Raw genomic sequence first — 71,439 nt, 5'->3', positions numbered from 1 at the left:
GCTTGAAAATCCCCTGTAGGAACATTCAAATGTCAAACGGAGAGCTCTGAAAAGGAACAATTCCTCCATTTTGGCACCAAAGCTCGAAAGCCTGCCACTTATACCCATATGACCCTCTCATGGATGGTGCCCTTGTAGAATGTATTATCGCAATAACTTTCAGTAAATCCCTTGCCATCAGATTGGACCTTTCAGGGGCCAAGCCCACAGACTCAAAATCTCCGGCCATGGGTGCCAGACCTAAAAGGCTATGATCTCCACGAACCAAGGTAATTTGGGCCAACGGGGAGCCACAGGGATCAACGACAAGCCCTCCCGACGCACCCTCTCAAGCGTGGGCTGAATCAGGTTCACAGGGGGAAACGCGTAAAGGAAGATCCGAGGCCATTGGTGTGCAAGAGCATCCGTTATCTATGTCGGCCCTGCCGAACATTTCCCATATCTGGGAGACCCCCGATAACGTAGGGAACGTGCCAAGGATTTAATGGGGAGAGACCGCAACCCTCCTTGTCTGTTGCGTACAACATATAACCTGCTGTGCAACATGTAGCCAGCTGTTCTAACAAGGACTGCTGTTGTATAACATGTAAACACTTGGATATTCACACATCAGGAATATATACATTGCCATAGTGAGAGAGAAATAGAAGCCCAAGGCACTTAAAGGGCAACTCCGCCACTTTTCAACCTCAAATTCATTATCTCCAGCTCCAAACCAGTGTCTACATACATTATGKGAAAACAGCGCATTTCTATATAACGTTAAAAAGTTCTACCCGATGGCATCATCAGATCAGATAAGATCAGGAGGAGCAGGGGCAGGAGTATGATGGAGCAAGGGAGGAGGAGGAGGAGAAGGGCAAGACCCTAGGGGCAGAGGTGATGCCGGTGGAGTCCCCACCTCAGGCGATGAGAGATAGAGAGGTTGATGATGGGAGATTTGTTTCACAGTTATACTATTAAATTGTTCTTTATTATTTATTAGGATTGCCATGACAACAGCTAGTCTACCTTGGGTCCATACAAACACAAAGATAAAATACAATTATAGACATCAAGCTACTGCTACTCTACTGATTTCAGTGTTGAACCTATTTTGTCCTGTCCACATCTTTGACAGAGATAGCTTTATGCTGTTTGGAACGGTGTTCGAGGCCACGATGACCGATAGAAAGATCGGCAACAAACCCATCAGCTTTGAGTTGTCTGTTGGTAAGTACTGAATCCCATCCATTGAAATTAATAATTTACCATGCATATTGTACACTTCAGTGCAACAGTCAACTGGTCCTTATGTGTTCTTTGTCATCTTCATTCTATTCTACTCTATTCTATTCAATTATATGCCATTATATTCTCTTGTCCTATCCTATCCTATTCTATTTTATTCTACTCTACTCTATCCTTGTCGGTCTGTGTGTATGTGAGAACCTGCTGGAGGGTTCTCCCGAGGTCCGCAGTAGGAGGAAGGTGGAGAGGCCCGTACCAGAGAGGGGGTCAAAGGGTCAAGATCAGGAGAGTACCCCCCTGCTGGACCCCGAGGACCCAAAACCTGGCTCCTGGCAGTCTACATGCCAATCCACCACACCCCCAAAGGAACCCGTCATCAACGACGGAAACTAGTATTAGTGTTGATTCTAGTATTAGTGTTGATTCTACTATTAGTGTTGATTTGATTCTGATGTAGACGTAGGGGCTGATCTCCTGGACACAGATATTAAGCCTAGTCCTGGACTGAAAAGCTATCTCAAAATCTCAATAGTGTACATGCTTATTTAGTCTAAAGCATCAAAATMATTTTCCTGTCCTGCTAAGCATTTGAAATGTAACGAGTACTTTTGGGTGTCAGGGAAAATGTATGGAGTAAAAACTACATTATTTTCTTTAGGAATGTAGTGGAGAAAAAGCTAGCTTCCGTCCTCCTCTGGGTACATTGACTTCAATACAAAACCTAGGAGGCTCATGGTTCTCACCCACTTCCATAGACTTACACAGTAATTATGACAACTTCCGGAGGACGTCCTCCAACCTATCAGGGCTCTTGCAGCATGAACTGACATGTTGTCCACCCCATTGTTTTTTTTCAGAGAATGAATCTAGTACTGAAAGCATAAGCTACTGCTAGCTAGCACTGCAGTGTATAAAATGTGGTGAGTAGTTGACTCAAAGAGAGAGAAAGACAATAGTTTAACAGTTTTGAACAAATTCATTTCTTCCAAAATGAAGGAGATGCAAGACAGAAATAGAGAAAGGTATTGTCATTTTTGTTCACTCTCAGTTTCACTTAGTTAGCTAGCAAATGCAGCTAGCTAGTTTAGCCTACTTAAACACCCTGCTCAAACAGAGGGATGTTATTTTAGCTAGATGGCTATGACTTTCCAACACAACACTGGAACTCTTCGAAGTCAAGGTAAGCTTTTGGTATTGCTAATTTATTGCCACCAGAGCCCGCTGGAGTAACTGCTTACTGACTGTACACTAACGTTACTGCATGATGGGTTACCTAACGCGTTAGTTCTATAAGCTATGCTGACTATGACGTTACTTTAGCTAATATGGTGACAACGATGTAGGCTGTGTGTAGCGGTTTGGCTTGGAAAGGTTTTTCCGCCTGGTCACACAAAGCTGATGTGTTGTGCATTGAAGTCCACAAGTGAAGGGAAGAGAAGGAATACAACGTGGCTGCTATGAAATGGAAACTCTGTTTACGCATGACCAGGGGTGTACTCATTCTGCAGATTCAGTTGAAAAACGTTTCTTAAACGGAAGCAAACGGAACAAAATGTGGATAAAGTTACCTGAATTTGTCCAATAGAAACTCTTGTTTGCAACTGTTGGACTAATGATTACACCCTATATCAGCTAGATGCAGGCAAGAGTGTGCAAGGCGGTCACCTTGATTACAGATTTGTCGCTAGACCTGTGTGCACTTACGTTGTAAACTTTCATTCATAGGCTAGGTTGTAGCAACCTCATGATGCGTATAGGGACATTTTGAGTATCATGTTGTAGCCTAAACCTATCGCTGTTACATTGAACTGAGTGAATGGAATAGGAATGAGAGTCATCCAATATGTTCTAATAGAAATAAGGCCATGCTCATGAAAAAATGAAATTCTCCCTCATCATAAACGGCACTGACTGTTACTGGTTCCCAAGTATTCCCACGCATAATAAAGAGACACGTGATCATATACAAACTTAAGCAAGGTTTGAAATTATTATGTTTTAGTCAAATTATATCTGTTTGGTACTCTTGTGATCAATTTACGGTCTACAAATGATTTGTAATTATGTTCCTGCCCCGACCATCTGCTCAAGAAAACAATTGGCCTGTGGCTAAATCTAGCTGATGATCCCTGCGCTAGGGGGAGTAAAAAAAATGCAAGCTAGCTTGAGGGAGCAAGTACCAGTGGTACAACCAATATTGTAAATCATTGGGTACAACCAAAGATTATGGATATACTGACAAGATGCATGTCTCTCCACCCTAACATTGGGAGTTGTCCACAAAGTCCTTTCTTTGGGTTGGTGGATACATCTCATTATTGTAATCCTTTTTTAAATATTCAATGAGGGTTGTTGATGTCAACCTGTATTCAATGGAGAAAGAAGCTATGCTACTAGCTTTCATCCCATGACAATGCATAGCCATCTCAAGACAACGCCGATATAAAGAGTTTTTCTCAAAGTTGCGGGATGTCACGTATCCTACTCATACTGAACAAAACATGCAACAATTCAAATATTTTACTAAGTTACAGATCATATATGAAATCAGTCAATTKAATTAAATTAATTTGGCCCTAATCTATTGGTTTCACATTACTGGGAATACAGATATGCATCTGTTGGTCACAGATACCTTAAAAGTAGGGCGTGGATCAGAAAACTACTCAGTATCTGGTGTGACCACCATTTGCCTCATGCAGCGCAACACATCTCCTTTCCATAGAGTTGATCAGGCTGTTGATTGTGGCCTGTGGAATGTTGTCCCATTCCTCTTCAATGGCTGTGAAAAGTTGCTGGATATTGGTGTGAACTGGAACACGCTGCCGTATACATTGATCCAGAGCATCCCAAACATGCTCAATGGGTGACATGTCTGGTGAGTATGCAGGCCATGGAAGAACTGGGACATTTTCAGCGTCCGGGAATTGTGTACAGATCCTTGCGACATGGGGCCATGCATTATCATGCTGAAACATGAGGTGACAGCGGTGGATGAATGACTCAACAATGGGCCTCAGGATCTTGTCACGGTATCTCTGTGCATTCAAATTGCCATCGATAAAATGCAATTGTGTTCGTTGTCCGTAGTTTATGCCTGCCCATACCATAACCCCACCGCCACAATGGGGCACTCTGTTCACAAGATTGACATCAGCATACCGGCATACACATGGTCTGCGGTTGTGAGCCCGGTTGGACTACTGACAATATGCCACACCTGTCAGGTGGATGGATTATCTTGGCAAAGACAAACAGGGATGTAAACAAATTTGTGCACAACATTTGAAATAAATAAGCTTTTGTGCATATGAAAAATGTTTGGCCTCTTTTATTTCAGCTCGTGAAACATGGGACCAACACTCTACATGTTGCGTTTATATTTCTGTTCACTATATCAGAAGACTCGTACCAAGCATTACGAAACTTCTATTCAATCAAATTAACCTCGCGTAAAAATAAGTAATTCCTTTTTTTGTTGACCAATTTCACTCTCTCGTTGACCTCCATACACAAATCATTGCTTGGTGGGTGAAACAACGAAAAACGCCACCTGCTGGAGGAAGATAGATTTCCCACCGAGTTGGGCCTCTCTTCCTCTCTGGTACAACCCACTGAGCAACCACTGGCCGATTCTGTTGCCAAACGTTTCTTAAACGGAAGCAAACAGAGGTAAACGAWTTTTTCCAATAGAAAACTCTCTTTTTAGTTACAAAACGAAAATATTTTGACTAATGATTACACCTCAGGGAGCAAGCTCTTCAGTGCTAAGGAATGTGTAACGTTAGCGTCTTTCACATTTATCAAGAGCTGGATTTTGAAATAACCATGTCACGTTTGCTAACGTTACATTGAAGAATATTTTGAATGCCGGTGGGTATTTTTTAGGAYATCAGCACTGCCAACTTACCTTGCTAGCTAGCAGTAACATTGGTTAACGGTACCTTATCKTGATGCTAATTAACGTTAGCCAGCCACATCGCCAATAACGTCAATATAAACTAGCCAGCTAGTATTTACTATTAGTAATGGCAGCAAATGTACAGGTGTGACCATATCAGGTGCAATTGCAAAAACGTCGATGAAATAGCGAATATGAACAGAGAGGGAATATCTGATAGCTAGTTAAATTACTGTAGATCAGCATCACTAGCTTGCGAGCTAATTTGTTAGCTATCCCCAGACGGTCTGCCGGCTAGCTAGCTAACTGTTACAACGTATCAGCTGACGATGCCCACGGAAAATGGTTAACAATGCTGGTATTAACATACAGGAACTTTACTGACAATCTTTTAGAAATATACTGGTGCTTATGTACTAGTAGTTAGCTAAGTTAGCCTATTGCTCAGTTGAAAAATCATAATTTTCAAGAAGCAGTTTTCCGGGTTCTCCCCATTAAGCTAGTTCACGTTAGCTAGCTAGCTAAGTAGGCTACTGTAGGAAATTATACATTAATACATAAGTAGTTAAATTTGTTTCTGTGGTTTCTTTCTGGCAGGTGATGGTAACCCAAGACAACATGAGAGAATAAACGGCTGATCAAGCTAACGTTATTGTCTGCCCTTGAGAGATTTGCAGGAATCCTTTTAGTAGAAAAATCTGGTCCTGACGAACTTGAAATATGCAAGCCTAGCTACCTGGCAATACATCTTCCAGATGGGGTGTAGTGCTACTTCTGTGTACCACAGTAATGCAGTGCTACTTTGAACATTTGGATTGATAGTTCAGGCCTACTTGTGTTGATCAGATCATCATCCAATTTACACCATTTCCACCATTTTGGGGGTTCCGTCAAACATTACTGTATTTCACACATTTCTGACTGMGGGTTAGTAAAATCAGCTTCCTGTCGAGATGTTTTCAGCTCTGAAGAAGCTAGTTGGTTCTGAACCAGGCCAGCCGAGGGACAAAAACATCCCCGCTGGTATGCAGTCCATGAATCATAGTTTACAGAGACGCTTTGCCAAAGGAGTACAGTACAACAGTAAGTTGTGTTTTTTTATGCAGATAGCATTATATGATATAATATACAGTACCAGTCAAAAGTTTGGACACACCTACTCATTCAAKGGTTTTTCTTTAATTTTACTATTTTCTACATTGTAGAATAATAGTGAATWCATCAAAACTATTAAATAATAGTAACCAAAAAAAGTGTTTAACAAATCAAAATATATTTTAGATTCTAACCCTTTGCCTTGATGACAGCTTTGCACATTCTTGGCAATTTCTCAACCAGCTTCATGAGGAAGGCTTTTCCAACAGTCTTGAAGGAGTTCCCACATATGCTGAGCACTTGTTCACTGCTTTTCCTTCACTCTGGTCCAACTCATCCCAAACTATCTCAATTCGGTTGAGGTCAGGGGATTGTGGAGACCAGGTCATCTGATGCAGCACTTCATCACTCTCCTTGGTCAAATAGCCCTTGAGGTGTGTTTTGGGTCATTGTCCTGTTGATAAACAAATGATAGTCCCACTAAGCACAAACCAGATGGGCTGCTGCAGAATGCTGTGGTAGCCATGCTGGTTAAGTGTGCCTTGAATTCTAAATAAATCAGACATTGTCACCAGCAAAGCACCATCACACCTCCATGCTTCACGGTGGGAACCACACATGCGAAGATCATCCRTTTACCTACTCTGCGTCTCACAAAGACATGGCTTTTGGCACCAAAAATCTCGAATTTGGACTCATCAGACCAAAGGACAAATTTCCCAAGCAATGCTCTTCTTATTGGTGTCCTTTAGTAGTGGTTCCTTTGCAGCAATTCGACCATGAAGGCCTGAGTCTCCTCTGAACAGCTGATGTTGAGATATGTCTGTTACTTGAACTCTGTGAAGCATTTATTTGGGCTGCAACCAGCAGTTAACTTTAATGAACTTATCCTCTGCAGCAGCGGTAACTCTGGGTCTTCCTTTCCTGTGGCGGTCCTCATTAGAGCCAGTTTCATCATAGCGCTTGATGGTTTTTGATACTACWCTTGAAGAAACTTTCAAAGTTCTTGACATTTTCCAGATTGACTGACCTTCATGTCTTAAAGTAATGATGGACTGTCGTTTCTCTTTGCTTATTTGACCTGGTCTTGCCATGATATGGACTTGGTCTTTTACCAAATAGGGCTATCTGCTGTATATCACCCCTACCTTGTCACAACACAACTGATTGGTTCAAACGCATTAAGAAGGAAAGAAATTCCATAAATTAACTTTTGAGAAGGCACCCCTGTTAATTGAAATGCATTCAAGGTGACTACCTCAAGAAGCTGGTTGAGAGAATGCAAAGCGTGTGCAAAGYGGTCATCAAGGAAAAGGGTGGCTACTTTGAAGAATCTCATATAAAATACAATTTTAACACTATTTTGGTTGTTACATGATTCCATGTGTTATGTGTTATTTCATAGTTTTGATGTCTTCACTATTATTCTACAATGTAAAAAAATAAATAAATAAAAACCCTTGAATGATTCAAGGAAAAACCCTTGAATCAACTTTTGACTTGTACTGTAGGTTACTGTACATATATTAAGAGGTACGCTAGTCATTCTTTGTTTTATTATTTCTCACAAGTGAAAATAGTTATCCGTGGAGACAGAAATACTGGAAAGAGCACTCTATGGCATCGACTGCAAGGAAAGAAATTCACGGATGACTACGTCCCCACTCAAGAGATCCAGGCAACCAGCATTCATTGGAACTACAAAAGTAAGAGAACTGGGATTCTACACYTTACTTGCACACCTTGATCAACGTTTTTAGTCCTATTTTTTTTTTTTTTTTCACTCCGGGCTAAAACCTATCTCTAATCCTGCCAACAATATATACTTATGAAGTTTACTTTTCCTGCTTCTGCAACTGTAATTCACAGTTGAACATGGCACATATAAAGGTAAATAATATCCAGCCTACTATGTTTGAGAAATAGTATTGCGTAGTTAGCTAGATCAGTAGCTTTGCCTACAAGTGTTTTGTGGCATTAGTGGGGTAGTGAAAACAATCTCTAGTGTACATCCAGACCACAGTTGGCCTATTCCCTCAAACAATTTCCCTCCTCAGACTGTGTGATTAATAAAGAGGCCCATGGGTAATGATGCAATTCCACCTGTAGTACAGAAACAACTTTTTCCAGCTTGCCTTTCCCAGCTATCATATGTGCGCACAGAGCCTTGGGATACATAGTAGTTTGAGYTTTAGTATGTGAGGCTTTGTCAGTTGAGGCTTGTGATGACTGTTTCTCTGTATCTCTCAGCCACTGATGACGTGGTCAAGGTGGAGGTGTGGGACGTGGTGGATAAAGGTGAGTGTGATGACTTTGTTGGGTGAATGTATGTGACTCATGAGTCAATCAGTTGATAGCTACTGTTTATACTGCTGTATTAGTGTCCATGTATTATCCCATTGTCCATCCATACTTTTCCTATTTTTTGTTCAGAGATGTTTATACATAAATCTTGTTTCTGTGTAATTTTTTTCTCCTCAGAATATTAATGTTGTTTTTCTTGCTCCTCTTTTGCACTTGCCTCAGGCCAAAAATACCCTCTCCCTGAGGGTGTAGGTGAGAGTCACTGTGTGCACTAATGTAGGATATTAATTTGATCTCCCTGTTGCAGGAGAACTTTCCTGCAATGAAAAAACGTATAGTGTGTTTAAGGATTAAAAATGCTTCTGAAGATTGTCATTTCCACTTTGAAATTTCAAACTTGATTTTCCCCAGCGAAAAATCTATCATACCCTACAAAAATGTTCATCAATTATAATCCACATACAATTCACATTTGCTGTTGCTGCAGGATTATTTTTCTGCTGTAGCAAACTGGCTCAAATTAAGATCCTACATATGTAGTTCCTAGAAATTAGTTGCTTGTGTGCACTGGGTTTGTCCCTCTTGTGAAGGTTGGTCGTTACTTAGTTTGCAGTGTGGCTGAAATAAAAAGATTGCTCATTGCTTGCAAGAAAATGACTGTTTGACTACTTTGTATGCTATAACCTGGAGCTACAGTCAAAGGTTTGACTGTCTCTTTTTAAAAGAAGAGAATTGAGTATGTGTTTGCCAATAAGAACATAATAAGAGCTTTTCTGCTTCTGGCAATCCTGTATTTGTTGCACTTAGCAGACGGTAAAGCTAGAAATAAARGGATTCACATTTTTGTTTTAAAATAAGGCCATGTGTAATCATACTGTATGTATATGGCTCATAGAAATAGAATCACTAGAACTGGAATAGCCCCTCAGACCGTATTACAGACTCATTGATTTGAATGAGGATGCCTGTTCGAGGGATTTTATTTCTATGACATGGCTTTCTCGCTTTGTTATGCTTGACAGCAATAGTTCAATGTATAATGTCCAGTTTAATGTTCTGAATTGCAGCTTCTTGACATTCTGCTTTCTCACAGGCCGAGGTAAAAAACGAGGGGACACTTTGAAAGTGGAGAATGAACCCCAAGAGGTGACAATCACGTTTAAGATTCCTCTATTTGGCATATCTAATGAGTCCCACTGGGGAGCTTTTTTGTATAGTAGCTAGTAAGCGGTAAACAAAGGTCACATTCTCATAAGACTCATTCATTTTCAATTATTTAAATAATAACAATTGATTTGTTGTAGTCTGACGAGGTGGCCTTGGATGCAGARTTCCTCGACGTTTACAAGAACTGCAACGGTGTGATCATGATGTTTGACATCACCAAGCAATGGTCAGTCTGTGTTGTGCATTATAGAACAGTCCAGTACATTAGTTACAAGGTTTACATTACATTTTTTAAATGGCAGATATTCAAGTAGAATTTAGGAGACCATGGCCCCCTGGTGAAAAGTAGTGCACAACATAGGCAATAGGGGGACATTTGGGATGTAGCCATGGTTCAATTAATAAATCAATGAACTCTAATATAACATGCATGGGGGATTAGGTCTCAGTAAGMCGGTGTGTGGCCATGAACCACTTAGCCCACAGTGGCTGGCAGGCATCTGACTCAGCTTAGCTTCAAAGTCAGAACAACGTGAAACAGATTACCATTGTATTTACTTTGAACTTGGCCAAGTATGGGGAGACACATATTTGTAATTCCTCACATAAGGAGAAACAATATCTATAAGTTTGTTTTATTCTTTTTTTATGTCGTTGCAGGACATTCAACTACATCCTGAGAGAGCTACCCAAAGTACCCACTCATGTTCCAGTGTGTGTCCTAGGCAACCACAGGGACATGGGTGACCACCGTGTCATCCTACCTGATGACATCCGCCAGGTTATTGCTAATCTCAATAGGTAGTTAACTGAACTCCCTGTTTTAGTCTTATTCGGGTTGCAAAGATTTTTTCCCCCAAAAAAGTCCTGGTTTTCCTGAAATCAGGAGGGAATAAGAACAAACTCCTGAATCCCCCAACCAAGATTTCTGGAACACTTGGGGAATGTTGCCTACATTTTGCAACAATTACAAGTAGTCATAAGCTGTGTCTATATACTTGACTGATGGTTTCTTGCAGACCCATGGGTTCCTCCTATATTCACTACGCTGAAGCCTCTATGAAGAATGGATTTGGCTTGAAATATTTACACCGATTTTTCAACATCCCTTTCCTGCAACTGCAGGTTAGTTCTAGCTTTGACTACATTGTATTGTGAAATATATACCTATGGTCATAACCATCTTGTGAATTTCATGGAGGTCATGAAATCAGATCAGAAATACAGCAGGCACAGACTAAGTACTACCCACTCCCTGTGAAAGGGTTTCTGAGAGTGCTTGTGAAAGGAGTATTAGTGCTCTGGTTCATGGTCAGTCATTCCAAGCCCCCTTTSTTGATCTCTACAGAGGGAGACTCTGTTACGGCAGCTCGAGACCAACCAGTTAGACATGGACGCCACTCTGGAGGAGCTCTGCGTGCAGCAGGAGACTGAGGATCAAAACTATGAAATGTAATGTGATATTTTCTCTATCAGTTTGTTTGGCGTGTTCAGTGATATTTTCACTTTAGCAGTTTTTGGCATGTACACTGATTATCACACTGTATTTGCTTTGATAGCAGTGTATTTGTGTTGTTCTTTAACACTTATAGCAAATGTTTTAATGTTTCTTTCCTTGATGCAGCACTGATTTGCCAATACTAACAACACAGCAMCCATTGTTTTGCAGTTTCTTGGAGAATACGGAGACCCGCAATAAAGGCTATGGTTCACCTTGTCCAGCCAACGGTCAGAGCCCTTCCTCGGGCTCCCAATCCCCCATCGTCCCTCCAAGTGGGGCCTCCACTGGCAGCTCTAGCCCTGGGACCCCTCAGCAGCCAYCCATCGCTGCCCAGGTCCCTAGCCTCCAGTCTCCCTCGCCTTCTCCCTCTCCTCCACCTCCTGCCTTGCCAGCCGGGATGGTTTCCCCCACCACTGAGCCTCAGTCCCCCACTCTGACGCAGGCTCGGAGTCCTGATCATCCTGGACCATCACCATCCCCCCCTGCACAGGCGCCGCCTCCTCAGAAACGTGGCCTCATCTCACGTCTCTTTGGCTCCGCCCCTGCCCCAGAAGTCCCTGCAGCCATGCCAGGTAAGTCTAGTGCATCAGTGTTTGACTATTTCCATAACAAAGACACACTGCACTGTCGAATGGACAGAAGCACTGAGTGRCCACGGAATGCTAGCGATCACCTGTATGGTGTGGGAATTCAACATGTAGAATAATCTGTAAATGAACAGAAAATTACGGCCAATGTTCTGTTCAATGGCAATAGGATGGCCAAACACTGCTTTTAACCGTTTGTTGTCATAGTGTGTTTTGTCCAATATTGTATCCAAAAAGCTTAGGAAAGGACTACGCTATGCATGTTAAACCTGTGTGTACTAGACCAGGAAGTAGTCACAGGAAGTCTTCGTGAATGATTGATTGGATTTCTATGAAGTATTTGTAAGGTCTATTGCACTGCTTGGCACTAGAATCTCATCTGAGGGAATTAATAAAAAATAAACTGAATTAAGGAAAACTGCATGCTAGAACCTTCCATGTGGTAACCGCCAGATTCTTTTTGACAGTTTTACAGAACAACACTTTGTATTGAGGGAGGTAACACTGATCTTTTAGCCCAATACAGTTTAGCAGGTTTTAAGCATTCTGTTTGCTCTAGATTCTCCCCTCAATTGTGCTGGGTTGTTTTCATGTATTGCTGGTAAAAACATGGATTCTGAGGTGAGTTATTACTGTACCAATATCAGTGTAAGTCTGTGGTGTTAAATAATAAAAGGATGCATCCCTAATGGCACCCTATTCCCTATWWAGGTCAAAAGTAGTGKACTAAATAGGGAATAGGATGCCATTTACGCATCAAAGGCTCTTTTGATCACTGTTTTGTCTCTGTCTGCAGAGCCAGAGCCTTCCCCTGTGTGTCCTGCTAAAGTTCAGAGTGTGGATGACTTTGTGCCAGACGAGGGTCTGGATAAAAGCTTCCTGGAGGACAGCCTCCCCTCTAAAGTCAAGGTCCCCCAGCCAGCACCTGCACTGGACAGTGACAGGTAAGCAGTAGCAGAGTTCTTACTTTCACTGATGAGAACGTGTCTCTGGCCATAGAAATAAGAATAAATAGAATGGGCTTGGAACTTCTAACCTTGGCAATTTGACTGGTAAACTCGTGGGTACACTCGCAATGTCTTCCTGGTATTGTGATGTAATAATTTCCATGGTAATGTAGAATGTTCATTCAAATGATGCTTCCTGATATGGCTCATGTAATGGAATGTATTTTTTTGTAATGTCATTTTAGTTGATTCAACAAATCACAGCACAGATTGATCGTTACACTTCCTGCTTTTACTTCCTGCTTTGCTCCTATGGCTACACTCGCGATGGCCGCCAGGTCACCCATTATGCCAACATTGATTTGAATGGGCACACCCGTTCTATTTATTCTTATTTATATGTCCCTGGATGCATCTCAAATGGCACCCTATTCCCATAGGCCTCTGGCAAAAATGTGTGCACTATATAGGGAATAGGGTGCCATTTTGTATGTAGGGCCTGTCTATATTGCCACTAGTTATTTCCTTCCCTGCTGGAAAAAAAATGTCTACTGTAAGTTAACAGTACACAGTACCATCTGGGAGAAGCCATCTGTGGTGAGAGTTTTCAGATGGCTCTATTTACTCAACGCTTCCTTTCAAATAGAATGTGAAAGAGGATTTAAGAATCACCAACAATGTTTTAGTTGGAGATGAGAGAACACTGGAATGCCTCTGCCATTCTGCTCTGTCTAAAATACATATATTTAAAAAGGAGAAAATAAAAACATTAGATGMTCTGTTGTTCCCTTGTGTGTCCCCAGTGATGGAGAGGACAGAGGGAACCCTATGGTGGCAGGTTATCAGGATGAACTGGACCCAGATGACAAAGACCTGCCCCAGCCCAGCACCCTGGGCCTTCTCACCAGTAAAGACTTCACCATGTCCAGCGATGAGGAGGAAGCAACCCCACCACCAGCAGCACCCGCTGCCACTCAGGATGACCACCTGGACCGTGAATCAGAGCTGAAAATGTAAGCGCCAAATAAATGTCCAGCATATCCGTTAATGTAGTCTAATTTCTGTTTTAGACCCCTCTTATATCGTTCATATTTGTTAATGTAGTGTAATCTATAGTAATAATCAATGTTTGTAAGTGGTATTTTTGTTTTCCATTTTAGACTGGGCACTGAGTCCATAATGCCCCATGCCATGGAGCCTCAAGCTCCGGAGCCTTTGACTCCTGCTTCCCAGCTCCTGGAGAACACTGTCCTCTTGGAGGCAGAGCCAATCTCCCTCACCACGATCCCTGCAGTAGCCCTGGAGCAGCCAAGCCCCAAGCCAGGCCCACCCAGAGCAAAGAAGGGGGGAAGCCCTGGGGTGGAGGGTTCAGACTCTGACCCAGAGGCCTCTGTTGCTGAACAGATGCTTTCCTTCATCATGGATGATCCTGATTTTGAGTCTGAGGAGGAGGTGGTCATYCAGAAGATAACTAAGGTAGCTATGGCAAAAGGACGTTATTTAGGGTTGTAGGCTACAATTCATCATGGTTCGATTGAGTAGTTGTCAACCTATAGAAATTACTTTCCTGGTAAAATATGTAGTGCTGCATTTGTGAAATATTTATTTTATACATTTGGGTGTAATATACATTTTCAATAAATTATTTGATTGTTATTTTATGTTAGGATACATGGTTAAAATGTATATGTGATAGTCTGAACTTGTGGGATATCATTATTTCSCTCTGCATCCATCCACAGGAGKTTTTCCCARTCAGGGATGAAGTACTGTCTGATCTGGAGCTGTCAGATGATGACATCCTTCCAGCCGTGCTGATCCCTGAGCCTCTGAAGGCCACGCCGGTCCTGAAGCCCTCCTTTAAGAGCAAGAATGAGACAGACCTGTTTGGCTTGGGCTTCACTGAGGAGGCCCCCAGAGCCAAGGACAGCAGTGAGGACCTAGAAGGCAAGTCCACTGCCACAAATATATCGAGAACAGGGTCGTATTCATTAGTGCATACTGTATTAAAATGTTTTGCAAAGTAAAAAGAAAACAAGTGTCTTATTGGACAAGAGTTAAGGTAGTTCTTCCCTGTTTCAGTCCATTTTCTTCCATTTGTTATCTAATGAATATGACCCAGTACCATAGAATAGTACCGTAGCACATGACTGTTCAACTGTTCTGCCTGCGGTTATGGAACCCCTACCTGTCCCAGACCTGCTGTTTTCAACTCTTAATGATCGGCTATGAAAAGCCAACTGACATTTATTCCTGATTACTATTTGACCATGCTTGTCACTTATGAACATTTTGAACATCTTGGCCATGTTCTGTTATAATCTCCACCCGGCACAGAAGCCAGAAGAGGACTGGCCACCCCTCATAGCCTGGTTCCTCTCTAGGTTTCTTCCTAGGTTTTGGCCTTTCTAGGGAGTTTTTCCTAGCCACCGTGCTTCTACACCTGCATTGCTTGCTGTTTGGGGTTTTAGGCTGGGTTTCTGTACAGCACTTCGAGATATTAGCTGATGTACGAAGGGCTATATAAAATAAACTTGATTTGATTTGATGACTGAGAACAGTACCAAAGTGTATCACATTATGAAACAAAATTGCATTGTATTTATTGCTCAAGTTATACGAATTGCTTTTCAGAGAAGGAAAGCAAACACTCCTCAAAAGAAAAGAAGAAAAAGAAGAAGAAAAACAAAGAGGTAAGGGAGTGGATGTCTTTTCAGATGGCTATCTTTAGAGATAAGGGAGTGGATGTATTTTCAGATGGCTATCTTTAGAGATAAGGAGTGGGATTTGTTATTGTTCAGAATGGCTATCTTTAGAGATAGGGAGTGGATGTCTTTTCAGATGGCTTATTTTTAGAGATAAGGGAGTGGATGTCTTTTCAGATGGCTATCTTTAGAGATAAGGGAGTGGATGTATTTTCAGATGGCTATCTTTAGAGGTAGGGAGTGGATGTCTTTTCAGATGGCTATCTTTAGAGATAAGGGAGTGGATGTATTTTTCAGATGCTATCTTTAGAGTAAAGGGAGTGGATGTCTTTTTCAGATGGCTATCTTTAGAGATAAGGGAGTGGATGTCTTTTCAGATGGCTATCTTTAGAGATAAGGGAAGTTGGATGTATTTTCAGATGGCTATCTTTAGAGATAAGGGAGTGGATGTCTTTTCAGATGGCTATCTTTAGAGATAAGGGAGTGGATGTATTTTTCAGATGGCTATCTTTAGAGGTAAGGGAGTGGATGTCTTTTCAGATGGACTTTTAGAGATAAGGGAGTGGATGTATTTTCAGATGGCTATCTTTAGAGGTAAGGGAGTGGATGTCTTTTCAGATGGCTATCTTTAGAGTAGGGAGTGGATGTCTTTTCAGTGGCTATCTTTAAGATAAGGGAGTGGATGTATTTTCAGATGGCTATCTTTAGAGGTAAGGGGAGTGGAATGTCTTTTTCAGATGGCTATCTTTAGAGATAAGGGAGTGGATGTCTTTCAGATGGCTATCTTTAGAGTAAGGGGAGTGGATGTATTTTCAGATGGCTATCTTTAGAGTAAGGGAGTGGATGTCTTTTCAGATGGCTATCTTTAGAGATAAGGGAGTGGATGTCTTTTCAGATGGCTATCTTTAGAGATAAGGGAGTGGATGTCTTTTCAGTGGCTATCTTTAGAGATAAAGTGGAGTGGATGTTTTCAGATGGCTATCTTTAGAGGTAAGGGATGGATGTCTTTTCAGTGGCTATCTTTAGAGGATAAGGGAGTGGTGTCTTTTCAGATGGCTATCTTTAGAGGTACGGGATGGGATGTCTTTTCAGATGGCTATCTTGTCAAGTGAAGTGGCGAGTGTTTACTGTATACAGCATAGTAGACATACATTTGGAAGAAAGAAAAAATCTGACATTCTGTGAAATTATTCTGCCTTTTTTCTTAGGAGGAGGAGAAGAGCAGCAAGAAGAAGCATAGAAAGGACAAGAAAAAAGAGAAAGATGAGACAGGAACGGGAGATGACAAAGAGAAGAAAAAGAAGAAATCTCGGACCAAGAAAACCGGGGATGTGGATGACTTGGAGGATTTCTTGGCCGGAGGGGAGGGGTCAGAAAATCGAGAGGGTGGAGACTATGAAGAACTCTAGAACCCAAGTACTCCTTTTTTGGAACTTGACTCTGAAGAACTGCAGAAGCCAACTTGTCATTTGAAACCTTTTGGTTCCTAGAACCAGATTMATTTGTGCACAAGCAGCATCGCAAGCCATAACCATTGTCATGCTCACCCATTCCCAGGTAAAAACCTAGACTCTGTGGTGACTATGTGTTGCATTGATATTATTTCCCATTGGATGAGATGAGAAACAGGAAGGAGACTTACACCCACTATATGATCACTACTGGGTAAGATCACTACAGGGGAGCCACTAAGGAAAGATTTTACTTTTTTATTTTCTGAACATTTAACCTAACATTTGTATTTGCTTACTGTTTTTCCTTTTAACTTTTTAAAAGATGCCAACCTAAAGTGAACCACTTCAAAAGGGCTAGGCAGGGCTAACTTGTTTTTGTCTGAATGTCCTCTATTTCCTATAAGAATTGCTTGACTGATTGGCAGTGTAGATATTACATCGTGGAGCCTATTCAAGGTAGAGGGTCATATTTCACATGTTGAAGATTGCCCTCTWATTTTGATCCACTGGTTTTGTTTCTCTGACTCAGTGATGTAATGGTTGTTGGAAGTTGTGCTGCTTTAATTTAGCCTAAAGAACTGCTATCTCTGTTTATTTGATAATACCCCCCCAAAATGGAACAGGTTCCACAATGCACCATTTTACAGCTACATTGATCGTAGTTTTATTTTGTCTACATCCCAAATGACACTATGCACCCTTTTCCCTATATAGGGTGGTATTTTTCACTGGGCCCATAGGGCTCTGATCAAAAGTAATGCACTATATAGGGAATAGGGTGTCATTTTATAGGGAATAGGGTGTCATTTAGGACGCRGCCTTTGTGTCACCTTTAGCGCCTCAGTACACATCTTCAGTGTGTTTTCCTTATTTGCCTTAAAAGGAAGTTGCATACAAACACCAACCATGTGTTAAGTGCTCTTACTGTAAGTCAATTGAACTGCATCCGAACTGACAGGAAGTAGCATCAGACAGATGTCCGGTGCCTTCGATAGGTGAACTGTAACTGTATTTTACTCCAACGTATCATATGTGTACTTTGAATTAGAGCCAACCTCGGCAGCCCAACACACAATATATGGAAATGTTTGCTTTTATTCAGAGCTACTGCTTGGACCTTGGAATCATGTTTTATATTGTCAAGACACTCTTAACAATTTACGAATAATTGAAAAAGTAATAAACTGCTTACACAAATAAGGTAAAACAAACAATTAATTGTTACTTCATAAATGTTCTGCATTTCAAGACTCCTATTATTTTAACTAAGCATAAYTGTCTCGTTTGAAGTTCATTTGAAATATAACTTTTTTGCAATKGCTGTTTTTCTTGGAGATATTTCAAAGGCAGCCTACTAACATTGAATGCAGCTTTTTATGGCCTGAAAAGTTATTTACCTTCACCAATGTTTTATTACGAGGAAATACAAATGGGATTGTTTCATACATATGACCTGGTTGTAATCTTAGTATGTCACCTGGTTTGTCTGAAATACAAGGGTTCTATTGGCTACTCCAAATGTGTAGATCTCCCATGTGTTGGTGTGCTACATCAGGTTGACTAGTTGCATCACAAAAAGTAACGAGTAATTTCAATCTGTTTACCTTGTGAAGACCACCATGCTATTCTGTAATGACAGACACCCATCAATTTAATTAAGAGCAGCATGCATTCATATGCATATCAGACAAGGAAATAAATGCAAGTGTTATTCAGGAATGATATACATTTTATTTCCACAATGTTACAAGGTATGTTTTTTAACTTAGACTTTTAGATGTTACATTTTTGTCAGKTTACAGTGCACTCTTACTGGTCTGATATCAAAATGAAATGTCAAATTTGAAACAATGCATTGATCTTGAATACTGTGTGATCTGCTTCCTTGTTTGTAGTTGTCATTGGGTTGTTCATAGCAAAATGCTAAAAGCACAGTTCCAATTGAAGCATGAGACTTATGTTGTGCAATAACAAAATAATGTATTGAAAGGAACAATTTATATATTTATTTTCATCCCATGAAATGTTTCCATATTCTCACTGGATGTGAACCTGTGTTTGGTTTGTCTAATAAATGCAAACTTATTTCTTCATAGATGGCGTTTCATTTTTACTGCTTTGAAAATAGGATGAAACGCTATTGCGAACAACAAAACAAATATAATTCAGCAATTAGCATCTGTTACACCAGGGAGGGAGTACTTTTCTGACATTTAGTGTTATCAGAGAAACTGAGTTAGGCGAATAGGTATGTGTATATTAAAATTTAAATCAATGGCTTTAGATTCGAATTAGTTACAGTTTGTAAATGTAAAAAGCAGTAATGCATGTCTTGTTTTGCAGGTCTTTGGTAGAATTGAAACGAGCCCATCCTTGGGAAAAAATATGATTTGTCACCCCCCCAATATATAACTTTAAACATAAAACTATATAATTACACTAATATTAATAATACGCAATGAAAGCACTTGAGCTGATTATAGGACACATAATAGCGCATTTTTTAAAGTTTCAAAGGGGCGAACCCGCTCTTTTGCCGTTTCACACATGATTTCATCCACAGCCCCCACCCCTTCAGCAGTGGCACTAATTGATGCAGGTACAGTGCATGCTGTGGGAATCTGACAGTCTGTCGTTGGTGTGGTGGCTGACCTCCAGTAAGTAGTTCAAACAAAAGGATATGTTAGACATTTCTTTACTTCTACCACGCAATACAAAAACACATTTATAACCGTCATCAAATCTTCAATTTCGCTGCAATTGAATTACAGGTCACTCTTTATGTTAGCTAGCTACAGTAACATCAACCAGTGTTTTCAACTGTTTGAATTCGAGTCAATGAGAAGCAAGCAATGCAATTTTTAAAACATTTTAAGCAGTAAAGTCAATTTAGCAGACGCTCTTATCCAGAGCGACTTACAAATTGCAATGCAGTGTGCCTTAGCTGGCAAGGTGACAGAGTGTTAGTGTCTAGTTACCGTCTGAAAGGCACTCAATGCACGTAACTAGCGTGAGGTTAATCCAGTCAAACGCACCATAGCGATTTTGTTTTATGTTGCATTTTCAGAGCTAGCGAGCAAACCGATGGAGCAAACATTAGCTAGCACCTATTCCATTTATGTGGCGTCGTCAAAGATGGAATCTTTGCTATCGTCAGTTTATTCCAAGATCAGCATGCAACTGTAGTGCTTCGAAGTCCCTGTGATACAGTTAGCGATAATCTGAACAGAACTACACTCTTCTACCATTGTTTTAAATATATTTAATGGTCTCGTTGCAAAAGCTAAATCGTCGCTAGGGGACTTCGAGGCACCTGTGTGGCGATCTTGGAGTAAACTGACGATAGCAAAGATTATAGCAAACACCACAGAAACGGAATTGGTGCTCGCTAGCTCTGCAAATTCTTCTATTGTCAGCCAATATAAAAAGAAAACAAACTATATTAAAATTTCAAAAGGTTGCAGCTTACGTTGTGTAAATGGCGAACTCATACAGCTGTCAACCCTTGTCACTGCAATCCGTTTCACATTTGCCAGCTGACTAGCTAGCAACCTGGTAGATCGAAACCCATTATAGAATGATAGAAGCCCATCTCCTACTGTAAATTACCTGCACACTGTATGTATATGTGTGTGTAGCCAGCCAGCCAGCCAGGTAGAAAATAATTTCAGTACACCAAAACGCAAAGTAAGAACCCCAGTAGCCTAATATCTCAAAGACTAGTTGATTAAATGTTCAGAAGAAAGAAATGAAATGCTAATGAAATGTTTCATAATGATGTCATTAGGCAGAGCAGGCAACAGATGGCACACAGACAGCAGAGCTGGGGACAGATAGTGAGGTACAAACTGGCAGATACAGGGAGTCTCAGGTAAGTTTGTTGAGTCTTTGTTTGGCAACATTATGAAAGGTTCTCTCTTTTTTAGACTTGTAAAATAGGGACATAATTGGACAATGCCATGGATACCTCCACTCTCAACYTWAACTAGTGACTGAACCAATATTTGTTTTAAGGCAATGGTATTGCCGTTGTGATTGTGTAGTTTTGGGTACCGGTAGTTAGGTATGGCAAACACCTTATTTATTTTCTAGGAGACAGACTGTGAGAAAGTGAGGGTAGTGAAARGGAAAGAGCCAGGGTGAGAGACTTCAGATGACAGTGTCACAGCCACGACAGGACCAGGTGTCAACCTTGTTGCCAGCACCACCAGTATATGGGACAGTGGCACAGCATTGTCCAGTTACCWCAGTGATGGCACAAAACCATATCAGCCACACCCATAATTTATAGAACCGCAAACTCTTGCCAACAGTGTGTTGACGTTTCAAGAGAAAGGGTTTCGCGATTTCCTCTGGCTACATTATAATCCATCAATAAAAGGAGTGTTGTGTTTTCACTGTAGCCAAGGGTTTTCAAGCCAGCCATCTTTTGGCCAAAGAGCGGATGCTGCCTTCATTAGTGCAGGATTTAGAAACTGGAGAAAAGCCATTGTAAAATTCACAGCACATCAAAACTTCCAAACCCACCACCACTTTGTAACTGTAACAGCACACCAGCTAAATCCAGTGCCCAGTTATCCAGCACATGGGGTAAACAGCAGGAAGACGCAAGGCATTGCTTGATGAAAATTATTAGTTCGGTGCGGCATGTAGCAAGACGGGGACAAGCCTTTAGAGGCCACACGGATGACGGTAGGAATTTATACCAGCTTTTGAAATTTAGGGCAGAAGAGGATAATCCCATTTTACTGAAGTAGTTAACAGAGCGTACCACAATGTACACAGGCCCCAAAGCACAGAATGAAATTCTGAACATCATGGCCAATACAGTCATTTGAGGCATTGCAGCTGAGATTAGGTCTCTTCCGATTGTACAATTTTCAGTAATTGTTGATGGTACTCAAGATGKCTCTGGTGCTGAACAGGAGAGTTTCTGCCTGCGTTATGTTTACCATGACAGTGTCCCTCACAAGGAGTTTATTGGGCTATACAGGGTGTCGGAGACAACAGGCGAGGGCATTGCGAAATTGCAACTGATGTGTTGTTGAGGCTCAATTTGCCCATGTCTGGCTTACGTGGGTAGAGTTATGATGGTGCCTCAAACATGGCAGGAAAATACACAGGTGCACAGGCAATTGTGAGGAGGCGGCAGCCATTAGCCCTCTATGTGCATTGTGCAGCACACTGTGTAAATCTGATTACACAGGCTGGCTGCTCAGCCTCCCCACTGATCCGGGATTCCCTTTCTTGTGTCCATCAGTTAGGTGTCCTCTATCAATCAAATGTATTTATAAAGCCCTTTTTACATCAGCCGATGTCACAGTCATGAAAGTTTAAGAGCATGTTTGAATCAATTATCACGTACAAAGATACACATCTGACCACCCTGAAACCTCTATGTCCAACAAGGTGGACTGTGAGGAATACTGCTATTAGAGCTGTGCTAGGGCAGTATGAGCAGGTACAAAGCAGCCTAGAGGAGATGGCAAAAACTGCATCCAAGACAGCTTCAACTGCCAGTGGCTTTTTTGAGCACTTCAGCAAAGGCAAGACTGTTKGGCCTCACACTTGCCTCTGCTGTTCTTGGAGAGCTTGAATGCCTAAACATTTCACTGCAGAAGGAAACTCAGACTGTCTCTGGTATGCAGGCTGCAGTCGACTGTGTGTGGTCATCTCTTAGGGGCAAGAGAAATGACGAAAGCTACCTTGCACTGTATGAGAAAGCAACAACATTGATTGACTCCATTGAATTCATTGAGACAGACTCAAGACGATTTGCTGGCAAAGCAGTGGATCACTATAGGGCAGAATCTTTTTAAGTGTTKGATTGTGTGACGATTCAGTTTGGCGACCGTTTTGACCAGGATAGTCTAAACGTCCTGCAAAAGTTGGAAAGAGCGCTTCTCAYGGGGGAGTTGGATGAGTCTAGATCAGTACCCAGAGGTGAACATAGATTCTCTTTCAGTGCAGTTGCCTCTCTTTCGCAACAAATACCCCTGTAGCAGCAGTGGAGAGGCAGCAGGGGATCCCAGGAGGCTTCCAGTGGAGGTGCAGGGGTTGTTTGACCAAGTTGAGGTGCTGATCAGAATTGTGTTTGTAGTGCCAGTGTCTTCATGTGAGGCTGAGAGGGGTTTCAGTGCACTCCGCAGGTTGGAGACTTGGCTACGGGCTWRCATGGGCCAAGAGAGACTGAACAGCGTAGTTGTCTGTAATGTACATAAAGACAGGCTGGACAGTCTCAAGAGGGAAAATATCTGCCAGCAATTTGTTGGATACATTGAGACCCGCAAACATATGTTCGGTTCTGTTGTTCATTAGTTCAGTAGTGTGTATAGCAGTGGATYTCAACCTTTTTTGGGTTGCCTCAAAACAGGAACACCTTCATATTTTGAGGCAAAGCAGGCAAGGTTTTGAGTGGTCCTCAGGGACCCCCACCCCCTCTATATTATATGTAAAGTTACTAGAAACCTTGTGGTACTGAATACGTTCATTACACTTTTTATTTCACGGACCCCTTGCAATTACACCAGGGACCCGTAGGGGTCCACGGACCCCTGTTTGAGAACCCCTGGTGTATAGTATGATAAACTCAGCAAAAAATAMACTTTTTCAGGACCCTGTCTTTCAAAGATAATTCGTAAAAATCCAAATCACTTCAGATCTTCATTGTAAAGGGTTTAAACACTGTTTTCTGTTAGTTCAATGAACCATAAACAATTMATGAACATGCACCTGTGGAATGGTCGTTAAGACACTAACAGCTTACAGACGGTAGGCAATTAAGGTCACAGTTATGAAAATTTAGGACAGTAAAGAGGCCTATCGACTGACTCTGAAAAACAAAACAAAAAAGATGCCCAGGGTCCCTACTCATCTGTTTGAATGTGCCTTAGGCATGCTGCAAGGAGGCATGAGGACTGSAGMTGTGGCCAGGGCAATAAATTGCAATGTCCGTACTGTAAGACACCAAAGACTGCGCTACAGGGAGACAGGACGGACAGCTGATCGTCCTCGCAGTGGCAGACCACATGTAACAACAACTGCACAGGATCGGTACATCTGAACATCACACCTGCGGGACAGGTACAGGACGGCAACAACAACTGCCCGAGTTACACCAGGAACGCACAATCCCTCCATCAGTGCTCAGACTGTCCACTATAGGCTGAGAAAGGCTGGACTGAGGGCTTGTAGGCCTGTTGTAAGGCAGGTCCTCACCAGACATCACCGGCAACAACTTCGCCTATGGGAACAAACCCACCGTCGCTGGACCAGACAGGACTGACGAGTCGCGGTTTTGTCTCACGAGGGGTGATGGTCGGAGTCGCGTTTATCGTCGAAGGAATGAGCGTTACACCGAGGCCTGTACTCTGGAGCGGGATTGATTTGGAGGTGGAGGGTCCGTCATGGTCTGGGGCGGTGTGTCACAGCATCATCGGACTGAGCTTGTTGTCATTGCAGGCAATCTCAACTCTGCGTTACAGGAAAGACATCCTCCTCCCTCATGTGGTACCCTTCCTGCAGGCTCATCCTGACATGACCCTCCAGCATGACAATGCCACCAGCCATACTGCTCGTTCTGTGCGTGATTTTCTGCAAGACAGGAATGTCAGTGTTCTGCCATGGCCAGTGAAAAGCCCGGATCTCAATCCCATTGAGCACGTCTGGGACCTGTTGGATCAGAGGGTGAGGGCTAGGGCCATTCCCCCCAGAARTGTGCAGGAACATGCAGGTGCCTTGATGGAAGAGTGGGGTAACATCTCACAGCAAGAACTGGCAAATCTGGTGCAGTCCATGAGGAGGAGATGCACTGCAGTACTTAATGCAGCTGGTGGCCACAGCAGATACTGACTGTTACTTTTGATTTTGACCCACCCTTTGTTCAGGGACACATTATTCCATTTCTGTTAGTCACATGTCTGTGGAACTTGTTCAGTTTATGTCTCAGTTGTTGAATCTTGTTATGTTCATACATTATTTACACATGTTAAGTTTGCTGAAAATAAACGCAGTTGACAGTGAGAGAACTTTTTTTTTTTGCTGAGTTTTTGTTATTTGTTTAGTAGTTCTTAGTTTTTAGTGCATGACAGTACACTTACTAATGATTTATTTTGTTATTTTATTTWAAATTGCATACTTTGTGTGACATACTTGTCCATAGCTGTTGTTTGAAGAGTTGAGACACTGACTGAACAATACATTTTTGAAGGATATTTTGGTTGATTTATTTGGGTTATTCATTGAAGTAGTTATTTCGCTTTTCGAACTGTACTTATTTTGAGCTTTTTGTTCTTGTAAAGCTATTGTCGACTCAGGCCAGTAGCACATATTTAATGATAGCACATATTTAATGACTATATAAATGTATCAGAAAAGGTCAAATAAAAAGATMAATTCAATACTGAGACGAACTTTGTGATGGTTCTCAATGGAGATTATTTTAGATGAGATCGCAGCATTCTCATTGTATTTACCAAACTGCACCCATACAGTGTACAGTACCATTGCCACCTACTGGCCTTTCTTAGTATTGCTGGTTGTAAATACAAATACCTGCATACATACTGGACTGATAAGGAACACTGCTGTAACTATCATTAGTAGTAGTATTATAATGATTTAAACATTTTAACAAGTTGGGATAAACCTTCAGTTAACTACCTATCAATTATCCAGTAGTAGTAATTATGGTTCCTCAATATACATTTAGCCTACGTTGTAATATGATATGTGTTACAGCACTACTTTGGTGTCCCCCTCAGGAATTTCTCTTGAGAAAATKTCATGTAATTGTTCCCTCCAAAGTTGATATCAACTTTTCGCCCCTGCATTGGATAGCGTTTCAGAATTTGCCGATAAATTGGTTCACATGGAAAACTAAAGGCATAGAAACCGTAAATGACTTGGTAATAGGAAATACAATTATTTCCATGACAGAATTAAAAAGCAAATTTGGACTGACCAATGTAGATATTTTCAAATACATGCAACATAAAAATGTCATATCACGAAATGTCGATTTGACATAATTTGGACATCAGCGCAATGTTGAGGGAATCCTATTTGAGTCTGAAAATGATATWCATATGATAGGTAAGATTCTATTGGGACCACGACTTAAAAATAACTTATACTGGCACAAGATGGATGGAATGTTGGAACATACAGTTAACGAAAATGTACGCTTAATCCAGTATAAACTAAGTTATGGAATTTATTATACAAGTGACAAAATTCACAAATTCTACAGTGGGTTGGACGATACACTATATATACAAAAGTATGTGGACAACTCGGGCTAAGCACCTTAGTTCCAGTGAAGGGAAATCTTAAAACTATAGCATACAATTACATTCTAGACGATTCTGTGCTTCCAACTTTGTGGCAACAGTTTGGGGAAGGCCCTTTTCTGTTTCAACATTACATTGCCCCCATGCACAAATCGAGGTCCATACAGAAATGGTTTGTTGAGATCGGTGTGGAAGAACTTCACTGAAGGGCAGTCCGGACTTGAAGGGCAGCTCCGGACTGAAGGGCAGCTCCGGACTGAGGGCAGCTCCGGACTGCGGGCGGCTCTGGCGCTCGGACTGGCGGGCGGCTCTGGCGGCTCCGGACTGGCGGCGGCTCTGGCGGCTCCGGACTGGCGGCGGCTCTGGCGGCTCCGGACTGGCGGCGGCTCTGGCGGCTCCAGACTGGCGGGCGGCTCTGGCGGCTCCAGACTGGCGGGCGGCTCTGGCGGCTCCTGACTGGCGGGCGGCTCTGGCGGCTCCTGACTGGCGGGCGGCTCTGGCGGCTCCGGACTGGCGGCGCTCTGGCGGCTCCGGACTGGCGGGCGGCTCTAGCGGCTCAGGACAGATGTGCGGTTCTAGCCGCTCAGGACAGACGGGCGGCTCAGGCGGCGCTGGACAGACGGGCGGCTCAGGACAGACGGGCGGCTCAGGACAGACGGGCGGCTCAGGCGGCGCTGGACAGACGGGCGGCTCAGGCGGTGCTGGACAGACGGGCAGCTCAGACGGCGCTGGACAGACGGGCAGCTTAGACGGCGCTGTACAGACGGGAGCAGAACAGGGCATACTGGACCCTGGAGGCGCACAGTAGGCTGGGTGCGTGGTGCCGGAACTGGTGGTACCGGGCTGGGAACACGCACCTCAAGGCTAGTGCGGGGAGCAGGAACAGGGCATACTGGACCCTGGAGGCGCATAGTAGGCCTGGTGCGTGGTGCCGAAACTGGTGGTACCGGGCTGGAGACACGCACCTCAAGGCGAGTGCGGGGAGAAGGGACAGGGAGTACTGGACCCTGGAGATGCACTGGATGCCTGGTGCGTGGTACCGGCACTGGTGGTACCGGGCTGAGGACACGCACCTCAGGGCGAGTGCGGGGAGGAGAAACAGGGCGTACAGGGTTCTGAGAGACACACCAGGAAGCCGGGGCGTGGGTTGTTGGCACTGGTGGTACTGGGCTGGGGACACGCACCTCAAGGCGAGTGCGGGGTGCTGGAACTGGAGGCCTGGTTCGTGGCGCAGGCACCGGAGGACTGGTGCGAGGGGCTGCCACAGGAGAGCTGGTGCATGGGGCTGCCACAGGAGATGCAGGACTAGGGAGGCGCACAGGAGGCCTGGTGCGTGGGACTGGCACTGGCACTGTCATTACCAGACGGTTAGCACGCACCTCAGGACGAGTATGGAGAGCTGACTCAGGTAACATCAAATCCCGGACACGCTCCGTCGGGCGGATGTCGTGCCTCATGCACCAACAYAGCAACTCCCTCATTTCACTCTCCTCCAATTTCCCCATTAATTCCTTCACAGTCTCTGCTTCACTCCCCTTGCTCACCTCCAATTCCACCTCGACTGGCTCTGGTTCCATCTTCGGCTCCTCACGGTAAGCACGGGAAGTTGGCGCAGGTCTCCTACCTGAACTCGCCACACTCCCCGTGTGCCACCCCCCAAGAAAATTTTGGGGCTGCCTCTCAGGCTTCCAGCCGCGCTGCCGAGCTAGCTCCTCATAATGCCGCCTCTCGGCTTTCGCTGCCTCCAGCTCTGCCTTGGGGCGGCGATATTCACYCGGCTGTTCCCATGGTCCCTTGCCGTCTAATATTTCCTCYCAAGTCCATTGCTCCACAAAGCGCTGTTCCTTCCTTTCACGCTGCTTGGTCCGGTTGTGGTGGGTTATTCTGTCACGTTCGTCGTAATGTGGAAGAGAGGACCAAGGCGCAGCGTGAAGTGAATACATTCTTCTATTTATTTAAGAAGAAACACTAACCAAACTWATACAAAACAACAAAAYGAACGTGACGCTATATATAACAGTGCAGACACAGGCAACTAACACATAGACAATAACCCACGAAATCCCTAAAGAATATGGCTGCCTAAATATGGKYCCCAATCAGAGACAATGATAAACAGCTGCCTCTAATTGAGAACCAATCTAGGCAACCATAGACATACAAACACCTAGACYAGARACACCCCATAAACATACAAAACCCCTAAATAAGACAAAACACATAAATCCCCCATGTCACACCCTGACCTAACCAAAATAATAAAGAAAACWAAGATAACTAAGGCCAGGGCGTGACATTGTGTGCTTTTTTTCTTATTCACACGTAAGGGTGGTGGGTAATTTACAGTTTTTTTTTTGCATGATTTTTTATATTGACTGAGGAAATAATTATTGTTACTGGTGTTTACTTTGTTTTTTCTCTTATTTCCCCTTTCACCACACTTTTACCCTGTGTTTTACGTATCACTATTTTCCTCTTGAGACAGTAAATAAATATCTAAAAGGTCTGCAAATGTATTTGTACTTGTGGCAGAAAATATTACTGTTTTGAATTAGTCACTCAGTAAACTTGTACTACTTTGTAGATTAGGTTAATGTCTTGGGGGTCTGTCCTTATTGTCTACAGCTGGACACTCAATCTCACCCATGTACTATAGCAGGAAGGTCTCCACTGAAAGGCCACTACACATAACAAGGTCTAGCCTCCAAAGAATATGAAAAACTAAAACAAGGATGAAGTGACTGTCATTATTGTAATCTTTATTGTGATTTGTAAAGTGTGAATAAGAAGAACAGGGAAACCATTTTGTGTAGCTCAACATGACAGACATCAACCAGAATAAGAGAATGTATGTAAACACGTTTTCCAAACCACACTCCAACATTTACATGTCTTTTGTTACATGTCTGTGGTGCAGGTAATTGTTGACGGCCACACAGGCCTTCACAATGGTCTCAGCTTTCTCTAGGATCCGTGTGTCTTGTAGCAAGGAGCCCAAAGCAGTTCTCGGAAATTCTTCCTGTTCTTGAGTGGCAGTAGCTGTAGATCTTAGTGTCATCAAGGCCATAAGACCCTTTGAATAAAATAAGCATTTCCATTAGTATTGAACAGGAATATGAAGGCTATCAATGTACTGTAACAACTGTGTAGCATATGCTTTGGACATAGGCCCTTATTCTCTTACTAAGATGCTTGATCACTTTTATGCATATCATTACAATGTCTATATTGGTATAATTTTCACAAATGTATATAGTCACATGTATTCAATGTATCTTACCTGGATATGGTCGCATCAGGTTTACCCTCAGAGGGAATGCCTCGCATCCCACAAAGACATATGGGCTTGGTGTTTGGGTCCCCAGCAAGCACTCTGGCATTGGTAGCAGCAGCTGGCCTGCAATGAGTGGGGAGCCAAAATTGATAGACTGACATGTAACTAGCTAGCTACAAGTATTTGTAAACAGGCATGTTGTCTTTAGCTAAAGTAAAAAAGAGTGTCTCGGCCCCTATAGCTTGGTAAACTACTCTGGCTCCCCAAGCCCCTAGTGGATATACACTACACAAGGCGGACTTCCTCTCTGGGTGGAACGCAACGAAAAGAGTCCGCTGCCCCMAAAAATCCCACTCCACCCATGTGCASGCACATAGATCAACAGAGTGGAGCCTCGAGCGGCCTTATATATATGCATATTGAGACACAGCCCATGCAAAAAAAACATGGCTAACTTACACTAACAGATTTTGATGGGGATCTTTGTATTATGTTACTTAGATTGACGCACAGGTGCGTCAACAGACTCTTAAGGATTTAAACTGGTACTGGTTACCTTCAGACGAGTCCATGGAGTGATCATATTAKTTTGTAGGCCAAACCGTTCGTAAGCTACATAGCTAATTTTCAAATTGTACTTGTAGGCGTAGACCTATCAAGACATCAGTTCAAGAAAAGTTTTTTTGAATTTCCTGTCTCAAATATCACAACCAAATCAAATTTGTCACATGTGCCAAATACAACAGGTGTAGACCTTACCGTGAAATGCTTACTTACAAGCCCTTAACCCTTGACCAACAATGCAGTTCAAGAAATAGAGTTAAGAAAATATTTACTAAATAAACGAAAGAAAAAATGTAAGAAAAAGTAACACAATAAAATAACAATAACGAGGCTATATTAAGGGGGTAATGTGCAGGGGTACAGGTTAGTCAAGGTAAATTTGTACATGTAGGTAGGGATCCTGGTGGCCATTTCATTAATTGTTCAGCAGTCTTATGGGTTGGGGGTAGAATCTGTTAGCATGTGAATGGCAGTATTAAACTTGTTACGCATCCCAAATTGTTTCATGAAGTAGATTTAATTGTTATTTGAGTCATCTGTAACTTTAACTTTYCTATTTTGAAAACAGCTGACAGTGTTTGTAACATTGTAACAAATATGTACAGTAAGTTTTGAATATCAGTTCAGTCAAAACAATATTCACTCTGTAAAACAATGTTTTGTTGCTATGCCTTCATTTAGCTTTGGTTATTGAAATCCATCTTAGGTCAGATCAAAAACAGCAAATGTTCAAAACAAATACACAAAAAAGTCTCAAACACTTTTTCAAAGCATATCTGGACCTTACCTGCAAGCCAGAACAACACTGTAGTCAGTAGAAATATTTTTGTTGTTCAATGTTCAATGTTCAAAATATGAGGTAAAACCGAGCATAAGGTGGTTTTGTCAGTGTATGTCAGTGTCTGAGAGGGGCATGTCAGAAAATGGCCAACCAAATATATCGAGCCTAATAGAGAGCGCGCTTGTTTTCTTCTTGTTTTTGCATAGTTGGGTTGATTTAATCACATTGAATCATATAATTAAAAGTTGTGAATGTTTAATAGGCAAATATAGGATAGCTTAGTACACATTTAGAAATGTGAATGGAAGCTGTCCTGATATCTGTGAAAATAAAAAACAGCTAATGACTCAAATATGCGAACGTTAAATGCTAATGAATTTCCAATATTTGGTTCAATCAATGTTTCTTATGGCTTGTACCTGGGACTTTTATTTTTCGATGGCGCGTACTTGTCATCTAGCYAGACAGTTTTGCTCACTGCCATTGGCTGTTGGCGTATCCAATGAAAAAGAGTGTTGGTGTCTTCCTTACAGCCTCCCATGCGTGTGAGTGCGTGTTAGCAAAGCAACACAATGGTAAATTTACTGAACATTTGTTTAGCTTTTAATAATCTCATATTTGCTTAAAACATCAGATTATTTCTGACTCCAGTGTAGAAATTAAGCAAATATTTTGATGTCGGACTCTCTGTTTAAACGTTGCTGATCCAGGTTACCATGCTGGCTAGCTTCTTAGCGTTAGCTAGCTAGCTAGTTTGCTAGCCAAACACAGCCAAGTGGACATTTTGGACTGTTGTGTATTTAAGATTTTATGGTGTTTTTTTTGTTWGTTTTTTTACCTTAATCCATGATACTGTTTTATGAATGAATGATACAGCCAGCGTTCAACTGTACATGGTGTGTTTTTGTCTGATTGTAGCTTCGCCGAGAGACGAGACTGAGACGGGAGTATCTGTATAGGAAGGCCCAGGAGGACAGAGTGCGGACGATTGAGGAGAAGAAACAGAAGCTGAAATCTGCTCTTGATGGTGAGGATTGCATGTAATTCAGAAGATTGGGTGAATGATGAACAATCTGAAATGTTTTGATACTTTTTAGGATGGCAATAGACATGGCCTTGAAAACAAGTGACAATTTGGGTAACATTAGTTAGTTCCAAGACTTTGACTCTTTTTTTTTTTTTTTCTCAGACAATCGTCTCATCCCTACGGAGGTTCGCAGAGACGCAGTACAGTTACAGAAATTGCTGGAGTATGACGATGAGGGAGCGGAAGGTTTGTTCCATAGAAATAGAATGACATTCAACATATAATTCAGTTTTTTCCGCACATCGGGTTCTGCATCTGCACATCCACTGTAAATATTATGTCGCTCATGACAATAAGCAAACCAGTGACTGACTGGGACCTTCTCTGTGCGTGCAGGTGTCAGTTCTCACATGGATGATGAGTATAAATGGGCTGGAGTGGAGGATCCAAAGGTCATGGTCACAACGTCAAGAGACCCCAGCTCTCGACTCAAGATGTTTGTCAAAGTCTGTCCCCATTATATGTCTCAAGATATTGGCCCTTTCTCAATTTGTCTTTCCTTGATTCCTTGCATCCTCCTTACTCGCCTCCTTCTAAAAAGGCTTTGGAGAAGATAGGAGGCAAGGAGATAGAATTAAGGAATCGTAGAAAGATTAATTGAGAGATGCGTTCTTGTTAAATGTGTGTCCTGCCCAATCTCTAACACAAAGTATGTTTACAGTAATGACTTCTCCTCAATTGTGCCTGATGTGTAACTTTTGCTGTTGACAGGAGGTGAAGCTGATCTTTCCAGGCGCTCAGCGTATGAACAGGGGAGGTCATGAGATCAATGCTCTGGTACAAGCCTGTAAAGCCAACAATGTTACAGACCTGGTCATTGTTCATGAAACCAGAGGACAGCCAGGTAAGGCCATCCATAACCAACACCAAATCCTCTCATTTAAGTATCATAGCCCTGCACTATTATTTCTCTAGGTTTAATAATATTAGGTTTTTGTTTAATGCGAACAGACGTTGTAATTATCCAGTCTGTTTGTGCTATATCGTGCTATTTCCTTGTCACTCCTTGCCARGTTTGGCTTCACAAGAACAGCAATAGTGTAGGCAAGAGTGCACAAATGGATCTGGGTAGACTATAATGACTATTTCCAAGTATAAAAACACTGCATTGAGGTAACCTTAAAATAACTACTTTTATATTGCCTGTGGTATTAATAGATGGGCTGGTGGTGTGCCACCTACCTTTTGGACCAACTGCATACTTCACCCTTTACAATGTGGTAATGAGACATGATGTGCCAGACATTGAAACCATGTCTGAGGCCTACCCCCACCTMATCTTTCACAACTTCTCCTCACGACTTGGCCAGAGGGTGAGTCTTGACACTTAATAAATGTWTAGACTTATTATTTGAGTAGTGACTGCAAATGTTTGACACTGACTGTAAGTAAATCTCAATCAGGTTTCCAATATCCTCAAGTATTTGTTCCCAGTGCCTAAAGAGGACAGTAGACGAGTTATCACATTTGCCAACCAGGAGGATTTTATATCTTTCAGGTGAGTAGAGGGATGCTTTGGATGAGCTATTTGGGAAARTGTACCTTGTGTTTTTCTGATTCGTTTTCTAGACTCAGTCAGACTTATTCACTTAAAGTAAGGACCTATTTTCATTGCAGACATCACACTTACAAGAAAACGGACCACAAGAACATTGAGTTGTCAGAAGTTGGGCCCAGATTTGAAATTAAATGTAAGTGCAATGTTTTCCCTTTCTCATCATTAGCAACATCAAAGGAGTTTTTTTTTTACAATGTGGAATTTTGTATTAATTGCAGTTTTACCCTTTCTTGCACTGCAGCCCCTATACCATTTGTGTATCTTCCTCTTGTGTGTTTTGATGATGTACACACATCATTAGAATTGTTATATTATAAAATAGTGCTTTAACTGGTTTTCCRTCTGTAGTGTACATGATCAAGCTTGGTACCCTGGAGAATGAGGCTACAGCGGACGTTGAATGGCGCCACCACTCGTACACACACACTGCCAAAAAGAGGAAGTTTCTCAGCGTGGAGTAGCCTCAACCAGTATTCCCCTTTCATGGACCGCTCATGGCAAAAGCAGCCCAACCACATAGTTGCATAATGCTGTGTTAAGTTTTACACACCATTCCTCGGATATGTATTTCATGTTATTATGGTGTCAGACCATGGATAATTTCATGGAAACAGACTCTACCAGACAAGTCATGTATAATACAAACTAGATTTTGACTGGACTGAATATATATTTTTACTTCAGTGGTTTTGTACTACATATGGGTCTTTATATAAATGAAGGGGCCAATGTGTGACATCAGGGTAAACATTTCTAAATGGTTTGATATACATATGATTTTCTTGCAGCTTCAAATGTGTAGTTTCAGGAATACGAGTCTAGATAAGCACAATGAGACCATAACTACTAGCAACAACAAAACATCTACATGTCATTCAAAATGTCACATGAAAATGGCATGTTTCTTTGTCATGCCTAGTAGGCATGTCTGTTTGTGCTTTAGTCAACTTCTCTAAAATGTATAGCCATGCTAAACCTTCCAGAAGAATGAAAAAGATAACAGCATTTCAATATTTTTTTAATCGTTTATTTAATACAATGGGTTCTGTAAACAAAATGATTGACAATAACCACAACAAGAAATGTTCACTGGTACCCAAGTTTATAGAAAGACACAAATTTGGGCTCCTGAGTTGCACAGCGGTCTAAGGCACTGCATCTCATGGCAAGAGGGGTCACTGCAGTCTCTGGTTCAAATCCAGGCTGCATCACATCCGGCCGTGATTGGGAGTCCATTTGGGCGGCGCACAATTGTCCCAGCATTGTAAATAAGGATTTGTTCTTAACTGACTTGCCTAGTTAAAAAAAWAAAAATATGTACTGTATCTGAGCTAGTGACTTGCCCAGAGATGATCAACATGTGAAAATAAAAGCAGTCCCAGGTTTTAATCTTGTTTTTACTTGCTCATATGATGCAAACCACCTTCCCAATTTACTGCAAAAAAATCTGGATCATACATACTGTACATTTGCTTTATCACAGAATGAGGTCCAACCTCCATTTATTGCATGTAGCTATTTTGCTATTTAAAAAATAATAGTTATGGATGTGCCGTTTAATATGGTAGATTCAGATGTAACAATGTTCCCCCTGGATATTTAATAGGTCAACTGAATCATATCCACGTCGTTTGTAGTTTACTGTAACATAAGTTTGTACAATGTAACTTAAAAAAAAATTAAAAAATTTTTTTTTACTTGTAACACCCGCCCCTTTATGTTATATTATGTTATCCAATGAGCGAGTGTACATGTGAGAATTGACCAATAGGGAGCGCGCATCACGGAGGTGTTCCGCTTTCCAAGAGATTCTACTTCTGATTGAGAGCATTCAAGATGGCTCCTTCAGGTAAGACTATTCCACAACCAAATTTGCGGTTAGTTGTTTATGAATGACTCGTTTTGCAATGGTATTGAATTGCCAATTATGGATTCGGCAGTTGCTTATGTTATTACGTAAATTAGAGTGAAACAAGCTTTTCGTTACTTGATAGTATCAGACAGCAAAAGTAGCAACCTAAAGCGCTAGCTGGCTCATAGCTAGCTAGCTAATCCCTTTCCGCCTCATGAAAGCACTCACTCGAACGTGAAAAAAACACCTGACAGGAATTAAGAAACTATTTATAACAGCCTCGTCGACGCGGTATTGTCATTCCGTCAAAATAATATAAACGAATTGCAAGCCTCAGTGGTAGTTATGCTGAGAAAAACATGGCTTCCAAAATGTGGAAATGTCATATTGTTAAACAGTCAAATATCATTACTATATGCTAAGCTAGGATAGCTACGTAATTACATTGCCAACGACTTTAGCTATAACATTTGTAGCTTTACAAAGCCAACAAGGCTCCTGCGGTACTTGACAGCAATAATGCAATTTCGCGTGCACATTAACTGTCTAGCTATGAGTCAAAGTGCAGCGAGACATGGTGTAGTAATGAACGTTAACTAGCAATGTCTAGGCTACGTAAAGTTGCCTTTGAAGTTAGCTAGCTGGTTAGTAAGTTTAACTAGTTAAAGTGTCAAAGTAGTAATCATCCATGATAAATAACATTTGTTCGAGCCATTGACAACCTACACCAACTCAGCTGTTTGGTACAAGCAACCCTTTTAGACAGTTTTTACTGTGAGCAGCTATTTTTTGGAGATGTAAAAATGAGGCCTCTTCTGTTTATTTAGCAGTTCTTTACCTAGTTTACACAATGTGGTATCATCCTTGCTAGTTGCAACATACTTAGTCAATCTATGTTCATAATTATGGGCACATTTGTCTCACTCGTTTGATTAGATTCAGATGGATCGTAGCTAATTCGTAGCACTGTCTGTTCCAGGTAAGGGCTCACTCCCCCGGATCCCCAGTGCATGAAGTTCGCCTGCGGTTGAAGCATCTCAGTGCTGCCTSCCCTGCTCCTCCTGCCTTTCATCATGTCCTCCAACTCCTCCTCTTGCTCCTCCTCTGGWGAGACCAGTCCAGAGGACGTGCCCCGAGGTGGCGGCACCATCCGCGTCTACCTCCCCAATAAACAGAGGACTGTGGTAAGACTTTCACAATAATCTTTTGGGCATTTATATTACACGAAAAATTGAATTATTTTCAACACTAATGATTCACGACTGCATCAATGACTAACTCCTAGYAGACAGTTGGTGTTGTCCCAGCTGGTGCCTAAGGCCCAGTTCCAATCTATTTCTTATCATGTTTCTCAAACATGAGAAAACACATGATTTACCATAGAGATCCAAATAATTCACTGTGAATATGTAACTCACACAATTTCATAACTGTAAACGGAGTTGGTGCTGTATTTTATTATGTGAAAGTAGTTATCTTTCTCTGACACAACAAGCCACTTGCACACCCTACTTGAAATTGCTAAACTACATGAAACTCCCTACTGTTTGTGTCTGCAGGTGAATGTTCGCCCTGGCCAGACCGTTTATGACAGTTTGGATAAAGCCCTTAAAGTGAGGGGCCTGAGCCAGGACTGTTGCGCAGTGTTTCGACTCCTAGAGGGGTAAGTGTCTGCCCTAGCCCATTTTAATATCTTGTTTTGCACCATCTCCATTTTTAAGCATCTTTCTTGTCTGTTCTGGCAAGGTGTGTGTACAGTTCAATAAGTAAAAGGTTCTAGCAGTGTTTGTTTACTAAATAATCTGTAAGTGGTTCATTGTTGATGCGTCTTAACCCCAAGATACATTTCTGGCAACATTTCTTTCATGGTAATAATACAGTTTTCTGATTTTAGATTTGTTTTTCTTTGATATCATTGGTCTTTTTTTAATCTGACCCTCTCCCCCGCAGTCGCAAGAGACTAACTGATTGGAACACTGACATCACCCCGCTGGTAGGAGAAGAGCTGCTTGTAGATGTGTTGGATGATGTCCCTCTCGCCATGCATAACTTTGTAAGTAGCTCTTGTAAATGTTTCACCTTTGCATTTGTGTATTGTAAGGCAACACTTATTTTTCCAGTAGTGGTTAACACCACCACCTTCTGCACACATGTGCTTCTGACTGTGTGGGTTAGTATAGCAGACTTACCACTACTTTGTCACAACTCTCACCTCACTTTCTCTTCAACTGAAATGTCTGAAAAATATACTTTCACATTATTTTTATTGCAGGTACGGAAAACCTTCTTCAAGTTGGCCTATTGTGACTTCTGCCACAAGTTTCTGTTCAACGGCTTCAGATGTCAGACATGTGGCTACAAGTTTCACCAGCACTGCAGCAGCAAAGTTCCCACTGTGTGTGTGGACATGGACACTATGACAAAACGGTGAGTCTGTCGAGGACAGGGTTTTAAATTAGCATTTTTCATTGGTAGCACTAGTTTTCCCACAAGTCTAGGAGTGCCAGAAGATATATATTTTTTTATATTAGCTTTCTATATTGTGTAAAAGCACAACCTAGTGAGATGCATTACATAGACAATTCTACCCTGTCTCTTTAAGCACGTCAAGTTTGTGAGTGACGACATGCAAGAGATCACTCATTCATTCATTGTTATGATCAGTGGTCTTCTAAAGAAGCTGTCCTTTTTCCTTTCTTTTTGTGCCGCCAAATGTTTTGATGTACTGGTAAAGTAACCAGGTTGTTAGCTAATGAGGTAACCTGACTGAACAAGGTTTAAACAAATGCCCATGAGTGGTTTGGGAACGATGTGTGACATAGTTTTTAGGCCCTGTTCATAAACCAACGTTTTGGGCCACCAACCACTGTGGCAGTTGGATGAAAATAACTACCAGCCACTCAGAATTCTTACCAGTCAATACATTTATTTGCCATAATAACACGAGAAACAAATGTTTTGGATCTCCCTCCCCCCTTCTGGTTTTCACTCTAAAAATCTCACTTTTCATAGAAAACATTTGGATAACAATGATTAAACCACAGCAGCAGACCACAATAGAATATTTTGTTAGGTATAGTTGCCCTTTAATTTCAATTATGCACCTCAAGAGACTGGTGTTTGGTTGGCGGTGTTTCTGTACTGCATGTGGAATAKAGTTTGCAAAACAAAAGACCACCCGATTGATACAAATCATCATGATATATCATTCTSCTAGTTAACATTTTAATTTGCAACGTTTTTTGGGGAAGCCTTGAAAAATAAGTTTTGCCTACACAGTGGTAGACGCAGGCATTCCCATGCCGTGACTTCTTCAGAAAGTTGCAAGAAATACAAATCACTGAAGCGGTCTTTATTATTCTTTACATGTAGGYTTTGGATTAAAACAAATTAATCTGTGCTTGCTTTTTTCTCTAGGGGACTTGGAAACATCTGCACAGTGAAACCTATCATTACAGCAATTATCTGGGTGTTTATTTTTATTATATGTTTTGTCTCACTGGGGCTCCCAAAATAATATGTAATGTCACACAGCAAAATATCTAGGAGCATGTGCGAACCAAAGGGTTGTACTTTAGAGCCCTGGTCGAGGACATGGAGACGGAACGGGGATACTGTTCTAGATTGTATGAGTCAATAGTGCGGTAACTATCCAGTAAATTGTGATAACATTTACAAGGGTTGCTTCCTTGTGGGGCTATAGATCATTGCATCCCTTTGGGCTAAACTGTTTAGGATAGATGGCGGTCCCCCTCTGTTTACGCTGCTGAATTTATCTCCCAGGGACGACTTGGCCTACAGGTCATGATTTAATTATTGTGAAGATCTAGATTATAGACTACATTTCTTGCACATACACCCCCCCTACCCCCCGCCTTTTTTTTTTTATATATATATTTTTTTACATAGAGCACATACATGCTTAATACAAATTCAGGGTACATTATGTTTAGGGGTAATTTAGAGTGGTTCACATGGGGGGGACCAATGTGTGGGTTTCCCTGTGGGTCCAGCCTTTTGTTTCACATCCATAGGCTTACTAACACTAAAGATAAAAAATGGCAACGCTAGCTATTCTGTCTTGGCATTTGAAAAGCCCAAACTGTCCTTATTAAACGTTGCAGCTTTCTTGATATCCTAATAAGAAACCATGYTGATATAGCAATGACCCAAGAAACACACCTGCTCCAAAAGGACTCGCATAGAATAGAGAACCATTTGTACAAAAGGCTGCTTTTTCATTAGCCCCAAACAAAACTAAAGGTGTAATCATAATACATGGGAAACTTAAAATTACAATTCTGGGTGAAGACCAAGAAGAAGAATCACTTTCTTTTTTAGTTTATTTATTTCACCTTTATTTAACCAGGTAGGCTAGTTGAGAACAAGTTCTCATTTGCAACTGCGACCTGGCCAAGATAATGCAAAGCAGTTCGACACACAACAGAGTTACACATGGAATAAACAAACATACAATCAATAATACAGTAGAAAAATCTATATACAGCATGTGCAAATGAGGTAGGATAAGAGAGGTAAGGCAATAAATAGGCCATGGTGGCAAAGTAATTACAATATAGCAATTAAACAATGGAATGGTAGGATGTGCAGAAGATGAATGTGCAAGTTGAGATACTGGGGTGCAAAGGAGCAAGATAAATAAATACAATATGGGGGTGAGGTAGATTGGATGGGCTATTTACAGATGAGCTATGTTCAGGTGCAGTGATCTGTGAGCTGATCTGACAGCTGGTGCTTAAAGCTAGTGAGGGAGGGTGAGGGGATCTCCAGCTTCAGAAATGTTTGCAGTTCTTTCCGGTCATTGGCAGCAGAGAACTGGAAGGAGAGGCGGCCAAAGGACGAATTGGCTTTGGGGGTGACCAGTGAGATATACCTGCTGGAGCGAGTGCTGTGGGTGCTGCTATGGTGACCAGTGAGCTGAGATAAGGCGGGGCTTTACCTAGCAGAGACTTGTAGATGACCTGGAGCCAGTGGGTTTGGCGACGAGTATGAAGCGAGGGCCAGCCAAGGAGATCGTACAGGTCGCAGTGGAGGGTAGTATATGGGGCTTTGGTGACAAAACGGATGGCACTGTGATAGACTCATCCAATTTGTTGAGTAGAGTGTTGGAGGCTATTTTGTAAATGACATAGCCGAAGTCGAGGATCGGTAGGATGGTCAGTTTTACGAGGGTATGTTTGGCAGCATGAGTGAAGGATGCTTTTTTTGAGAAATAGGAAGCCGATTCTAGATTTAATTTTGGATTGGAGATGTTTAATGTGAGTCTGGAAGGAGAGTTTACAGTCTAACCAGGCACCTAGGTATTTGTAGTTGTCCACATATTCTAGGTCAGAACCGTCCAAAGTAGTGGTACTGGACGGGCGGGCAGGTGCGGGCAGCGATCGGATGAAGCGCATGCGTTTAGTTTTACTTGCAGTTGGAGGCCACGGAAGGAGAGTTGTATGGCATTGAAGCTCAACTGGAGTTTAGTTAACAGTGTCCCACRAAGGGCCAGAAGTATACAGAATGGTGTCGTCTGCGTAGAGGTGGATCAAAGAATCACCAGCAGCGAGAGCGACATCATTTATGTATACAGAGAAGAGAGTCGGCCCGAGAATTGAACCCTGTGGCACCCCCATAGAGACTGCCAGAGGTCCGGACAACAGGCCCTCCGATTAGACACACTGAACTCTATCAGAGAAGTAGTTGATGAACCAGGCGAGGCAATCATTTGAGAAACCAAGGCTGTTGACTCTGCCAATAAGAATGTTGTGATTGAGAGTCGAAAGCCTTGGCCAGGTCKATGAATACGGCTGCACAGTAATGTCTCTTATCGATGGCGGTTATGATATCGTTTAGGATCTTGAGTGTGGCTGAGGTGCACCCATGACCAGCTCTGAAACCAGATTGCACAGCGGAGAAGGTACGGTGGGATTCGAAATGGTCTGTAATCTGTTTGTTAACTTGRCTTTCAATGACCKTAGAAAGGCAGGGTAGAATAGATATAGGTCTGTAGCAGTTTGGGTCTAGAGTGTCTCCCGCTTTGAAGAGGGGGATGACCGTGGCAGCTTTCCAATCTATGGGAATCTCAGACAATACGAAAGAGGTTGAACAAGCTAGTAATAGTGTTTGCAATAATTTTGGCAGATTGTCTAGCCCGGCTGATTTGTAGGGGTCCAGATTTTGCAGCTCTTTCAGAACATCAGCTATCTGGATTTGGGTGAAGGAGAAGTGGGGGAGGTTTGGGCGCRTTGCTGTGGGGAGCGCAGGGCTGTTGACCAGGGTAGGGGTAGCCAGGTGGAATGCTTGGCCAGCCGTAGAAAAATAGTTATTGAAATTCTCAATTATTGTGGATTTATCGGTAGTGACAGTGTTTCCTAGCCTCAGTGCAGTAGGCAGCTGGGAGGAGGTGCTCTTATTCTCCWTGGACTTTAGTGTCCCAGAACTTTTTTGAGTTTGTAATACAGGATGCAAATYTCTGTTTGAMWAGCTAGCCTTAGCTTTTCTAACTGCCTGTGTATATTGGTTCCTAACTTCCCTAAAAAGTTGCATATCACGGGGGCTATTCGATGCTAATGCAGAACGCCACAGGATGTGAGCAGACAGGACTGGAGTGAACTAAGGGCTATCTATTCCTAGTTCTAATTTCTTTTGAATGGAGCATGCTTATTTAAGATGGTGAGGAAGGCACTTTTATTGTATCAATAATGCAAATGGTCTTTTTATTAATGTACTCTTCAAATTCTTATGATCCTACGTTTTTTTGCATTTTCTGAACAGCATATTGTTAGAATTAACTGAATTCCATCTGGTTATTGGGACCGACATGAATGGTATTTTGGACATGTGGAACAAATCTAATAAGACCAACTACAATCCACACGCAACCAAGGCTCTCCAGCATATACTCTCTGTTTACAACCTCATTGATGCCTGGTGAGCACATAATCCTAAAGTAAAAGAGCACGCTTTCTACTTAAACAGGCATAAATCATTTTCACAAATCGATTTCATACTATTATCTACACCTCTATTTTCTTTAATTAATCAATATATGAGCTTGTCTGACCACCACGCTTACCACTGCCAACTTGAAATGTCAGAATCTCCTAAAAGAGCCACAAAATGGCATTAGAACATTTCATGACAAAAAAATCCTATATTCTGTGATCAATTTGAAATTGAACTAAATTAATTCATAATGATCAAAATTAAGTCGATTTTCCCCCTGATCCTATGAGATGCCGCTAAAGGTTTTATTAGAAATAAAGCAACTACCTTTCATCTGGGTTGAATAAATCACAAAGACGATAACAATTCCAAATCTGCTATCGATGTTAGAGCATTATCAACGAACACTATTTTCAGACCAGGTAGCTATTACTCTTTCGAAAATCAAGACGGTACTTAAGGCGCGTGCACTAAGTCCAGACAAAGTTTTTAAAAATGTACAATAAAAGTTAGTAAACATGCCAAACGATGTTTAAAATCAATCCTCCGGTTGTTTTTGTCATAAAATAATCWATAATATTTCAACCGGACGAAAGCTTCGTCAATAGGAAAGGAGAAACAAAGGCGCGTTCCCGATCAGGCGCATGGCTGATGAATGGAAATTTCCACTGGCCACTGATTGAAAGTGCTGTATCTCCCTCATTGTTCAGAGTAAAAGCCTGAAACAATGCCTAAAGACTGGCCACATGTAGAGGAAGCCACAGAGCTTGTGAACCGGGTCCTAAGTCTTTGTATGGTGGATAGGCTTTCAATGGAAAAACAGCCTTTCAAAATAATAGTACTTCCTGGTTGGATTTTCCTCTGGTTTTCGCCTGCCATATCAGCTCTGTTATACTCACAGACATTATTTTAACAGTTTTGGAAACTTTAGAGTGTTTTCTATCCAAATCTACTAATTATATGCACATCTACCTTCTGGGCCTGAGTAGCAGGCAGTTTAATTTGGGCACATTTTTCATCCAACATTTCAAATGCTGCCCCCTACCCTAGTGAAGTTAATTTATACTGAACAAAAATAGAAATGCTAAATGTGAAGTGTTGGTCCCATTCTACTAAGCTAACATCTGGAATTGTTTTCAGGTGGTGATATCGTGGATCATTTAGCTATTTGATTTAGAATTTTAGAACCCCTTTAGGTATCCCCCACCCCCCCCCAAAAAAAAAATATTTGATAGAATATTGAATTTGGCCTTTACTACTATAGCCCATAGAAATGCATTGAATAACACATTCATAAATTGCAAAAAAAAAGTCAGTCAAAAAGTAAATCATATAGAGTAAGGTTTTGAAGTGTCTGTCCTATATGTAGGAGATATAAGAAAGCTCAGAAAAAAAGAAAAACARGTGGACACATTTAACACCTTATTTTTGTTGGCACAACTACCTCCGTACTTCCACTCATTTGACGAGTCGCGTGACATTAGTGGGGGTTGTATAGAAAAACGGAGAACACCATTATGTTCGAGAGTTTCATCTTTTCATAGTTAGGCCAAACCATTCGGAAACTACAGACATTTTCATGTGAAGACAGATTTTGATTTGATTTTTTTTCTTCCTGGGATATCTGTTCATCTGACAAACCGTTGTAGCTCTGCCACTTTCCACTGCAGATGCGGAAGAGCGACATAAGGCATGCAGTGGATAGAGACACCATACAAAAAAAACAGTCCGATTTGTATTATTTTTAAATGGAGACTTATTTATTGTGTTCATTGTTAAGGATTTAACCTGCAGAATATCTTATCAAAATGAATATATTGTCACGGTTTAATTTCTGTAGTTCCACCCCCACCCACCCCGCCCTTCAAAAAGACCGAACGAAATAAAAAGTTGGTCACAAACTAAAATAATCAAATCCCATAATGTTCTCCATGCATTTTGTTGTGCTTTTCACAATGTCACCAATATCACTTCATATTTGTTTTACTGTTAGCATTGTGTGACTGGAACAGCTCTTTAYCCTCTGCTTACCCTCTGTGTGTGTACTGTACCTTATTTCCAGGTTCACACCTAATCCCTGCACAGATGAGTACCCTCAGATATCCATACTGTTGCCAGACAACTCCATATCCCAGAGCGACATAGCCTTAACCCCAGATTCTTCTGGGTAAGTGGATCTGAACCATAGTCACATGCGTTCCAAAGGACACCCTATTCCCTATATCAGGGATGGGCAACTTTGATGGGGGTGGGGGCCACAAAAAATCTGAACTCATGAGAGACCGCAGTGACTCGTGGGTCTGCATACCCATACATGCAGTCAGAGCCGGCCCTAGCCTTTTGGGGGCCATAAGTGACATTTTGTTGGGGAGGTCCCCCCCACCTTACAAGCAAAACATGCTTTGCGGCACCCCTCTTGACAGCGGATAAATATTTTTACAGTTAATTTCCTGCAATTCGACACATTTTGCCATGGGGCGGAGTGAAGATTTAGACATTTTATAACACATTTCATGCATTTCTACTCATTTTGCCATAGGGTGGAGAGAMATGTTTGCAGTTTTGAATATGTCTGAGTGAGAGTGACTAACAAAATGAATGGGTGCCCCCTGGTAATTTGACCATGGTTACTAAAAGTTTAGATGGCTGGTTAAATTAGTCAAAAAAATGTAGCTGACATGGGCTAATTGAGTGACTGACATAACAAGAGAGAAACTGATGATGCGATGCCAAATTTCGAAATTGTACCTTTTTATTCTAAGTCAGTAAGTTGACACCGACTGAATTTTTATAAATGTTTGGTCTTAGGAAATTGCTCTGCGGACCATGCCTTATATAGTGCACTACTTATCCCATAGGTCTCTGGTCAGAAGTAGTGCACTATAAAGGGAATAGTGTGCCATTTAGGATGCAGTCACAGAAACCATATGGTATTGGTGCCCCTGGTGCCCCCTCAAATGGATAACCGTAACTCTTCAGAAATGAACCAAACCTGTTCTGTTGTGCCCCTTTGTGTCTTGTAGGCATGGACTTCTGTCCCCGACCTCTGCCTTCCTGTTCCCCCCGCCAGTTGGAGATGGACCATCCCTACAGAGGCATCGGTCCACCTCCACCCCCAACGTCCACATGGTCAGCACAGTGGGCCCTGCCGGAGTCAGCATCATAGAGGTGAGACAGTCACTCCTATAACACAGGGTTTACAAAACAAATTCATTAGTCTATTTGTTACAGTGAACCATGGAAATGTGTCTTCTGCTTATTTCTCAACCCCTACAATAGCATACATCACACACACAGTGGCCATCAATGTGAGTCTGTGAATGTTTCATTAATATTAGACGATGTGTTTCTCCTTTAGGAGGCGTTAAAAATACAAAACAATACAATGGGTGAGATTTCAAATCCGATTTCTTTATCCTTACTCATGTCTTTGAGATTATTTTGCACTTGCTCATTTGTTTCATAACCTGCTCATTTGACAACTGTTATTTACAGGTCCTGAACCCTCATCCAAACCCTCCACCAGCCCGCCCTCCCTGGACTCCCCTGGCAGGAGACCCCCTAAATCCCCCTCAGAGCACAAAGAGCGCAAGCCCTCCTCATCTGACGACAAAAAGAAAGTGGTAAGTAAAGTTTAGATTTGCCGGCGCTACTAAAACCCTTCTATGGGAATGAGTATCTCATCTGGGTGAAAAAAGGTTCTGGCATCAGTTGTTGCAGTCTTTTTGGGAGATGCCGTCATTACCTTTTCTTTTTTTAGAAAGTGGTATGTGTCCGAGACTGAACCCTTGGTGCTCCTTGTTAATTAGTGATGGGGATGTTGTTGAAAATGGTTTTAAGTAAAAGTGTGTTTCAGCACCGTGGCGGTTATAGAGACTCAAGTTACTACTGGGAGGTCCACTCTCGAGAAGTCACCATGCAGAAAAGGATAGGTGCAGGGTCCTTTGGGACTGTCTTCAAGGGAAAGTGGCACGGAGATGTGGCCATCAAGATCCTCAAAGTGACAGAGCCAACACCTGAGCAGCTGCAGGCTTTTAAAAATGAAATGCAAGTCCTAAGGTGAGTATTGTACCTGCCTTCTTCTTACATTGACAAATTAATTCATGTTTTTTTTGGAGGTCTTGATATACGACACATTACTTGATGATGGTGCTGTATTGCAATTTACGTAGCTGTTTTTACTGAAACTGTCCTACCATGAGTTAACATGAGTATTGTTGTTAGAACTGTGGAACATGCCGTTTGGGTGAGATATTGATAGCAGTGTGTGTTGTGACTGATATCGGTGTGTGTGTGTCCCCCCCCCTGCAGAAAGACACGCCACGTCAACATTCTGCTGTTTATGGGCTTTATGACTAAGCCTAACTTTGCCATCATCACACAGTGGTGTGAGGGCAGCAGCCTGTACCGTCATCTGCACGTCTCCGAGACCAAGTTTGAAACCATGCGCCGCATCGACGTTGCCAGGCAGACAGCACAGGGCATGGAGTAAGCTATTTCATTTTAAACACTGTTATTAAAGTGGTAATCCATTTTATTTATTTTTTAAATTCATGATATACAGTTGAAGTTGGAAGTTTACATACACCTTAGCCAAATACATTTCAGCTCAGTTTTTCACAATTCCTGACATTTAATCTGAGTAAAAATTMCCAGTCTTAGGTCAGTTAGGATMACCACTTTATTTAAAGAATGTGCAATGTCAGAATAATAGTAGAGAATTATTTCAGCTTTTATTTMTTTCATCACATTCCCAGTGGGTCAGACGTTTACATTCACTCAATTAGTATTTGGTAGCATTGCCTTTAAATTGTTTATCTTGGGTCAAATGATTCGGGTAGCCTTCCACAAGCTTCCCACAATAAGTTGGGTGAATTTTGGCCCATTCCTCCTGACAGAGCTGGTGTAACTGAGTCAGGTTTGTAGGCCTCCTTGCTCGCACACACTTTTTCAGTTCTGCCCACAAATTTTCTATAGGATTGAGGTCAGGGCTTTGTGATGGCCACTCCAATACCTTGACCTTGTTGTCCTTAAGCCATTTTGCCACAACTTTGGAAGTATGCTTGGGGTCATTGTCCATTTGGAAGACCCATTTGCGACAAAGCTTTAACTTCCTGACTGATGTCTTGAGATGTTGCTTCAATATATCCACATACTTTTCCTACCTCATGATGCCATGTATTTTGTGAAGTGCACCAGTCCCTCCTGCAGCAAGTACGATCTTTGTCCCCATGTGCAGTTGCAAACCGTAGTCTGGCATTTTTATGGCGGTTTTGGAGCAGTGGCTTCTTCCTTGCTGAGCGGCCTTTCAGATTATGCCGATATAGGACTCATTTTACTGTGGCTATAGATACATTTGTACCTGTTTCCTCCAGCATCTTCACAAGGTCCTTTGCTGTTGTTCTGGGATTGATTTTCACACCAAAGTACGTTCATCTCTAGGAGACAGAACACTTCTCCTTCCTGAGCGGTATGACGGCTGYGTGGTCCCATGGTGTTTATACTTGCGTACTATTGTTTGTACAGATTAACGTGGTACCTTCAGGCATTTGGAAATTGCTCCCAAGGATGAACCAGACTTGTAGAGGTCAACACTTTTTTTTTTTGTTGAGGTCTTGGCTGATTTCTTCTGATTTTCTCATGATGTCAAGCAAAGAGGCACTGAGTTTGAAGGTAGGCCTTGAAATACATCCGCAGATACACCKCCAATTGACTCAAATTACGTCAATTAGCCTATCAGAAGTTTCTAAAGCCATGACATCCTTTTCTGGAATTTTCCAAGCTGTTTAAAGGCAGTCAAGTTAGTGCATGTAAACTTCTGACCCACTGGAATTGTGATACAGTGAATAATAAGTGAAATAATCTGTCTGTAAACAATTGTTTGAAAATGTACTTGTGTGATGCACAAAGTGATGTCCTAACCGACTTGCCAAAACTATAGTTTGTTAACAAGAAATTCGTGGAGTGGTTGAAAAAAAGGTTTTGACTAACCAAAGTGTATGTAAACTTCCGACTTCAACTGTATAGCTATTGAGTCTTTTAGAATATAACTTATAAATGCCTCATGAGCTTTGTTCAACTGTCTTTATCACAACACATGGTGCTTTTGAAAAGTATTAACATGCAGTATGTTCTTTTTTTAGCTTATTTACTTTGTATACATTTAGAAATAACTTAGGCCTTTTTCTTATTTTTTTCAGTTATCTTCATGCCAAGAATATAATTCATCGAGACCTGAAATCAAACAGTATCCTTTCTTGAGCTGKGCTTTTACTTCTGAAGTAGAATAAGATGAATTTACACTGAACAAAAATATAAATGCAACATGTAAAGTGTTGGTCCCATGTTTCATGAGCTGAAATAAAAGAGCACAGAAATGTTCCATATGCACAAAAAGATTATTTCTCTCAAATGTTGTGCATAAATTTGTTTACGTCCCTGTTAGTGAGCATTTCTCCTTTGCCAAGATAACCTGATTGATAACCCATCCACCTAACAGGTGTGGCTTATCAAGAAGCTGATTACACAGGTGCACCTTGGGCTGGGGACAATTAAAAGGACACTGTAAAATGTGCAGCTTTTGTCACAATGACAGATGTCTCATATTTTGAGGGAGCGYGCAATTGGCATTCTGACTGCAGTAATGTCCACCAGAGCTGTTGCCAGAGAATTTACTTTTAMTTTCTCTACCACAAGCCGCCTCCAACATCGTTTTAGAGAATTTGCCGGTACGTCCTACCGGCCTCACAACTGCAGACCATGTGTGGGCGAATGGTTTGCTGTTGTGAACAGAGTGCCCCATGGTGGGGTTAGGGTTACAAACACAATTGCATTTTATCGATGGCAATTTGAATGCACAGAGATACCGTGACACGATCCTGACACCTATTGTCATGCCATTCATYTGCCGCCATCACCTCATGTTTCAATATGATAATGCACAGCCCCATGTCGCAAGGATCTGTATACAATTCCTGGAAGCTGAAAATGTCCCAGTTCTTCCATGGCATACTCGCCAGACATGTCACACATTGAGCATGTTTGGGATGCTCTGGATCTGTGACAGCGTGTTCCAGTTCCTGCAAATATCCAGCAACTTTGCACATCCATTGAAGAGGAGTGGGACAACATTCCAAAGGCCGCAATCAACACCCTAATCAACTCTATGCAAAGGAGATGTCGCATTGCATTAGTCAAATGGTGGTCACACCAGATACTGACTGGTTTTCTGATCCACGCCCCTTTTTTTTTTAAGGTATTTGTGACCAACAGATTCATATCTGTATTCCCAGTCATGTGAAATCCATAGATTAGGGACTAATGCATKTATTTCATTAGACTGATTTCCTTATTTTAACTTTAACTCAGTAAAATCTTTTACATTGTTATGTTGCGGTTTATATTTTTAATCAGTGTAGATTATATGGATAGGGAGGACCTGATCTTAGATCAGCAGTCCTACTCTAAGACTCTTAATGAATACGGGCAATGAGTTTGGATCTGTGGTGTGCTTAACACTGTCTGGTGAGGATCTGTCAGTTCTAATGTAGGCCTATGTGGTTGGCCAGAAGCCTAGTTAGAAGCCAATGATCAACGACCACAGAAGCATTTTTGAGCACCCGATTTATTTGTGCGTTTTGTCTGTGAGTTCAGTGCTATGTTCACCATTAATATTTTTATGGTCTGTCAATATGTGTTCAGTTGTGAAATCTTTGCATCATGAGTTTAGTGCTTATATTGCTTGGTGTGAGACTTTTTTTAAGCTTCAAACTGTGCCAGTGTCTTGTCTCTTTTTAAAGGCGAAGTAGCCTTTAAAACACATTCTCTGGCAAATCAAACATTCATGGAGATTAATTAGAACAAATGTATCAACTTATCGTATTTGTCAAAATGTATCAAATGTTTGTCAGAGAAAGATGCCCACCACCAGTATCACTTGAGGCCAATGCTTGTCCAAAACTAGATCACTTTTGTAGAATGCTATCAATTTCAAGTCTATTTAGTCATTTTGAAGGTTGCGTTAAAATCATCAGTGTGATTTGCTTTTCCAAATGTATATACCTACCTACCTGCTGCCATGTTCCTGAGCTCTGTTGTCAGACATCTTCCTCCATGAGGGCTGGACTGTGAAGATCGGGGACTTTGGGCTGGCCACAGTGAAGTCTCGATGGAGTGGCTCCGAGCAGGTAGAACAGCCTAGCGGTTCCATTCTGTGGATGGTAAGTTCCTTGAACTCCTGGGTTGCATTAATTTACAGCACAGTGTCTCATTGAACAAGTTCAGGTAGTCTGTTTCAGGCCTTTTTCTTCCACTTGGTGTCGAGGAATACAACCTAGATATCACTGGCTGATAGTGGGGGTAGCATCATTTCACATCAACTGTCAAACTGCATTTAGCAATGTGATTTGTAATGTCTGAGTTTTCCTGGAGAGTTTAGAGGGGTTGTATTTTTCATGCGTGATTAATCTTTCAGTATAAAGACCGCAGTTGTGACATCTTAAACAGGGTGTCTGCAGGTCCTTGATGTGTTTGTCTTAAATTAATTTAATTATCTGATTTAAGTCTTACAGTGTCTTCAATTCAGTTTTCAAAGGTCTTAAAAAATACAATGGCGATAACTACACAGTTTCTGTTAGATTGTGCAGCTGCTTAATTGTTGCCACCACGGTAATATTTTTTCTTTTTTACAAATAATCATTCTTGAGGCACACTTTCAAGATGTTACAGAGCATATCTGCATGTGCTCGTCTTGTGCATGTGCAAGTCAGGCTGTTGCAGAGAGAGAAAAGTGGTCTTCACAATTTAAGACAACAGTAACTAGAGCTGGGACGTTTAACTGAAAATTAGACACCGACATTGCCCTCTTACCGAAGCAATTTTGATTACGTCTATAATTTTGGTGATTAGGCTAAACGCCGTTCCTGCTGATTTTTTTTTTGGTTCTAAAACAAATTTTTGTTCAACAGTAATGTGCATTAACCAGGGTTCCTACGGTCATGAAAATCCTGGAAAAGTCATAACATTTTGAAATGGTGTTTTCCAAGCCTGAAAAAGGTTTGGAAAATTATAGCATCCTAAAAGTTTTGGAAAGGTCATGGAAATKAATTTAATATATTTAGGCACAGTTKAAAGATTTTGTCAGTCAAATAAATCAACATATCCGCCAGGATCGGAATGACACTTCAGCTCGTTTGTTTGCTCGCATCACCTGCATGTGTGCAAGACGAGTGGGCCGTTCGTTGCTCAAGGAGTCAGTCAGACGTTGCAGCAGCAGGTAGGCCTAGCCTATAAAATATGATAAAGAACAGACTAGTAACCAATTCAAAACATATCTTGTACCTTCTAGTTAACTGTTTAGATATTATTAGCATGTATTAATGTTTGTCATGACCCCAAAAACGTACCACTGACACTCGCGAACAAGGTGGATTTACTTTTTTAACGATTAATTTAACAAGTATTATTATGAATGTATTTTACCCCCTTTYTCTCCACAATTTCTATCTTGTCTCATCGCTGCAACTCCCCAACGGGCTCGTGAGGCGAAGGTCGACTCATGCGCCCTCCAAAACATGACCCTCCAAACCGCGCTTCTTAACACTCGGCCCGCTTAACCCGGAAGCCAGACGCACCAATGTGTCGGAGGAAACATCAATCAACTAATGACTAAGGTCAGCCTGCAGGCGCCCGGCTCGCCACAAGCAGTCGCTAGAGCGGGATGAGCCATGTAAAGCCCCTCCGGCCAAACCCTCCTCTATCCYGGACGACTCTGGGCCAATTGTGCTCTGCCCAATGGGACTCCCAATCACAGACGGTTGTGATACAGCCCAGGGTTGAACCCGTGTCTGTTGTGACGCCTCTAGCGATGCATTGCCTTAGACCGCTGCACCACTCGGGAGGCCCTAAACAAGTATCTTTGACGAAACAAATGATTTACTTCACCATTTATATTAGTTGAGATTTGGTTCAATAACGATTAATCAAATCAAAATAATTTGAATCACAGAGTAATTTTAGGAAAATAGATTTGATGTAGCCTTTTTGATTATGTGGCTTCAATACTTGTTTTGTAGATACTTCCAGTTGATTTGGTCATACAATGTATGGGACATTGCAACTCAATAGATGCTAATGAACCTGCAAAGTAAACACTTAAGGTAGCTAAGATTGACTAAACTGGAAAAGGTACATTTCCTGAGGAAAATGTTAGCTTGCTTCAGCTGTCTAAAAATATTTGTGTCCTACCATAGCCATTTGATCTTTGATACATATTGAATAAGCTAATTATTTCAAAAGGCATGAAACGTATTTGGTTGTAATGTTGCAATTTTATACATCAAGGGTGGTCATCCATCCTCCGTGAGAGCTAATGGGTGTGCTTTTCCCAACACCCTCTAACAAACCACATTTTAGAAATAAACTGCTCAACAGGACCATGATAAAGTGGCTCTGGTGTGTTTGAGCAGGGCTTGCTCAAAAGCTTTCATACCCAGTACTCCAGACTGAGGGTTGACCATGTGTTTTATACAGTTGCCTAACAGGTATAATACTTTGGGGTGGGGGGGTTAAGTGCCTTGCACAACGGCAGGAGATGGTACATGGGATCAAAGAGCAGCCTCCCAGTGTCAATACCATATTATGCATACGTTTTTGTACGTACATCAAGATGTCTCTAATTGTTGGTCATGGAAATTTGGTTAGAAGTAATGGAAAAGCAATTCCATTCCATCTGTCAAAATGTGTATGAATCTGGATTAACCTGCTTCCTGCAATGAAAGTCACTGCCCTGTCTCTGTTTCTCTGCCTCTCCCTCTCCCCTTTGCACATGAAGTGAAGGGAGAGATACTTTCTGTTAAGTGCAAGCATACTGACAGTTGGGCAACATTTTCAAAATGTATTTGTGGGAAAKACTTTTTTTTAAACTACTGTTAAGAGGACAGTCTCCGCTTTATGTTAGTATAACAGTTAGGGTTGTTGCTATACTCGGAGGTATCGTGGCAAGGACACAAAACATGAAGTGAACTGAACTTGTGAATACAATTTTTATTTCTCTGTGTGCAGTTTGAGGAAAGTTGCTAACTAGCGTTGGCGCAATGACTAGCAGTCTATGGATATCTACTCTATGGGTATCTAATCTTGAAGTCAAACTTCCATCATTGAAGTCGTTTGGTGATGAAGGGCGTTGGGATTGTCTCAAACCAGTCAGAGTATCAAAGCCAATGAAGAATTTTCAAACTGCCGCTTTACCCACGTGTGTTCCGGCTCTGGCCCAACCCATCGGTTCCTGGACCAGTCAGACGGCCCGAATGTGTTCGCATTCGGTGAAGAGTCAGGGATGTACTCCAATYCAGACTCATTGCAGAGAAGAAACTGGGTAGCCAGGCAAATGGAAAAAGTCTTAGTCTTAAATGCATCTTCATGGAACCTGCAGATAAAATATAATGTTTGTACTTGAGTCAGCTGTCCAACGATATGTGTGCGTTTTCTGTTTTTAGGCTCCTGAGGTGATCCGGATGCAGGACACCAACCCTTATACGTTTCAGTCAGACGTGTATGGCTACGGGGTGGTTCTGTTTGAGCTGATGTCAGGGACTCTGCCTTATTCCCAGATCAACAACAGAGACCAGGTGAAACGATTATAATGGCAGCAGCAAGCAGAGTTACGAGAACAAATAATTACAATGAAATTGTTACAATTTTACAAAAAAACATAAATATAAAATGAGACTACTGAGAGGATGGGAACGGTTTACCTCTTAATACAGATCTGAAGGGTGCAGCTAACATGTATGCTATTTAAGATCATTCACATTCAAACGTCTCGTACATAAGAACTGATACTGTGGCATATTCTATTCCCAACCAGAGACATACATTTACCAACCCGTCTTTCCTCTCAGATACTCTTTATGGTTGGGCGCGGCTACTTGTCTCCAGACCTCAGTTTGCTGTCCAGTAGCTCACCCAAATCAATGAAGAGGCTCATCATTGACTGCCTGAAGTTCAAACGTGATGAGAGGCCCCTCTTTCCACAGGTGAGAGAGAGCACTGCCAAAGCATTTAATCAAAGTCAACAACAGGGTCTTTTCCTCTTTACATACTGTTCTCTTATTGTTTTTGTTTTATCCATCTCCGCCTCCTTGGTTCTTGCTGTTTATGGTTTGAGTGTGAGTATCTTTCCAATTCTACAATGTTTACTTTGTTTCTCCGCAGATCATGTTAGGCATTGAGCAGGTCCAGGACCTGTTACCAAAAATCGAGCGGAGTGCCTCGGAGCCCTCCCTCCACAGGGCTGTGCATGCAGAGGAACTGAACCCACTCCTGTTCAACACCACTCGGCTGATGCCCATTTGAGCCCTGACCTTCCAGGCACCCAGTCCCAGAAGCTATCTGTCTGTCCCTCTGTCTGAGAGAGAGAGAGAAGAAAAGAGACCATCACTGATGCAACCGATGGCTGCATTATTCCCATAAGAGAGAGTGCACTGACAGCTGCCCATCCCAACACCCCAGAGGCTACGTACCAAATGGCACCCTATTCCCTACATGGTGCACTACTTTTTACCCGATCCCTATGGGACACTATAAGACTGCCAATTGGGAAACAACCCASCATTCCCCTTCCTCTGGMACTGGTTGGGGCTCCTCCCACAGACACCACCACCAACACATACAACCCCTCGTCAAGCAGACACTCCCCATCACAACCCCCTGAGCCCTCAGTCTCTCCCTACTCCACTTCAAACACACAGCTCCCCTCCCTTCCCCCTGCTCACAGGCCTACACAAACTGGAACTGCAGAACACACGCTAGCCTGGCCATGTCAGACCCCCTACATTCCTATACTGTAACTGTACATGCGTGGCTATGGATTTCTCAAGGCTGCTTTTGGGGGGGAAGAKACTTTTTTTTTGTATCATTTTGAAGTCGGCGTTCTGAGAAAATAAGTGCAAGCGATGGAAGAGAAGTGCTTGCAAAACAACAGCATGCAGAGAAGTGAATTTCACTTGGGTTTTATGACCATATTTATAGTTATTGGTCCTTCTGGTTCCATAACGGTTTTGATAAATTAGTKTCGTCAATGCGTTGTTAGAATATGAAGATGAATAAGTTGTATTGCTGCTTTACAACATGGATCGATATGCCACTGTCTAAGACCATCTGTTTGGAAGCCGTGAACTGCAGTGTCATATGGGTACAGCAACATTTTGAAATGCGCAGAGGAGTCGTATTCATTAGTGCACACCATGACATAGTGCTTTGCCATCGGAAATAAAAAACAAGTGGTTCTTATTGGACAAGGTTAGGTAGTCCCTCCATCTTTCAGTCTGTTTTCTTCCGTTTGGTGCCTAATGAATACRACCCAGACATGTTCAAACCTGTGCATTTTTTTCCATTGAATACATGTAGGTTAGTTCAGCCCAGAGAGCTTCTGTATGACCATGAAACCTGTAGTCTTAACAGATGAGTAGAGTATTCTCAATGCTTTACATGCTTACAGTCTGCTTGACTCCAATGCACCATGGGGCAGCACTTGTGCTAGCTTTGACTAATCTGGTTAAAACAAGCTGCCTTACTTGTACAGTTTTCTTGCTCATTGTAACACTATGGTTATGGCTGTGGTTGAAGTGAAAAGTAGTCTCTTCCGTGGATGTTTTTGGTTTAGTTTAAAATGTGCTWGTCACTATCAATCATGTGACCTCTAGTTTGACGTCTGATTCCTACTGTCAATAACTTTATTTTTATTTTTTTGGAACAGTTAAAAACGCATACAAGCCATATTTTTGAGTAGCTTAAACACTTTGGAAAATAGTTGCTGTTAAATCAATCATTTCTCCTGTTCCTCCTTCCTATTGCTGTTGATTGCGGGCTGCTACTTCAATTGAGCGTTGTAACTAGTGAAAGGTGGTTGCTTACTTGGTTCGCATTAGCAGTGATGAGCCTATTAGTTTCCAGCTTCTTTCAGTGAAAGTGCATTGATTGTTATTTTGAGAGGCTTTTTCAATTGATGCTAAGTAGATGGCTCCATGGTGCAATGGGGTGGGGATGGCAGTTATTTTCAGTTATTTGGCTGAATACTGGTTACAAAAAGAGGCAGATTTGAATCATCATTGGTAACTTTTTTTAACTAACTGTAACTGTGATCTTAACCCATAAGGGTTCTGTTGTTTTTGGTGTTATGTATGCTCGCAATGGACAGTACAGGGGCGTGATTTCTTGATGCTGTATTTGACGTGATCAATTTAAACAAGTGCAGGTTCTATCATGGGTCGACGGTTACTCAACAAACATAACTGACAGCTTTTATAAAAAACATGATATACAGGTTTTTAACCTAGATTCTTTAGAGGGGCTGGGCACCCTATTTTGTTTCCTCATTCCAATGAGGTTGGTGGTTATGATTGGGTTGTATGAATAGGTTTGGCTTGGGGATTTTGGTAGAAAAGGGTTGGAAAAGATTTCTCATCTTATTTATTGATATTACATAAAGCAGTGTGATGGATCTGCTGTCATGGACCTTTTGGTGGACTAAATATTTACTGAGTGATAAGAGATCACTCTTTACAGCATTTAAATCATGGATGGTTTGGGTTCTCTCTAACTTAACGAAATGTCCTTTCTAGTCATGGTACTGTCTCAAACTATTCTAATTGAGCTTCAGATTTCTGATACGCTGTGTCATGCAGGTGTATTTATTTGGCTTTTGATTACAACATTTTCGTTTGCAACTGTTACTTGGCCGCAGTGAGTAATTTACTGGGGTGGAATAATGTCGTATACACCCATTATACTGCATATACAGTGTCCTCTTGGGCCACTGGGCTACATTATGTCATACCCAGAAATCCCGGTTGGCATATTCCCGGAATGAGCAGGAAATCCGGAAGCCTCTAACTAGGATTCCTGAAACTCAAACTTTTGGAAAGTTAGCAGAAYTTTGCAACCCTACCCTCCTCTGATTAGACCAGTAAACATGGAATGTGTCATTAAAATGGCATGTACTGTTATTATTGCGATATGCAGCAAAAGAAAGAAACTATGGAACACATTTTTTAAGGCGTTGTACATCAAACATTAATTTGTCTTATGATATGTAGGTCATAAGTAATTGAATAGCCCAAAGGCTGAATGAAACATATCTTTCCAAATGAAATCCCTTTTTATAGACTTTATTTCTTTTTGTCCTGTGTGTTTARAGATATGCAGGAATAGTCTAGCATCTTACGTTTGGTGGCATTGCTTTACCATAATGTTAGTCGGTCAGTTTCTGCTGAATTAATTAGTAAACATGTTTGTCACTCAGAGGGACTCTGTGGCGAGCTCTTTAAAAAAAACTTCCCCATTAGTTTATTCTGTTGTATGTTTGCAGAAAGGAGGACAAAAGTGCCACATTTACTGGAATTTTGTACAAACTAAATAAAGAAATTGACCTCCCCTGAAATGGACTGTACTGAAGTCATGATGTCACATTGAAGATGCCACTTACTGTGCTTTAGACACATGGTAATTAAAGGGGCGCATGGCATAAAAACCGGACTGTCATATTTGACCAGAAAATATAATTAACGAATTCAGTAGTTTTGCATATCTCTAGGTGAATTGAAATAATTGTGTGTATAGTTTCTGAGGTATCAGGGGTGTTCAGTTTGCAATAAATGGTATATTCTGCTGTGTACAGTAAAACATTTTAAATTACAAAATTGTACTTGTTTCTATTTTTTGTGATGGTTTCAAAAAAGAACAATTATTTTAAAATTTAAAGGAAATCTTAGGTTTTTTTGTCTTAAAATATTGATGCAGGATTTTATTCTTTAAATAAAACTGTGGAATACTTATGGAATGCTTAAATGTCTGTTTTAATTCTCAACTTAAAAGGCCCAGTGCTTGTCAAACATTTCATTCCAAAATTGTAGGCATTAATATGGAGTTGGTCCTCCTTTGCTGCTATAACACCCTCCACTCTTCTGGGAAGGCCTTCCACTAGATGTTGGAACATTTCTGCGGGGACTTACTTCCATTYAGCCATAAGCATTAATGAGGTTGGGCGACTAGGCCTGGCTCTGTTGGCGTTGCAATTCACCCCAAAGGTGTTCAATGGGTTTGAGGTCAGGGCTCTGCAGGCCAGTCAAGTTCTCTTCCACACCAATCTCAACAAACCTTTTCTGTATGGACCTTGCTTAGTGCACAGGGGCAATGTCATGCTTAAACAAGAAAAGGCCTTCCCCAACTGTTGGCATGAAGTTGGAAGCACAGAATTGTGTAGAATCATTGTATGTTGTAGCATTAAGATTTCCCTAAGGGGCCTAGCCAGAACCATGAAAAAAAAAGTCCCAGACCATTTTTCCTTCTCCACCAAGCTTTACAGCTGGCACTATGCATTGGGGCAGGTGGCGTTCTCCTGKCATTCGCCAAACCTAGATTTGTCCGTCGGACTGCCAGATGAAGCGTGATTCATCACTCCAGAGAACGCGTTTCCAGAGTCCAATGTCGGCGAGCTTTACACCACTCTAGCTGACGCTTCGCAGTGTGCATGATGAGCTTATGCTTGTGTCTGGCTGCTAGGCCATGGAAACCCATTTCATGAAGCTCCCGACTAAMATTTATTGTGCTGATGTTGCTTCCAGAGGCAGTTTGGAACTCGTAATGAGTGTTTAYACCCATTCTGTGCACTTGTGTGGCTTACCGCTTCATGGCCGTTGTTGCTCTTAAATGTTTCCACTCCACAATAACAGCACTTACAGTTGACCGAGGCAGCTCTAGTAGGGCAGAAATTTGACGAACTGACTTGTTGGAAGGGTGGCATCCTATGACAGTGCCACGTTGAAAGTCACTGAGCTCTTTAGTAAGGCCTACTGCCAATATTTGGCTATAGMGATTGCATGGCTGTGTGCTTGATTTTATACACCTGTCAGCAATGGGTGTGGCTGAAATAGCCAAATCCACAAATTAAGGGGTGTCAACATTTCTATAAACAGTGTATTCGGAAAGTATTCAGACCCTTTCACTTTTTCCAAATTTTGTTATGTTACAGCCTTATTCAAAAATKTATTAAATACATGTTTTTCCTCGTCAAACTACACACTATCCCATAATGACAAAGCAAAAACAGGTTTTTAGAATGTTTGCAAATTTATAAAAAATAAAACAGACTTACACAAGTACTCAGACCCGTTGCTATGAGACTCAAAATTGAGCTCAGGTGCATCCTGTTTCCACTGATCATCCTTGAGATGTTTCTACAAGTTGATTGGAGTCTACCTGTGGTAAATTTAATTGATTGGACATGATTTGTAAAGGCACACACCTGTCTATATAAGGTCCCACAGTTCACAGTGCATGTCAGAGGAAAAAAAGTAAACCATGAGGTAGGAGTTGTCTGTAGAGCACAGTGACAGAATTGTGTCGAGGCACATGTCTGGGGAAGGGTACCAAAACATTTCTGCAGCATTGAAGGTCCCCCAAGAACACAGTTGCCTCCATCATTCTTAAATGGAAGAAGTTTGGAACCACCAAGACTCTTCCTAGAGCTGGCCGCCCGGCCAAACTGAGAAATTTGGGGAGAAGGATCTAGGTCAGGGAGGTGACCAAGAACCCAATGGTTACTCTGACAGAGCTCCAGAGTTGYTCTGTGGAGATGGGAGAATCTTACAGAAGGACAACCATCTCTTCAGCACTCCACCAATCAGGCTATTATGGTAGACTGGCCAGACGGAAGCCACTCCTTTGTAAAATGCACATGACAGCCCGCTTGGAGTTTGCCAAAAGGCACCTAAAGGATTCTCCGACCATAATAAACAAGGTTCTCTGTTCTGATGAAACCAAGATTAAACTCTTTGGCCTGAATGCCAAGCATCACGTCTGGAGGACACCTGGCACCATGGTGAAGCATGTTGGTGGCAGCAGCATGCTGTGAGGATGTTTTTCAGCGGCAGGGACTGGCAGACTAGTCAGGATCGACGGAAGATGAACGGAGCAAAGTACAGCGAGATCCTTGATGAAAACCTGCTCCAGAGCGCTCAGGACCTCCGACTGGGGCGACGGTTCACCTTCCAACAGGACAACGACTCTAAGTACACAGCAAAGACAATGCAGGGGTGGCTTCGGGACAAGTCTGCTCCCAGAGCCTGCTCCCCATCTAACCTGACAGAGCTTGAGAGGATCTGCAGAGAAGAATGGGAGAAACWCCCCAAATACAGGTGTGCCAAGATTGTAGCGTCATACCCAAGAAGAATCGAGGCGGTCATTTTTTGCCAAAGGTGCTTGAACTAAGTACTGAGTAAAGGGTCTGAATACCTATGTAAATCGTTTATTTCAGTTTTTTTATTTTAGTATTTTATCGTTCCAGAATAAGTCTGTTGAAAAAGTCAAGGGGTCTGAATACTTTCTGAATATAGTGAATTTCTGTATAGTGTATTTCTGTATAGTGTATTTCCACAATGGGGTTGGAGTAATATTGTGAAAATTATGATACTGCCTTTTTAGTGTAAGAACTGTTTGAAAATTCTGCCTGATATTTCCGCCTGTTGGTGGGATGGAGTTTTATGCCTACCTGTTGACCGGTCTCTTAATTACATTAGTTAATATACCAATAAGAAAGAGTTCCAAACCTCTCTGCCAGTAACAGGTAGATTTCAGTTTTTTTCCAAAATTCTTGATTGAGATATTGCTATGTGCTAAGAAGCTTTTGTTTTTTTATGAAAAAAATATCACAGTAAGGTACTTCATTGTTACACASAAATTATTGATATTGAGATAAAAACATCTGCATTTGACCTTTAATGCATAGGCTACCTTCAAGTGTATTTGCAAATGTACCTGCAAGATGTTGCATATGGTTCTCTCACCTCAAGTTAAATATATCCCACCCCAGGATTGAGAAAAAAGGTAAAGTGTGGGTCCCATGTTAATGTGATGAAATAAAAAATCCCTGAAATGTTCCATACGCACAAAAGCTTATTTTGCTAAAATGTTGTGCACTAATTTGTTTACATTYCTGGTTAGTGAGTATTTGTCCTTTGCCAAGATAATCCATCCAACAGGTGTGGCATATCAAGAAGCTGATTAAACAGCACGGTCATTACACAGGTGCACCTTGTGCTCRGGACAATAAAAGGCCACTCTGAAATGTGCAGTTTTGTCACACAACACAATRYCACAGATGTCTCAAGTTTTGAGGGAGCATGCAACTGGCATGCTGACTGCAGGAATGTCCACCAGAGCTGTTGYCTGATAATTGAATGTTCACTTCTCTACCATAAGCTGCATCCACAGGAGTATTTCTGTATGTAATAAGGGCCTTTTGAGTGGAAAAAATCTTTCTGATTGGCTGGGCCTGGCTCCCCAGTGGGTGGGCCTATGCTCTGCAGGGCCCACCCATGGCTGCACCCCTGCCCGTCATGTGAAATCCATAGATTAGAGACTAATTTATTTCAATTGACTTATTTCCTTATATAAACTGTAACTCAGTAAAAACGTAGAAATTGTTACATTTATATTTTTGTTCCGTATATTAAGGTGGTGTGAAAAACTGCAGATTTACATAGAAAGGGGCCTGAATGGAGATGCACAACAAAAAGCATCCTTTATTTCCTTGTTACAAACACAAACGACCCAGCCCAAACAATGTGGTAGCGTTTTCACTCAGAGAGGACTTTTAACAAAGGCTCCTTTTATTCAACTTCATCGCCCTCGTTGTTATATTGTGAAACCACCAGCATCAGATAAGCTAAAAATAGTGGTTATATGAACACACAAAGCAGGTTGAAAGTTAGTGACAGGAAACCATGTGATGTTGAGAAGCAGCAGTCACAAATAACATAAGTAACTACACAGTAAGTCACTGCGTAGTTACAAAGATCGAAAAGTAATTTCAGTCAGATTCATTGTGGGGTTAAAATTAAATAACAGCTCAATGTTTATTGAATTATTTGGGTTGTTTACAAAATGTGTCAGTACAGTCACAGTATCAATAGTATTACATAGCATTCAAAAGTGCAGGTAGGTAGCATAGCTGTTAAGAAGACAAAAAGGACACTGGTTAGAACCCCCAAACTGTCTAGGTGAAAACTCTGTCGATGTGCTCTTGAGCAAATTGCTCCTGTAAGTCACTGGATAAGAGTGTCTGCTAAATGACTCAAATGTAAAAAGTGCCTGCCTTTTAGCATGTAATGAAATGAAACATCATAGAGAGCATGAACCGAGAGGGGATTATATTACAAAAAACAAACAAAAAAATAAATGCCGTTTTCATCATTTGTAGCTGAGTCCAGACTGGCTTATGTGGCAGAACAGAGTCACGGAAAAACACATGCCCAGGACCTACCAACATTGAAAAAACAAAATGGATGTGTTAGCCTACATGGTGTTCTGGTGGAGTTTTCATTTCCATCTAATACATGTTTAAAAACTCATGCAACAGCCTCCCAAATGGCCATACATAGTGCATGGGCTTATCTGGTCAAAATGAGTGCACACTGCATTACATAGGGAATAGGGTGCCATTTGGGACACAATACATATATCTTAGAAGCTATACATGATGATTGATACATATAGTTGAAGGTTTATCGTGGTCAGGAATAAGACATGTTTGTCATGTGAATGTGGATAAACCTGTCACTGACCCCCTGTATTAACAAGTATGGGAAGATGACTATACCTCAATAACGCAGAGCACAATCACAGCAACTCCAGTGGCTAGGAAGTTCTCCTCAAACCAGGCCTTCAGCTTATTGTAACAACCCTGAGATGAAGAAGAGAAAACATTGCTGAGTGACAGCTATGTTTTTTTAATGTACAGTAACAGTCAAAAGTTTGGACACACCTACTCATTACAGGGTTTTTCTTTATTTTTACTATTTTCTACATTGAAGAATAATAGTGAAGACATCAGAACTATGAAATAACACATATGGAATCATGTAGCCACCCTTTGCCTTGATGACAGCTTTGCACACGCTTGGCATTCTCTCAACCAGCTTCATGAGTTAGTCACCTGGAATGCTTTTTCAACAGGAATTCTTTGCAGCAATTTGACCATGAAGGCCTGATTCACGCAGTCTCCTCTGAACAGCTGATGTTGAGATGTGTCTGTTACYTGAACTCTAGGAAGCATTTATTTGRGCAGCAATTTCTGAGGCTGGTAACTCTAATGAACTTATCCTTTGCATTAGAGGTAACTCTGGGTCTTCCTTTCCTGTGGCGGTCCTCATGAGAGGCAGTTTCAWCATAGTGCTTGATGGTTTTTGCGACTGCACTTGAAGAAACGTTCAAAGTTCTTGACATTTTCCGGATTGACTGACCTTCATGTCTTAAAGTAATGATGGACTGTCATTTCTCTTTGCTTATTCGAGCTGTTCTTGCCATAATATGGACTTGGTCTTTTACCAAATAGGGCTATCTTCTCTATACCACCCTTCCTTGTCACAACACAACTGATTGGCTCAATTGCATAAACACTTTTTTGGTTACTACATGATTCCATATGTGTTATTTCATAGTTTTGATGTCTTCAATATGATTCTACAATGTAGAAAATAGTAAAAATTATTTTAAACCCTGTAATCAGTAGGTGTTTCCAAACTTTTGACTGGTACTCTAGTTTTATAGTTCAGTTCACTTGTTACCCACATGAAAGGATATTTGTTATTTTTTTAGTTGATTTTTTTTATTTCACCAGGTAGGCCAGTTGAGAACAAGTTCTCATTTACAACTGCGACCTGGCCAAGATAAAGCATAGCAGCGCGACAAAAACAACACAGAGTTACACATAAACAAACGTACAGTCAATAACACAAAATAAAAGAAAAATAGAAAGATCTATGTACAGTGTGTGCAAATGTAGAAGAGTAGGGAGGTAGGCAATAAATAGGCCATAGAGGCAAAAATAATTACAATTYAGCATTAATACTGGAGCAGATGACGATGTGCAAGTAGAGATACTGGGGTGCAAAGAGCAAGAGGGTAAGTAATAATATGGGGATGTGGTAGTCGGGTGTGCTATTTACAGATTGGCTGTGTACAGGTACAGTGATTGGTAAGCTGCTCTGACAGCTGATGCTTAAAGTTAGAGAGGGAGATATAAGACTCCACCTTCAGAGATTTTTGCAATTCGTTCCAGTCATTGGCAGCAGAGAACTGGAAGGAAAGGCRGCCAAAGGAAGTGTTGGCTTTGGGGATGACCAGTGTAATATACCTGCTGGAGCGCGTGCTACGGGTGGGTGTTGCTATGGTGACCAGTGAGCTGAGCTAAGGCGGGGCTTTACCTAGCAAAGTCTTATAGATGACCTGGAGACAGTGGGATTGGTGACGGATATGTAGTGAGGGCCAGCCAACGAGAGCATAGAGGTCACAGTGGTGGGTAGTATATGGGGTTTTGGTGATAAAACGAATGGCACTGTGATAGACTCATCCAATTTTCTGAGTAGAGTGTTGGGGGCTATTTTGTAAATGACATCGCCGAAGTCAAGGATCTGTAGGATAGTCAGTTTTACGAGGGTATGTTTGGCAGCATGAGTGAAGGAGGCTTTGTTGCGAAATAGGAAGCCGATTCTAGATTTAATTTTGGATTGGTGATGCTTAATGTGAGTCTGGAAGGAGAGTTTACAGTCTAACCAGACACCTAGGTATTTGTAGTCGTCCACATATTCTAGGTCAGAACCGTCCAGAGTAGTGATGCTAGTCGGGCGGGAGCGTGTGGGCAGCAATCAGTTGAAGAGCATGGACTTAGTTTTTAAAAAGCATTTAAAAGCAGTTGGAGGCCATGGAAGGAGTGCTGTATGGCATTGAAGCTCGTTTGGAGGTTTGTTAGCACAGTGTCCAAAGAAGGGCCAGAAGTATACAGAATGGTGTCGTCTGTGTAGAGGTGGATCAGAGAATCACCAGCAGCAAGAGCGACTCATTGATGTATACAGAGAAGAGAGTCGGCCGCGAATTGAGCTCTGTGGCACCCATAGAGACTGCCAGAGGTCCGGACAACAGGCCCTCCGATTTGACACACTGAACTCTATCTGAGAAGTAGTTGGTGAACCAGGCGAGGCAGTCATTTGAGAAGCCAAGGCTATTGAGTATGCCCGATAAGAATGCGGTGATTGACAGAGTCGAAAGCCTTGGCCAGGTCGATGAAGACGGCTGCACAGTACTGTCTTTTATCGATGGCGGTTATGATATCGTTTAGGACCTTGAGCGTGACTGAGGTGCACCCGTGACCAGCTCGGAAACCATATTGCATAGTGGAGAAGGTACGGTGGGATTCGAAATGGTCGGTTATCTGTTTATTAACTTGGCTTTTGAAGATTTTAGAAAGGCAGGGTAGGATGGATATAGGTCTATAACAGTTTGGGTCTAAGGTGTCTCCCCCTTTGAAGAGGGGAAGACCATTATGTGGTACCATTTCATTTCAATTCCAGTCAACTCAGAAAGTAAACCAAATTCTAATTCCAATTCAAAATGTTCATCATTGAAAAGCATTGAAGGGAATTGGAAATGGAATTTCAGTGTACTTCCTGAATTGACCCCAAGCCTGGCAGCATATCTCTTTCCAGTATACCGGCTGATTGATGTCACATTGGGTCTTGGAGCAGCAGGACGCAGGCATTTTATCCTTCCAGTCACTTGAGTTATGGACCCCACAGCACTGGAACTACATGTATGTAATAGAATTAAACATGACAAAAGCAGTGTTATCAACACATGAAACAACATCACATTTCCACTCACTTTTGTTCACATGCCTGGGAGGGCTAAAGAGGGAGTATACATGTTTCATTGTAAAGTCTCAGTGTCTCCCTATAAGACCTGGTCATGTCACTATATAGTACATAAGGTACCATTTGGGACGCACACTAAATGTTTCTTATATATATTTCACAGCACACGCTCACCGTGGTCTGAATGATGTCCCAGTCACCCGTGCTCATTGTTGAATTCCCACCTTTAGCTGATTCCCGGGACTTCTCCAGACTGTCCGTGAGATCCCTCTGTAGGAAGCTGCCAATCTAAGCACACACATTAATTACTTGGCAGTATGACCATCTCATAAAACGCTACCTGATTATCTCCTATCATCTTTGAGCTTTCCTCACAACAATCGCCCTCTCTCAATCCCTGATGTTCCTSATGTAAATTAGTATTGTATTAAAGTTCTCTTCTTCACTTCATTTTCTGTCACCCCTCTCAAATCTCCTCCCAACATCCCAGTGCCCATCTGCTATATCTTACCTTGCTCTCATATAAAAGCAGTAGAAAGGCTGCAGTCAGCTCCACCAATATCAGAATGAACAGCAGGATGAAAAACTGAAAATCAAGAAAAGTACAAGTGTTTGTAAGTCATTTTAATTTAAGCAAGGACAGTGAATGATCCCCACCTGGGCAAAAACTGGTTGAATCAATGTTGTTTACACGTCATTTCAACCCAAAAATTCAATGTGATGACATTGAATCAATGTGGAAAACTGATTGGATTTGAAAAAATACATCAACGTCAGGGAATTTTGTCTTTTTTTCACCCAACTTTTAACTTAAATCCAACGACAGGGTGACATTGTTGGATGATTTCATGTTGAATTCATGTTAGACAACTCAACCAAATGTAAATCAAAACTAGACGTTGAACTGATGTCTGGGATGAGACCAACGTCTCTAAAAAATATGAAATTATGTCAAATGTGAGACCTACAGTGACAAGGAGGCAGCGGTTCTCTTTCAGGGCCCCCAGGAACCCCAGGAAGGACACACAGGTCATGATGATGCCAATGATGAAGAGCATGTTGGCAATGTTCAGGGAGGACAGGGATGGGATGAGAGACGACACCTTAGAGTTCATCATCATGAACACTCCAAAACCAAACCCTGCAGTTCCACAGATCTGACAAGAACCAAACACAACAGCATGTGTTCAACATACAGCACCAGTCAAAAGTTTGGACACACCTACTCATTCAAGGGTTTTTCTTTATTTGACGATTTTCTACATTTTAAAATAATAGTGAAGACATCAAAACTATGAAATAACACATATGGAATCATGTAGTACCAAAAAACTGTTAAACAAATCAAAATATATTTTATATTTGAGATTCCTCAAAGTAGCAACCCTTTGCCTTGATGTCAGCTTTGCACACTCTAGGCATTCTCTCAACCAGCTCCATGAGGTAGTCACCTGGAATGCATTTCAATTAACAGGTGTACCTTCTTTTCTTYTCAATGCGTTTGAGCCAATCAGTTGTGTTGTGACAAGGTAGGGGTGGTATACAGAAGACAGCCCTATTTGGTAAAAGACCAAGTCAATATTATGGCAAGAACAGCTCAAATAAGCAAAGAGAAATGACAGTCCATCATTACTTAATACATGAAGGTCAGTTAATACGGAATATTTCAAGAACTTTGAAAGTTTCTTCAAGTGCAGTCACAAAACCCATCAAGCGCTATGATGAAACTGCCTCTCATGAGGATCACCACAGGAAAGGAAGACCCAGAGTTACCTCTGAAGCAGAGGATAAGTTCATTAGAGTTACCAGCCTCAGAAATTGCAGCCCAAATAAATGCTTCACAAGAGGTCAAGTAACAGACACATCTCAAGATCAGCTGTTCAGAGGAGACTGCGTGAATCAGGCCTTCATGGTAGAATTGCTGAAAAGAAACCACTACTAAAGGACACCAATAATAAGAGACTTGCATGGGCCAAGAAACACGAGCAATGGACATTAGACCGGTGGAAATCTGTCCTTTGGTTTGATGAGTCCAAATTTCMGATTTTTGGTTTCAACTGCCGTGTCTTTGTGAGACGCAGAGTAGGTGAACGGATCATCTCTGCATGTGTGGTTCCCACTGTGAAGCATGGAGGAGGAGGTGTGATGGTGGTGTGGGTGTGCTATTCAGAATTCAAGGCACACTTAACCAGTATGGCTACCACAGCATTCTTGCAGCGATATACCATCCCATCTGATTTGCGCTTAGTGGGAATATAATTTGTTTTTCAACAGGACAATGACCCAACAGACCTTCAGGCTGTGTAAAGGCTATTGACCAAGAAGGAGAGTGATGTAGCGCTGCATCAGATGACCTGGCCTCCACAATCACCCGACCTCAACCCAATTTAAATGGTTTCGGATGAGTTGGACCGCAGAGTGAAGGAAAAGMAGCCAACAATAGCTCAGCATATGTGGGAACTCCTTCAAGACCGTTGCAAAAGCATTCCAGATGAAGCTGGTTGAGAGAATGTCAAGAGTGTGCAAAGCTCAAGGCAAAGGGTGGCTAATTGAAGAATCTCAAATATAAAATATATTTTGATTTGTTGAACAATTTTTTGGTTACTACATGATTCCATATGTTATTTCATAGTTTTGATGTCTTAATTGTTATTCTACAATGTAGAATAATATGTGCCAATATATCCTCCAAACACTGGCTTCGAGGGCATAATCACTTTAATACAACGGGTTACCAACATATTTTCATTAAAAACGTTATTTTGCTGAATTTATTCATATCATTTCATCCTTCCACAAGATATAGTCCCGATACAAATCTAGGGTTGCTACCCAAGCCTGCTGGTCGGTTGTTCTATCGTTTCGGTTGCTAGAGACGCGACCCAGCCACCCAGTCGTTCGTTGTAAATGTTCCATTGCCATACTGGCTGGCAACGTTCTTATCCCTTGCTTACTAGCTAGCCAACTACGGCTAACAATTACGTCAAAAAGCGCATCCAGAATAACAGCAAAGAAGCTGCATTTGCATTTGTTTAAGCTGTTTTCTAGTGACATTTATTTAAATACACAATAACAATGAGCTAATGAGGCGCCATTTCACCTGGCATAGAAAATGWGTTCTCTTGTCAGAACACTATTGTTCAAAGGAGCTAGCCAACAACACAGCTAACACAATCACTTCAAACGGAAGCTGGAAAGACTGCAAGCTAGCTGCATTTCGTTTCGTTTTACCTTTTATCAATTGACATTTCTTTGTATATATCCATTAAAAAAATACCGGCTGATTCATGATTTCAACTGTCTGCGAAACGCTGCCTGCGTGCCTGTCTCGTCACGACATGTTCATTACTATTTGACAGCTGGAGATCGAATTTGAATATTGAAGCAGTGTTGCAAATGTCGGAGAGACAGACAGCAAGTTTTATGCAAATCTCYGCTTTTGAAAACTAAACGTTAGTCCAAAAAAAAGTCAGATGGAACAGAGTAAATAGGCATTTTAAAGTCATAGATTTAGCCGGTGGTAACGTGTGGAATAGACACCAGCTGGAATGCGGTTTTAACCAATCAGCATTCAGGATTAGACCCACCCGTTGTACAAATTGTGATAAATGGACACTGAAATATTGAACATGGGTTTTTATCTCATTGAGGGAAGGAAGAGTAGAAGGTAACAGATGGATGTTTGGGATACGTACAAAGCACACGAAGTTAACCACACACATGGTGTATTTCAAACACTTGAGGCAATTTTGAGCCATTTCCCAGAAGTGCGTTCAGACCTGAAAAAACAAAATAAGAGACAGATAAACACACAATGTGCCAACAGATCAATGAAAAGCGTGTCTTTAACACAGAAACCATCAGTGAAAACAGCAACATACAATACCACACAAATGCACAGCAAAGATTGTTTAAAAACTTTGAGGACACCTCTGAGTCAGATTTGTATTTTGTTCATCAAAAGAAATGAGAAGGAGCATGGTACCATTGTCTGAGACTGAGTAGTGAGGCCATCAAGTGTCACACAGTATGAGGAAATGAGCCTGCTTTATCTGGTTTCCTGTGTATAATACTTCCTTTATATTTATCCAGGGGACCAGGCTGGTTTTCATCATAGTTTTTACCCTGATGTTTAGACCAAGACAGTTTGATATCGATTTAATCTTTGAGGAAATATCTGTCGAAGTAAACCAACATCATAACAATATTTCATTCAACTGCGGGATGAATGTGGGTAGAATTGTACACCTTCTTCAGGTTAATATACTGAACAAAAATATAAACGCAACATGGAACAATTTCAACGATTTTACTGAGTTACAGTCCACATGAGGAAATCAGTCAACTGAAAGAAATTCATTAGGCCCTAATCCATGGATTTCACATGACTTGGAAGGGGCACAGCCATGGGTGGCCATAGGCCCACCCACTTGGGAGCCAGGCCCAGCCAATCAGAATATGTTTTTCCCAACTAAAGGGCTTTATTACAGACAGAAATACTCCTCAGTTTCATCAGTTGTCTGGGTGGCTGGTCTCAGACGAACCCGCAGGTGAAGAAGCCGGATGTGGAGGTCCTGGGCTGGCGTGGATACACATGGTTGGCGGTTGTGAGGCCGGTTGGAAGTACTGCCAAATTCTCTAAAATGACGTTRGAGGTGGCTTATGGTAGAGAAATTAACATTCAATTCTCTGGCAACAGCTCTGGTGGACATTCATGCAATCAGCATGCCAGTTGCACGCTCCCTCAAAACTTGAGACATCTGTGGCATTGTGTTGTGTGACAAAACAACACATTTCAGATTGGCCTTTTTTTTGTCCCCAGCACAAGGTGCACCTGTGTGTAACGATCATRCTGTTTAATCAGCTTCTTGATATGCCATACCTGTCAGGTGGATGTATTATCTTGGCGAAGGAGAAATGCTCACGAACAGGTATGTAAGCAAATTTGTGCACAAATTTTGAGAAACATAAGCTTTTTGTGCGTATGGAAAATTTCTGGGATCTTTTATTTAATGTAATGAAACATGGGACCAACACTTTACATGTTGCGTTGATATTTTTGTTCAGTAATGTGTCCAACCCAATATCACCCTCATCCTCTGAAACCATGCTGTGTCTGTAATTGATAAACATATTGAAATGAAACTGTTTCAATGTCAAATTTAAAATGTACTTAATTTCCTTCTTGACATTCAAGCTAATTTCAATTACTGCCAAATTACCTCTAAGAGCCTAAGAAACCCCAAACTACCCTACCTTTCTTGTTATACCACATTTATAAAATGTCTTCAAATAGATGTTTTCAATAATACTGACAACATTACATTTTAGATTGTTCTCAGACAAGGTTTAATAAGTTATAGTTACTCTCTCTTTATAAACCCATGACCAATGTCTCTTATCCCTTGGTTAGCTATCAAATCAATTKTATTTATATAGCCCTTCTTACATCAGCTGATATATCAAAGTGCTGTACAGAAACCCAG

The 71,439-nt window shown here is 41.6% G+C and overlaps 4 protein-coding genes and 1 long non-coding RNA gene across 11 annotated transcripts in view; 3 read left to right on the top strand and 2 right to left on the bottom strand.

Annotated features, from left to right (window-relative positions):
• Positions 1-4,796: 4,796 nt before the first annotated feature.
• LOC111957617 (rab-like protein 6) lies at positions 4,797-18,986 on the top strand. Of its 3 annotated transcripts, none has more exons than XM_023978496.2 (17): positions 4,797-4,902; positions 5,729-6,214; positions 7,798-7,932; positions 8,477-8,524; positions 8,753-8,782; positions 9,624-9,676; positions 9,835-9,923; positions 10,358-10,498; positions 10,717-10,822; positions 11,046-11,149; positions 11,367-11,770; positions 12,582-12,729; positions 13,536-13,745; positions 13,893-14,208; positions 14,475-14,679; positions 15,367-15,425; positions 16,646-18,986. In XM_023978496.2, exons 2-17 carry the CDS (start codon positions 6,085-6,087, stop codon positions 16,844-16,846), a joined length of 2,379 nt encoding a protein of 792 aa, XP_023834264.2. In that variant the 5' UTR covers positions 4,797-4,902; positions 5,729-6,084; the 3' UTR covers positions 16,847-18,986. The 3 variants fall into 3 exon arrangements, with proteins under 3 accessions (XP_023834264.2, XP_023834263.2, XP_023834265.2); XM_023978495.2 differs by lacking the exon at positions 4,797-4,902 and adding an exon at positions 4,909-5,103; XM_023978497.2 differs by lacking the exons at positions 4,797-4,902; positions 8,753-8,782 and adding an exon at positions 4,909-5,103.
• A 9,999-nt stretch (positions 18,987-28,985) lies between these two features.
• Positions 28,986-30,911, bottom strand: LOC111957874 (uncharacterized). Its single transcript, XR_002876461.2, has 3 exons — positions 30,807-30,911; positions 29,462-29,578; positions 28,986-29,254 (listed from the first exon to the last, which is right to left on the bottom strand). It is a non-coding gene; the product is annotated as an uncharacterized lncRNA (long non-coding RNA).
• Positions 30,912-31,282: 371 nt separating this feature from the next.
• Positions 31,283-34,128, top strand: LOC111957873 (U3 small nucleolar ribonucleoprotein protein IMP4). 2 transcript variants are annotated; one of them, XM_023978933.2, is made up of 9 exons: positions 31,283-31,375; positions 31,719-31,827; positions 31,990-32,073; positions 32,224-32,333; positions 32,599-32,731; positions 33,046-33,200; positions 33,322-33,385; positions 33,505-33,578; positions 33,794-34,128. In XM_023978933.2, the coding sequence occupies exons 1-9, from the start codon at positions 31,373-31,375 to the stop codon at positions 33,800-33,802; spliced, it is 741 nt and encodes a 246-aa protein (XP_023834701.1). In that variant the 5' UTR covers positions 31,283-31,372; the 3' UTR covers positions 33,803-34,128. The 2 variants fall into 2 exon arrangements, with proteins under 2 accessions (XP_023834701.1, XP_023834700.1); XM_023978932.2 differs by having other exon boundaries at positions 33,291-33,385.
• Positions 34,129-35,209: 1,081 nt separating this feature from the next.
• Positions 35,210-54,990, top strand: LOC111957871 (serine/threonine-protein kinase A-Raf). Of its 2 annotated transcripts, XM_023978927.2 has the most exons (16): positions 35,210-35,294; positions 36,277-36,481; positions 36,857-36,960; positions 37,248-37,350; positions 37,570-37,724; positions 44,311-44,415; positions 45,272-45,416; positions 45,607-45,637; positions 45,744-45,871; positions 46,105-46,307; positions 46,560-46,736; positions 48,449-48,495; positions 50,349-50,467; positions 53,744-53,875; positions 54,149-54,283; positions 54,462-54,990. In XM_023978927.2, the coding sequence occupies exons 2-16, from the start codon at positions 36,371-36,373 to the stop codon at positions 54,600-54,602; spliced, it is 1,836 nt and encodes a 611-aa protein (XP_023834695.1). In that variant the 5' UTR covers positions 35,210-35,294; positions 36,277-36,370; the 3' UTR covers positions 54,603-54,990. The 2 variants fall into 2 exon arrangements, with proteins under 2 accessions (XP_023834695.1, XP_023834699.1); XM_023978931.2 differs by lacking the exon at positions 44,311-44,415.
• Positions 54,991-62,136: 7,146 nt separating this feature from the next.
• Positions 62,137-71,439, bottom strand: part of LOC111957410 (leukocyte surface antigen CD53) — a 10,323-nt gene continuing 1,020 nt past the window's right edge. For 2 of the 3 annotated variants that reach the window (XM_023978212.2, XM_023978211.2), the window contains exons 2-8: positions 69,649-69,732; positions 66,922-67,110; positions 66,465-66,539; positions 66,128-66,241; positions 65,794-65,886; positions 62,905-62,988; positions 62,137-62,564 (exon numbers count right to left, since the gene is read on the bottom strand). In XM_023978212.2, coding sequence (XP_023833980.1) covers positions 62,496-62,564; positions 62,905-62,988; positions 65,794-65,886; positions 66,128-66,241; positions 66,465-66,539; positions 66,922-67,110; positions 69,649-69,711 — 687 coding nt within the window. In that variant the 5' untranslated portion in view covers positions 69,712-69,732 and the 3' untranslated portion in view covers positions 62,137-62,495. Of the gene's footprint in view, positions 62,565-62,904; positions 62,989-65,793; positions 65,887-66,127; positions 66,242-66,464; positions 66,540-66,921; positions 67,111-69,184; positions 69,301-69,648; positions 69,733-71,439 lie in introns of those variants that run through there. The other variant, XM_070436874.1, reaches the window with a different exon arrangement.

The sequence above is a fragment of the Salvelinus sp. IW2-2015 genome, linkage group LG33, assembly GCF_002910315.2.
Source record: "Salvelinus sp. IW2-2015 linkage group LG33, ASM291031v2, whole genome shotgun sequence".
Taxonomy (NCBI): domain Eukaryota; kingdom Metazoa; phylum Chordata; class Actinopteri; order Salmoniformes; family Salmonidae; genus Salvelinus; species Salvelinus sp. IW2-2015.
Note: the sequence above shows the minus strand (reverse complement) of the source record. Positions and strands in the feature narration are given on the sequence as shown.